Consider the following 72089-nt stretch of genomic DNA (forward strand, 5'->3'; position numbering starts at 1 on the left):
GGGAGACCCATCGCCGCGCAGGTGCCTCCCGTTTTGCACATGCACAAAACATTTTGTTTTTTGCGCATACGCGTGCGTGGATGCACGCACACGCATTTTTTGAGGCTCCCACTTTTTTGTGTATGTGATGGAACCGGTTCCGAGTGGCTCTTTTGCTTTTTCTGGTTGCCAACCCCTGATCTAGGGTGTTGGCTATTCCTTCCAGCTTAGTATCATCTGCAAATTTGATAAGTTCCCCTTCTATTCCCTCATCTAAGTCATTTATGAAGATACTGACAAGTACTGGGCTAAGACAGAATCTTGTAGTACCCCACTGCTTAGTTCCCTCCATGTAGACGTAGTACAAATAAGGGCTACTCAATGAGTACAGTTTGTCAGCCAGTTTCAAATCCATCTAATGGTGATGCTATCTATCCTACTTTTTTTCTAGCTTTCCAGGAAGTAGGTTGTGCTCTACTTTGTTGAATGCCTTACTGAAGTCAACTAATTTAGTCATTTGAAGTTAAAAACATTGTGGTTACACACATGTACAAAATTCTGCCTCCCCCTGTCTAGCAATAGTGCATTTGTAAGCTGCTGAGAGTTGTTTGATTGTGGCAGGAGACAAGACAAACAAACAAATAAATGTTTTGCCATGGCATCTTCACTTACCACTCTGTTTTTGCTTTTGACAGATCTGATCATCCCTACATCCTTGAAGACAAATGAACAAAAAAAAAGAAGCTTAAGGGAGGACATGGAAATATGTTATTCACAAGTTATTTATAATAACAATCATTTCTAAACTTGAGTTTGCAGGCTTCCTCCTCCTTCAAATTTTGTTTTACACCATATATGCAGCATTTTGGAAGCAGAAGAAGACTCTAGCTACCTACCACCTCAGACGTATATCAATTCCCTGGTACTTTCACTGGCACAAATTGCTTCCAATGGCTAACATACATAGGTGGGGCTTAATTTAGCACACATCACACACATTCTAGAAGCCTCAATAAATAATTGTTTTAATTTTACTGTCTGGAATAGTAACTGTTTTGAATAGTATAGTAATATTTATTTCATTTCAGTTTGGCAGCTTACATTAAAATTATGTTGTTAAACGTAACCCATACTATACAATGAAGTATACTGGAAATTGCAAGCATGGGATTCAAGTAAATCGATTTGAAATTAAAATTGCTTTCCCATTCCTGACATCACTGGCTCATAAGAAAAATTCTTCCACCAACCTTCCTTTCCCCCCCCCCCATCCTTAGTCTTTTCCCTTATTTTTTCAATAGATACATGCTAAGTTATTTGACATTCAAAGGGAGAAAGATTTGGATCATCGTATCACCATATTTCACATACTTTGATACAGATCTGAGTCAGAATTGGCAGTGCAATGGATTTTGGAGATTAGAATCATAATTAGTATCAAGCACTGTAGCAAACTTCCCAGATCAGATTCTTTCCCTTACATGTAGACTAAAGGATCCTCCTCATGGCCACGTTAATGGGAATTCCTGCAGTTTCCTGAATTGCATCAGTATAATCTGCACTTCTGTAATGGATAACCTCTAAACTACTTTAGGAACCAGACTTATAGGCAATTCTTTACAGTTGTGTTACAATGCAAGACAATGTATTGTTAGTGATTGGTATATATTCCTCTGGCTTTGTTTTCTGCCCCAAATAGCATCACCAGTCAGTAGCAGAAATCACCACTAATCACTCTCCTTAATATATAGTGAGATAGACTTGGGCAAACATGGGCAGGTGCTTAACAGGGAGGCTTTGGTGCCTAAGTGAGAACTTCCTGGTTCAGAGACGGTCTGTGTCAGCAGCCTGCACTTGAACTATTCCCGAATAAGATTTTCTGGAAGGCAGGTAAACCCCAGTCCAAACATTTAGCCTAGCAGATTAGTCAACGGATAGAGGTGGGGTGTGAAATGAAGTGGGAGGGAGCTTGCAGGCACAGAGAACCTGATAACCATGCCAATCTTCTGCCCCACTATTTGAGTCCATCAATCAAATGGACTCTTGTTGGAGACAGATCTATCAGTCTTTAAAGTAGATCTCAGAAATCGACCAAGTGACAGATCACAGAGACAATGTATCGGGAGCACAAGTATACTTTCTTCTAGGAGGGCAATTCAGAAATAAACCTCCATTTGAGCATGTGCAAGAAATAGGCAGGGATAGCGACGCCCATCCTATAGCGCCCTGTGCAGTAACTCAGTAGGCAGTGAGGAGTGGAAGGAGAAGGTTGTGTTGCAGTTGACTTGTCCGCTAGATCAATTGAAAATGAACCCTGCCATAGAAAAGCCCGCCAAATGTGAAGTGTGTGCAATAATACGTTTCCTGTGTGTGGAAAAACTTTCAGCAGCTGCGATTCTTTGCAAACTATGTAATGTTTATGGACCAAACGTGATGAGTGAAGATGTCGTACATCAATGGTGTCGCATGTTTAAAGATGGATGAACTAATGTGCACAATGAGACAAGAAGTGGCTATCTATTTGTTGTCAGCAATGAAGTTCATGGAGTGTGGTATGACCATCAGTTCAGAAGTCTACTGTGAAACATTATGAAAACTCAGTTGAGCCACCCATAACAAGCTTCGGGGCATGCTGACTTCTGGTGTGGTGTTGGTTCACAATAATGCTCGCCTGCACACCGCCAGATGCACCCAAGAACTTTTGAAGCAGTTCAGTTGGGATGTTTTTGATCACACACACACACACACACACATACACCCCTATAGCCCAGATTTGGTGCCGAGCGACTACCACCTCTTCAGGTACATGAAACAGTGGCTTGCATCACATTGCTTCAACGATAACAATGCACTTCATGATCCTGTTACAGGGTGGCTTTATTCCCAGGTGGGAGATTTTTTTTGCAGAAGGAATTTCAAACCTTGTAAGACGTTATGACCAGTGCCTCAATTTGAATGGCGATTATGTCAAAAAGTAATGTAAAGTTGTAGTTTTCTAATCTGTATAATAAAAGTTCTGTATCTGCGAGTTTCTGTCATTGATAATCAAATGGAGGTTTATTTCTGAATTGCCCTCATATTTCACACCAGGGCCTTCTATTGCAGAGGTCCCCAACCTTTTGGGCATCAGGGACTGGTGCAGTGGAGAAAGGTTTTTCCGCAGACCAGAGGGGGTGTGGTTTTGCGTATTGCCTGCATCCTGCGGATGGGGCTTTGCTTGTTTGTGCAGACTGGTTGCTGGCATGCCACGGACCAATGCTGGTTCATGGACTGGGGGCTGGGGACTCCTGTTCTATTGCACCTGCAACCTCCTTCCCAAGCTGGAAGAAAATCTGGCAGACTCTTGTCAATTTCAACCCAGACCTTGACTATGTCAAATCTCTATCTCCTAAAAGGGAATAGCAGGACCCATGAATGGTTGTGTCCAGGGACATCTAGAAGTATGGCATGGAGCAACAAAATGATATTCACTCCCGGTAATAAAATCGGTAAAAAGCAGAGCCACACAAAAGCCTTCAACCTTGTTAATTTGCTTTCCCCCAACACCAAAGTCTTGTGGCATCAAAGACTTGAACCACTCAGAGTTGCTGGGACTTGAGTACCATACATAACAACAATGATTACAAAAGACTGCAGATAACCATCTACTTTATCAAATGCACTGGTGCTATCTTGAGAAGAAGAAAAATCTCTCCACACCAGAGGCAATGATTGAGATAGTTGGGAGTAGAACAGTGAAACCAGAGGTCAGAAAGAAATGAAATGCAACACATAATAAAAATTATGGCCACACACATCAGGCAGTTTAGTGGCTGGATCCAGGCTTTCATGCATGGATGTGTTTGCTCATGGAATGCAGTAAGAAACTTTGCTCCCTGTTTAATCCATGAAAAATCTATGAACAACTGCCGATGAATGTTTTTGTGGCAGAATCAATCCTTTAATTTTGTGTTGCTAGTCTTCTTCTCTTCACACATCACATACAGTCATGCTCGAAATTGTTGGCACCCCAGAAATTTTTCCAGAAAATCAAGTATTTCTCACAGAAAAGTATTGCAGGAACACATGTTTTGCTATACACAGGTTTATTCCCTTTGTGTGTATTGGAACACAACAAAAAAGGGAGGAAAAAAAGCAAATTTTTTTATAATGACACTCACTGTGTGCAATACAGTGGACTGCATTAGCTGCATTAAAGTGTCCTTGTGCATTTTCTTTGTGATCCATTTGTAGGCTCTGATATCCTACTGGAAGGAATCCTTACGTGCTACCTTGTCAATGAACATTTGAACAGAATAATGATTTCTCAGGAGACCTGCTTCTAACACATTTCTCCAACTCTGAAAAGCTTGGCAAGCCCTTTTACTTCTCCCATGTTGAGCTTGAAAGAAAGGCATGAAACTTACAACTTCCTTGTCTGCATGGTCAAAACTGATGGCAGATAGAATTGAGGTATCAGGTTCTTCTGTTGCACACATCCCCCTGGGAAAGTACATCAGAATGGATGCAAAATGAGTATCTAGCTAGGTTTCATTTGTTTTCCCAGTCCCACTTAAGCACAGCTCAAATGATAATTACAGAATGATAAAATGCAATGAATAGTGCTACTAACCCCCACCCCCCAAATTCAGGGCAGGGAACTTCTACTACAACATTCCTGACAAATGGCTACCCAGCTTTTTTCTTTCCAGGATTCTGGGGGAGACAGAAGCATCAACTTCCCATCGTCCAGTGCGCTCCCACAGAGAGGGCCTCCTTAGGGTGCCGTCAGTCAAAGAGTGTCGACTGGCGGCCCCCAGGGGGAGGGCGTTCTCTGTGGACGCGCCAGACCTTTGGAACCGTTTACCGGTTGAGCTCCGGATGGCTCCTGACCTTCGCTCCTTCCGACGTGACCTAAAAACATACTTATTTGAACAAGCTGGCCTGGTCTGATGGCTTTCGGGGTATTTTAAATATTATTGTACTAATTTATTGGATTTGGGCTGCAGTATTTAATTTTGTTTTTAACTTTTGTATATTGTATTTTTATTGTATTGCCCTGTACACCGCCCTGAGTCCTTCGGGAGAAGGGCGGTATAGAAATTAAATTAAATAAAAATAAAATAAATTTATACTTTTTAAAAGAACAATATCATAGATCTGAGAATCTATGCTTAAATCAGACCTTCTTCCTCATGATACGTAGAAGAAATCCAGGAAAAAAGCGTGGCCCCTGGCTGATCTATCCAGTGAGGATACTGAGAAGACCCAAGATAAAATATCTGAGTGGTTTTTTTAAGTCTTGCTCAGTTATGCGCATGCATTCAAGCAAACATTTCTAACAAAAAGTGGGCAGCACTACCCGTACATTTCTACTTGCTTCTCCTCTATCATGGAAAAACCAGGGAAATATTTTTAAAAAATCTATTAAGCTAAAACACAACAACTGATTATAAATTTAATCAAATGCTATGTAACAGGGGTCTCCAACCTTGGCAACTTTAAGACAAGGTTGGAGACCCCTGCTATAGAAGGTCCATGTGTCAATTTATTCCTTCTTGATCTCTGAATTTCCCTCCTTTGTCACTGGTACTTATATTACAGAGTTGTGCCAGAGAGAATGGAGATAAGCCATTACAATTAATTTTAATACTTATAAAAATATATAGTATACTTGGAATGCGATTCTATGTGGTTCTGCAGCATTCCAGGCAGCACTGAATTACTTTGATTCCTCTCTACAGGGTTGGAGATGGAGCGCCAATCTCAGAGAGGAAGATCTAATGCCAGATGGTCTTCCTACCTCCCTGTAGTTCCCATATCTGGTGATTTTGAAGGGAATAACTGACTTGGAAAACTCTCAAGGAACAGGGCTGCACGATGGGCAAGAGGGAATGAGGTTCTTCAATGGTCCATCATGTCTCTGATCCAGTGGAAAGTTCCAATCATCCATTGGGCAGATTGCAATAATTTTCTTTATGTTGCTTGCAACTGGAGAAATCCCAGAAGAGGATGGACAAATAAACATTCCCCATCCAGAGCACCAGGTGTGCCAGAGTCATCCCAAACTGGAACACTTCAAATTTAGTTCAAGTATTTTAATGTACAATGTTTCTTATGGAGACAAACTATATCACTTTTCCAGGGCAGATTCTGCATTGCTTATAGGAAGGTCTGGGGATCATAATTCTGGTGTAAGGTTGCATGCACAAGAATGCCACATCAAAGCCTTTTAACTGAAGCGTGGTCTTCTAACACTCACTGTTTTCTAGGCAGAGGGCTACTGTGGTTGAAACGCAGCTTCTCAACAGTGGCCAGGTCTGCGTGTTGATCTTCAGTGAGGGGACTGATCTGTGGGTCCTCCGTGAGGTATTTATAGATAAGCTGCAGTTTGCATTCCTGGGAGAGAAGAGAACAAAGAAATCCTCTTAGTGAAAAGAATGAAATGATGCTCAAGAGAGCATCTGGCAACTGAAACAAGGTTTAAGCCTGGGTGTTCTCTCGGGACTTGCACTGATAGAAGATTAATTATCTATTCTCACCAGGAACGAATGATCAGGATTACATTAACTTTACATCAATGTTTTATTCAGAGCCATCAGAATAAATTAGATTAAACTAGGATTCAAGTTTAATTAGGACAGTATCCCAGGTCACGTTGATTCCCTTCTACTAAAGGAAAGTATCTGAATCTGAGATTTCTCTTGGGAATTCCCTACTACATAGTTGTTTTTGAACCAGCTCCCAAGGAGGAGTCTGGAACATGAGCCATTTGGGCAGAATTGAGGACCAGCCCAATTCCAAAGCCCTTTGTAAAGCCACCCAAACAAAAGGTAAACTTAGACCACTTGAGAGCAGGTAGAAATTTATTTATTTATTTATTTATTTATTTATTTATTTATTTATTTATGATAAGACAAGCAAATCATGTTGGAGAGGACTTTTTCTCAAAAGAAAACAAGAGGGGCGAACATTGTACTTTCCTACTTCTGCTCTGATAACAGCAGGCTGTTTGAATCTATCAGAGTACCCCAACCACATTTAGAACTATCCCGCCAGGGATTTTTTATCTTGGATGCTGTTCACTGCTGCAAAGCTGCCTAGCATTCACCAGGTTGACAACTGTTTCTCAGGAAATATACATTTCTGCCCTGAGAAGAAATGCTCAATTCAGCAGGTAGTAAAAAAATAATAATAAAATAAAGAAGAAATGCCACCATCCTTCTCAAACCCTAACCCTCTCCAGGTAGAAAAGTTTTTGTCAATTTAGAAAATACAGAGTATGGGAGTTTGCTCCAATGCAATGTAGTAGGGATTAGCAGAGAGGATGTTGAGGAAGGGGTATGCCTAAAAGGTATGTGGTGGCAGTGTATGGCACACCAAAGAGAAAATGAACCTAGGGAATTGAACATGGAGGACTTCTGAGGGAGAAGGGGGGAGCCTTCCAAATGTCATCCTATGGGAGCAGCTTTGTGTCCTGGTTCCGGCTGAAAAGGCCAATGAAGTGAATCCACTAGAGCAGAGGTGTCAAACTCAATTTCTTTGAGGGCCGCATCAGCATTGCAGTTGCCCTCAAGGGGCCGAGTGGGTAGGGCCAGGGTGGGTGTGGCCTACTGGGTGGGCATGGCTAGAGTGTGTATGGCCTACTGGATGGGCATGGCCAGCTCTACATCATTCGCATCAAGGGTGCCTATGGGGGCCCGGGCAGGAGTGGGACAGATCTGAGGGTCTCTGGCAGAAGGAGGGTCTCTGGGCCAGGGCCAAGGCAGTGGGGGCCGTTCCCTCACTGTTTCCAGGATAGCTTTGCGGGCCACATGAAACCACTTCGCAGGCCGCATCCGGCCCCCGGGCCTTGTATTTGACATGTCTGCACTAGAGACACTGCAATCTCTAACATACAACTTTATTAGGTATAGCATGCTGGCACAGTAAAAGGAATTCCAGCTCTGGCAATATGGCGGGAAAAAGATAGTTAAAAGAGTAAAACCTTCCCTCCCCTCTCAGACAGTTCAGGTCACCTTGTCCAATTAGTCTTTGAAAGGTTGCTATGGGAAAACCGACTCTGTTCGCCAAAACATTTCTTCAGTGACCTTGACTCTCACCGTGATAGAAACCACCTATGAATTCCAAAATCTTTCCCCTTCCCCCGCCATACCTGTAGGCAAGCTAGAAGCATCATGGCAGTTGTAATGCAAGGGGTCTTCATACCTTGACACTTGTTGCTCTAGTCTAGACCAGAGGTGGGGAATGATGGCCCCTTTATGACTTGTGGACTTCCAACTCCCAGAATTCCTGAGCCAGCATGGCTGACTCAGGAATTCTGAGAGCTGAAGTCTACAAGTGATAAAAGGGCCATCCTTCCCCACTCCTGTCCTAGACAAAAACATTTTTTGAGAAATATAAAAATGCAACAGATGCACTGAATGAGATATGGTAGAAATGTTAACTATAGTAACCACTAGCCTCAGACTCTTAAATATGGTTCTATTGCCACGTTTTCTGGTGCTATTAAGAATTCAAATCCAATTATAGCTGGAAGGCCAGAGGTGGTCCACTCTTGTTTTCAGATTAAGGGGCTATTTTTTTCCTAAAATCTATTACTTGTCAGAAGAGATGCTTTTCATTTTCCTACCTCTTCCACTCACAGTGGTTTTCTCATTGTGGGAATGCTGTTTCTGACAAGAGAATAAAATTCACAAACCTGCTTTTCCAGCTCAGCTTCTGCCCAATGTCTTTTCTTCATTTCCATCTCTACTTGGTTCCGGGCATGTTTCAATTTCATCTTCAGCACAGAACATTCTGATTTTGATTGACATAACTGCTGTTTTGTCTTCTTCAGATCACAATCCAGCTGGCAGCATCGCTGGCGCATCTCCTCAAGACACTCAGCAATCTGAAGATATTCTGAAGAGATGCATGGGTTCAGTATTGGGATCTTGATGGCAAGGGCTTAGAATTATCTATGTTTACATAAACCTTGCAAGTACATACGTATCTTATATCTACCCAAGAATAACATGTGTTAAGATAAGAAATATCAAAATGAACCAAGAGAATGAGTTCTCCTGTGTATTAAAAAAAGGGGTACAGGAAGTGTACTTTTCTCTCCATTCTTACATAATCAAAGAGTTTCTAGATTCTGGCCAACCTGCTTGCAGGAAGCACTGATGCTATACCCAAAATAACACAGAATGCTTGAATTAACACAGTGCCTCACCACTTTCTGTCAAGCTCCACCAACAGGATTCTAAAGATAATATGATGACAGTTCTATTAGAACAGCCTCCTCTTAGCCCACTGATTAATGGGCCAATTGAATTGCCCCAGTTCTGACAGCTGCCATGGTAAAGGACAGTAATATTTTATAAGAGATTGTTCAAGAGGTTGCATTCTTGTCTTTGCACCAATGCTTAATTGTTCTATAGAATCATCCCAAGTTGTGAAAGAGCCAAATTAACAATGGCCCATGCCAACACAGCTATTCTCTTGAAATCTCAGGACCTTCAGAGGGAACTTTGCTGGATTCCCTCTTCTTTCTCATGCACCTTAAAACATTTCTTGCTATCTTTACAGCATTTTGCAATAGCTAGAATACGATGCTGTTCAGGAGTTTTGAATTTATAGCACCTGCAATCCATTACTTTTTATCACGCTGCCTGACTTTGGAGGGCTTCAGATCACTTATTCGTCCTCTAGAAAAATGACCTTACATGATGGAAGTTGACTTAAACCAGGGGTGTCAAACTGCCAGCCTGTGGGCTGGTTGCATAATGTGGAGGTCACACCAACCCCAGCTCCAGCAATGTGAAAAAAGTTGCGATATGTCCTGACACGTCACGTGGCGTGGCGAGTTTGACACCTGTGACTTAAACAGAAGATGGTGCTCAGGATCTTTTCTGATACTCTCACTTTGTATATATTCTTTTGCCTGTGAGCCAGATATTGTTCTAAAGATTGCTTGAAAAGAGCAAAACCACTAAAAAAGATCAACACAAATATGAAAAGTAGCAAAAATTATATATACTGTAGACTTGGCAGCCAATTAGATGGGATAAATCCAATGGTGGGGGAATGGCCAACAGACAGAAATGGAAAGCACCTGAAGACTAATTGATGAGGAAGAATAGTGGAAAACTTTACTTGCTCTTCAGTTCTGCTTGTAAGATTCCCTTAAGAATCAACCTGGCTCATCTATATACTATTAAAACTGTAGTTTCTATAACGTCTCATTGGGCAAAACAGCACTTCACAGGCAACAATTTTCAAACCAAGCTACCTTACATTGGCTAACTTACAGAATGTGTACAAAATACAGAACCCATGAACCCCTGAGGGAATGAAATGTGAGGAAGTTGTGCCTGTTTCAGAGCTGCTACTGCAGGAGGACTATGTTGCACATCCTGCCTGGACTATGCCCGACCCATGCTGCACTTCTTGCACACCCCCACATGCATTGGGGTTAGCATGGAGCCCTAAGGTATGGAGTTAGATACCTGACCAAGCTGGTGCTTCAGAGGGACCTAAAGGGAGTTGGAGAAGCAATAGCAGAGACTCTGCAGGTAGCATTTCAAGTCACTGTCTTCTGAGCCTCTTTAAAAGTTGCCACTCAGTTAAATTTGTTAGTATATGAAGGAAAAAAAATTCTAAAACAACTGAGGAGTAATCACATTAATTATATTTACAAGTTTAGCAGAAATCAACGCTAGTCTTTTCCCTGACTCCCACCTGCTTATTGTCAATACAGCTGAGACCCCGCCATTGCAAAGCTGTACCTTCCAACGGTACAACCTCAACAAAGCTAATCTGAAGTTTGTTCTACTTGAAAGACAGCTGCAGAACGTCAGTTTTCAATGCAGGCTCAAAAGTTAACAGTGCTATAGAAACAACATGCACAATTCCAATAAAAAGCAGCCAGGTCAGATTAAAGGAATGGAATGTTTATCAGGCTAATGAAATTCAGCACAAATACACTGTAACATGAATCCAAGGAATGAAGAATTATTCAATGGCAAGAGCCTAAATATAAATATATAAATGTATTATTTATATTGATATAGGTACTGTTATCCTTTCCAGGCCAAAGGGCAAATTGCAGGAGCCCATACAAAGTAGGGGAACAACCAAATAGCTCTGATGGACAATGTTCAACCAATCACAAAATACACATTTATCAAATTATGAGCTTGCTTCTTGCCATCTTCACCAGCCCTCTGAATTATGTTTATAGTCATCTATCATTATTTTCCCCTTCATGGATTACTGCCTTGTCGTGGTGAAGGGGCTTGTGTAATTCAATGAAGCTATGAGCTATGTCATGCAGGGCCACCCAAGACAGACAGGTCATAGCAGAGAGTTCTGACAAAACGTGATCCACTGGAGAAGGAAATGGCAACCCACTCCAGTATCTTTGCCATGAAAACCCTATGGACAGTACCAAAAGGCAAAACGATATGACGCTGGAAGAGGAGCCCCTCAGGTCGGAAGGCGTCCAATATGCTACTGGGGAAGAGCAGAGGGCTAGTAATAGTAGCGCCAGAAAGAATGAAACGACTGGGCCAAAGCTGAAAGGACGCTCAGCTGTGGATATATTTGGTAGTGAAAGGAAAGTCCGATGCTGTAAAGATTTTTTCTCCATAGGAACCTGGAATGTAAGATCCATGAATCAAGGAAAGCTGGACGTGGTCAAACAAGAGAGGACAAGACTGAACATCGACATCTTAGGTATCAGCGAACTGAAATGGACAGGAATGGGTGAATTTAATTCAGATGACCATCAGGTATACTACTGTGGGCAAGAATCCCTCAGAAGAAATGGAGTAGCCTTCATAGTCAATAAAAGAGTAGGACAACCAATACTAGGATACAATCCCCAAAATGACAGAATGATCTCAGTTCGAATCCATGGCAAACCATTCAATATCACAGTAGTCCAAGTCTATGCCCCAACCACCGGTGCTGAAGAGGATGAAATTGACCGGTTCTATGAAGGTCTACAGCACCTTATAGAACTAACACCCCAAAATGATGTCCTTATCATCATGGGGGATTGGAATGCTAAAGTAGGAAGCCAAAAGATAACCAGAATAACAGGCAAGTTTGGCCTTGGAGTACAAAATGAAGCAGGACACAGGCTGATAGAATTTTGTCAAGAGAATACGATGGTCATAGCAAACACTCTTTTCCAACAACCCAAGAGACGGCTCTACACATGGACATCACCAGACGGTCAACACAGAAATCAGATTGACTATGTGCTCTGCAGCCAAAGATGGAGAAGCTCTATACAGTCAGTAAAAACAAGACCAGGAGCTGACTGTAGCTCAGACCATGAGCTTCTCGTTGCAAAGTTTAGGCTTAAACTGAAGAAAATAGGGAAAAGCATTAGGTCACTCAGGTATGAATTAAATCATATCCTTGTTGAATATACAGTAGAGGTGACAAATAGATTTAAGGAATTAGATCTGATAGACAGAGTGCCTGAAGAACTATGGACAGAGGTTTGCAACATTGTACAAGAGGTAGCAGCTAAAACCATCCCAAAGAAAAAGAAATGCAAGAAAGCAAAATGGCTGTCTGAGGAAGTTTTGCAAATAGCTGAGGAAAGGAGGGAAGCGAAAGGCAAGGAAGAAAAAGAAAGATACGCCCAATTGAATGCAGAATTCCAGAGAACAGCTAGAAGAGATAAGAATGCCTTCTTAAATGAACAGTGCAAAGAAATAGAAGAAAACAATAGAATAGGGAGGACCAAAGATCTCTTCAAGAAAATTGGAGAGATGAAGGGAACGTTCAAAATTGGGAAAGGAGTCCGGCAAGGCTGTATACTGTCACCCTGCCTATTTATCTTAAGATTGCCATGAGAAATATCAACAACCTAAGATATGCAGATGATACCACTGTAATGGCAGAAAGTGAAGAGGAACTAAAGAGCCTCTTGTTGTGGGTGAAGAAGGAGAGTGCAAAAGTTGGGTTGAAACTTAACATTAAGAAAACCAAGATCATGGCATCGGGCCCTCTCAATTCCTGGCAAATAGATGGGGAAGAAATGGAGGTAGTGACAGATTTTATTTTCCTGGGCTCCAGGATCACTGCAGATGGGGACTGTAGCTAAGAAATTAAAAGATGCTTGCTCCTGGGGAGGAAAGCAAAAGCAGAGACATCACCCTGTCAACAAAAGTGCATATAGTCAAGGCTATGGTCTTCCCAGTTGCAATGTATGGCAGTGTAAGTTGGACCATAAGAAAAGATGAGCGCCAAAGAATTGAGGCCTTTGAACTATGGTGCTGGAGAAGACTCCTGCGAGTCCCTTGGACTGCAAAGCGATCAAACCAGTCAGTCCTAGAGGAGATCAACCCTGACTGCTCTTTACAAGGCCAGATCCTGAAGTTGAAACTCAAATACTTTGGCCACCTAATGAGAAGGAAGGACTCACTGGAGAAGAGCCTAATGCTGGGAAAGATTGAGGGAAATAGAAGAAGGAGACGACAGAGAATGAGGTGGCTGGAGTCACTGAAGCAGTAGGTATGAGATTAAATGGACTCCAGAAGATGGTAGAGGACAGAAAGGCCTGGAGGAATGTTGACCATGGGGTCGCAATGGGTTGGACATGACTTCGCAGCTAACAACAACAACAACAACAAAATCATTATTTTCCAAGAACGCATGTAGCCTATGAGTGTTCTGAACCAGCCCTCTTCTCGCACCCCTAATCAAAAGAAGAGACTGGAAAGCGTCCAAGGCTAAAAGGCTTCTGCCAAGATTTAATAGTAAACACACAAGAGCTTATCTTCTCAAGCAAAAGAGTTGCTTTCAGCAACCAGCCCCTCCCCAAACACTCCTTTTATAGAGAGCTCAGGGCGTGGTCTCCCTGTGCCTCCTCCCGAGGAGTCCCATAGCCTTCCTTTGTTTGTCCCTGCTCGACTGCCTCCTGCGTCGGGCGTCCTTGAACAGGGCCAGCTGTGGGTCATCATCCTCCGCACTCTCGGGCTCACACAGCTGAGCAGAGGTTCCCGGCTGAGGACTCTGCAAAGTCTCCAAATCATCATCAGCCGGTTCGTTTCCCTCCTCCCCCACATCTGAGTCCTCCGATACATCGGAGCCGGCTGTCGGACCCACAGGCTGACCCTGAGTCACAACACTATCCCGCACCGCAGGGCCCTTCCCCCGGGTCTGCCGATCCGGATGCGGTCGGGATGGGAACTGTTCGTGAAACGCAGTCACCAACGCAGGGGCATGAACGGCGGTCGCGTCTTCCCATGTGAAGTCCTCCGGCCCGTACCCTTTCCACTCGATCAGGTACTGGAAGCGACCTTTCAGCCAGCGGGAATCCCTGATGCTGGCGACCTCGTACTCGGGGGTGCTGTCGCCATCACGAGGTCCTGATGGGGGAGGTTCCGCTTGGCGAAGTGGACAAGCCGGTTGTTCGGGGACCAACAAGGACCGATGGAAGACGGGGTGCACGCGCAGGGAACGTGGCAGAGTTAAACGATAGGCGACCGGGTTGATGACGGCCTCGACTGGGAACGGTCCAAGGTAACGGTGGTCCAGCTTCCTCGCCGGCCGAGTGGATGGTAGGTTCCTGGTGGACAGCCAGACCCGATCCCCCACCGATAGTGGAGGCGTATCCCTTCTCGACCGATCGGCGAACCTCTTGTAGTCGGCCTTGGCCTTCTCCAGCTGCCGTCGCACCAACCGATGGATCGCCTGTAACTCCGCCATGAATTCGTTCGCTGCCGGCTCCGGTGAGTCCACGGGAGAAAGGGGGAAAAACCGGGGGTGATAACCCACATTGGCCAAGAACGGTGTCATCTGCGTGGAGGTGTGCTGCGAGTTGTTAAAGGCAAACTCGGCTATGGCCAAATAGTCCACCCAATTGTCCTGCTGCAGGTTAACGTAGCAGCGCAGATACTGCTCTAAGATGCCGATGACCTTCTCGGTACCCCCGTCGGTCTGAGGATGATGCGCGGACGAGAGGCAAACCTTAATGTCCAACGCCCGCATCAACTCCTGCCAGAAGCGGGCTGTAAACTGGGCCCCCCTATCGGAGACGACTCTATCGGGAAGGCCGTGCAGCCGGAACACCTGTTGGATGAACATGCGACTAGTGGCGCGAGCTGACGGTAAGCCGCGACAGGGGATGAAGTGCGCCATCTTGGTCAACATGTCCACCACCACAAACACTGTCGTGAAGCCGGAGGATGGGGGTAGATCCGTCAGAAAGTCCATGGACACAGCCCCCCAGGGTCTCTTGGGCGTTGGCAAAGGCTGCAGTAAACCAGGCGGGGCCCCTGTCGCTGACTTGGCCTGCCTGCATGGGACGCAGGAGGTGACATAAGACTGGACATCGTGTCGGACTCGGGGCCACCAGAACGTACGGGAGACCAGGTTCAGAGTCTTGAACAGGCCAAAATGCCCCGCAGCCGGGTTATCATGACATTGGCTGAGGACGAGTCCCCTGAGTGGCCCTCCTGGAACATAGAGCCGGTCACGATAATACAGGAGTCCATCCGTGACCGACCAAGGCGAATCTGGCCCCACCTCTTCCTTCCGCTGAGCCACCCACGCCTCCTGCTGCTGCGCCTCCCGGATCCGAGCCCGTATATCCACCGGCTCCCGCACCGCAGCAAAAGACTCGACGGGGATCACGGTCCTGGGCGGAAGCTTGTCTTCCACTCGGGTGTACTCGGGCTTCCTGGACAGAGCATCCGCTCTCTGGTTGTGCCCGCTTGGTATGTACCGCACCCGGAAGTCAAACCTCGCAAAGAAGAGGGACCACCGGATCTGGCGTTGGTTCAAATTCCGAGCGGTCTGCAGGCTTTCCAGATTCTTGTGGTCCGTCCGGACCTCGATTTGATGCCGCGCCCCCTCCAGATGATGCCTCCAAGCCTCGAACGCCGCCTTGATGGCCAGCAGCTCCTTCTCCCAGATGGTATAGTTGCGCTCCGAGGGATTCAATTTCCGAGAGTGATACGCGCAAGGGAAAAGGGTACCGTTGGGCGTCGCTGCCTGGAGCAACACGGCCCCAATGGCAATGTCGGAGGCGTCCGCCTCCACGACAAACGGCCGTTGCGGGTCAGGATGCTTCAAGATGGGCTCCTTCATGAAGGCGTCCTTCAAAGCTTGGAACGCCTGTTGTTCGGGGGCGTTCCACTGGAACCGAGTCTTCTTCTGCAGGAGCCGGGTGAGGGGGGCTGTCAAGGCAGCAAAGCCAGGGATGAATGTCCGATAGTAGTTGGCAAATCCAAGAAGTCGCTGAATATCCTTCACGCGACGCGGGGGTTGCCAACTCTGCAACGACTCAACTTTACTCGGTTCCATGGCGATGCCCTCAGGAGAAATGCGGTGACCCAAGAAATCAATGGTCACCTGGTAGAACTGGCACTTCTCCAACTTGGCAAACAGCCGATGTTTCCGGAGGCGCTGCAGGACCTGACGGAGATGCTGATGATGCGCTTCACGCGACGGGGAGTAAATCAGGATGTCGTCCAGGTAAATCACAACAAACTGGTCCAACAGATCCCGAAAGATGTCATTCATAAAATGCTGAAACACAGCGGGGGCGTTGGTCAGGCCAAACGGCATCACCGTGTACTCGAAATGTCCATAGCGAGTACCAAACGCCGTCTTCCACTCATCACCCGGCCGAACCCTGACGAGGTTGTAAGCTCCACGCAGGTCCAGTTTCGTGAAGATCTTAGCCTCCCGGAGTCGGTCCAAGAGCTCGGGGATGAGGGGCAGCGGGTAGCGGTTACGCACCGTGATAGCGTTGAGTTTCCGGTAGTCACAGCAAAGCCGTAACTCGCCCGACTTCTTTTTGACGAAGAGCACGGGCGCAGACACTGGCGAGGACGAGGGCCGGATGAAACCACGAGCCAAGTTCTTTGTCAGGAAGTCCCGCAATGCAGCCAACTCGGGCTCCGACATGGAGTACAAACGCCCCACTGGGAGAGGCGCATCAGGGACTAGGTCAATGGAGCAGTCGTAGGGCCTGTGCGGGGGTAATTGGTCCGCCTCTGACTCGCTGAACACGTCAGCAAAGTCGGACAGTTCGGGAGGCAAGGAAACCCCTGGGGAACCCTCCACCTGGCCGGCACAGATATGGCGGGTGTGGTCCACGCACTGCAAACTTGGGAAGGTGACCAAGTTCTGAGACCAATAGATCTGTGGATCATGCGCCCGGAGCCACGCCAGTCCCAAGACCACGGGGAAGTGCAGATCCGAAGTGACGTAGAACTGAATGGCCTCCACATGGGTACTGATGGCCATACACACGGGTTGCGTGGCGGCCGTGATAGGCCCGGACAGGAGCACTCGACCATCGATGGTCTCCACAAGCATGGGCGGATCCACTGGACACTGGGGAACAGCCCATTTGGCCACAAAGGCCGAATCCATAAAGTTAGTGGTAGCCCCAGAGTCAATTAAGGCATGGACCGGAATCCCCTCTGGCTTGCCAGGGAGGATCAGTCGTGCCTCCAGAATCAAATGCCGTGGAGGTTCACAGGCACCGTCGGAACGGCGTCGCTCGGCGTGATCGTTGTGGGTCGCCCGATCTTTCACACCGTCTAGATCGGGCTCGGGCCGTTTCCCGATAGCAAAGCAGGGGACTTTCTCGGGGCAGGCTTGGTCACTGACGCCCGCTGACGCTTCTTCGGGCAAGAAGCAGCCAAATGTCCAGGGTCCCCACAGTAAAAACACAACCCCTCCGATCGTCGTCTGTCCATTTCCGTCACCGATAGACGGGACCTGGCGGCACCCAGCTCCATTGGCTCCTCCCTCTGGACTGGGGGCTCACGCACAACAGGGGCGGCAGGGGTCTGTGGGGTGGCACGGCGACTCTTACGCTGCTGCAGCCGGGCATCGATCCGCAGACAAAGATGGATCAGCCCATTCAGGTCTGAGGGAATGTCCACGCGGGCCAGCTCATCCAACATCTCCTCTGACAAGCCATCCTGAAAGGCATCCACGAGCGCAGCCTCATTCCAGGCGGAATCCTGGCTAAGCAGCCGGAAATCGCTGATATAGGCCTGTAGAGGGCGCTGACCCTGCCTCAAAGCTTTCAGGCGTCGGGTGGCGGTCTGCGCCTTAATCGGGTCCTCGTACATGAGGCGCATATGGTCACAAAACCCCCCAAAGTTATCCAACAAAGGGCTAGGCTGTGCCAACAGAGGCGTGCCCCAACGAGCTGCATCTCCCGACAGAAGGCTCAACACGAATCCCACCTTATCTCGGTCAGTGGGGAAATCAGCTGCTCTCACGCTGATATAAAGCTGGCATTGTCCCAGGAAGGCAGGAAACAGTTCTGGTTTACCAGCAAATTTATCCGGCATAGCTATCTGACATTTCCTCCTGGGTGGGGGGGCAGCATGTACCTGAGCCTGCAGTTGTGCCACCTGAGTGGCCAGCAAGGTGAGTTGCTGGTTGAGCTGGGCATTCTCGGCAAGAAGCTGCTCCATCGTAGTATTAAGGGGTGGGTGGCTGAAAGCAAACTGTTCTGAACCAGCCCTCTTCTCGCACCCCTAATCAAAAGAAGAGACTGGAAAGCGTCCAAGGCTAAAAGGCTTCTGCCAAGATTTAATAGTAAACACACAAGAGCTTATCTTCTCAAGCAAAAGAGTTGCTTTCAGCAACCAGCCCCTCCCCAAACACTCCTTTTATAGAGAGCTCAGGGCGTGGTCTCCCTGTGCCTCCTCCCGAGGAGTCCCATAGCCTTCCTTTGTTTGTCCCTGCTCGACTGCCTCCTGCGTCGGGCGTCCTTGAACAGGGCCAGCTGTGGGTCATCATCCTCCGCACTCTCGGGCTCACACAGCTGAGCAGAGGTTCCCGGCTGAGGACTCTGCAAAGTCTCCAAATCATCATCAGCCGGTTCGTTTCCCTCCTCCCCCACATCTGAGTCCTCCGATACATCGGAGCCGGCTGTCGGACCCACAGGCTGACCCTGAGTCACAACACTGAGGCCCAAAGCATTCCTATATTTAATAAAGATTCAGTTAGACACTGTCTTTCTGTGCTTCAACATATCCACTCCCCACACCCATCCTCTTTTAAACAAGAAAGCTGGAAGAATAAAACGTTAAAGTGTTCTTGAGTGAAGAAAATACCGCAGGAAGTATCTAAAGATATAGTGATACTTAAAAATGCAGTGTGGGCAGCTTCAGAGTTATTTCAATCCAAATTTGAAATTTCTGATCATTCAGTAAGCAGAAAGCTGGTACCCATAATTCAGCCAATTATTCAGGGGCATGAAAATATTGTTTTGTCGTTCCAATCTTCCATGGACTGGGCAAAGCTATGAAAAGTAAGAGAATTATTTAGGACAAAGTTCATCCTTTATGTCTTCTCTTCGGTTCAGACTACATAAAACACTACGTAAACTCACAATTCCCAGTTAGTACACAAGTTTCATCCTAACATAGGTGCAAGGTCTAAGGTTGAAGAAGACTGCTTTCATAGCACTGTGTTGCATAAAGGAGTTCTGACAAACAACAACATTCTTGTACAACAGAAGGATGTACCCAGAATTTTACCTTGCCTTAAGAAAGCAGGGTCACAGAAAGAGGCAGACAATTACTTTAGGTCATTGGGGTGGGCAACTATGACAACTTTACAACTTGTGGACCTCAATTCCCAGAATTCCTGAACCAGCATGGCTGGCTCAAGAATTCTGGGAGTTGAAGGCCACAGTTCATAAAGTTGCTTTATGGCTTGGAGCCTCAAATAGTGCTTAAATTTAAATTGGTCATTAAAGCTAACAGATTCAGAGGTGAGGTAGGAAGAAAATGGGTACAGAGATGAAAGGACAGTGAGCTGGAGCCAACCCACCTTCTTCAATGCTGCTGTTGAAATTGGCAAGCTCCAGGAGCTGGTCCAAATGATTCATAAGCTTTGGGCCAAAACGATGCATCCTGCTAAAAACAAGGATTGAGAAGCAACTTTAAAAGACAGAACAGGACAAGCCTAGGAACTGTTTTTGCCTTAAGCTCGGCACAAGGCAAGGCCTGCTATGAAGCAATAAAACAGATTGTCTTCAGCTTCTTCCCTTCAGTAGCCAAGCTCAACCTCACGGCTGCTTGAAAAATTCTGCAACAGGACCCTCACATGTATTGTAGAGTTTAGTTTGCCTTTTTCCTCCTCTGCCTCCCAGATAAATTGATGTTTGAGTAAAAGACTTTCCCCTGTTTGCTATTTTTACTTGATTAACTTAATTTCAGCTTGACTGTCAATTGTCTAGTGGAGACGCTGATTCTCAGTCCACTGTGGATTATGCTAATGTTTTAAGGGAAAACAGTAGAACGATTAAAATATATTCTGATATAAAACTGCTGCCAATAAATTACCAAATTACCCAGAATACCCAGCCATCCGCTAGTCATATTATGTAAAATTCTAGGAAATGAAGTCCAAATCATGGTGGATTTCTCTCTTTCGCTTTCTCGGAAATTCCTTTTTTTTAAAAAAAAAATCTAGAAAAACCATCCTTGCCAGACTAGGAACTGGAAAATAAACGCGCGGGCGGGAGGGAAGAAGAGAGGAAAAGCAAACTCCCGTTCCGCAGTTTTAAAACCCCTCAAGAGAACAAAGTGAATTGTAAGCGAACACACCCTGCAGCCAAACTTTCAAATGTTAATCAATCCGGCCCGCAAATGTTGGCTTTCCCCCACACCCCCGTCTTTCGGAACGCCTCGTGTTATGTAAAAAAAAAAATCCCTCCGGCCCTCGGTTGAAAAAGAGCGGTCCCTGCCCACCTCTTCAGCTTCGAGAAATAAAGGTGGTGAATTAGGGCGGTTACGTTACGAGGATAGGGGGATTTAACGGAGTTTCTTGGGTTCCTTTAAAATTTGGCCATACTTGAAGTGGCCAAATTTGGTGCAGGTTTGCGCTTCGGATTTATTAATGTTATTACGTTCCATGAAAATAATTAAATGCCCTATATTTTGCTTGAAGACTCCGTGGTGTTTGCTTTTTTAAAAAATTTTTTTTGCTTTAGAGAGCAATTGGACTATTTGTTTTAATTTAAGGTGGCTATTGTCTTCAGATTCACTGCAGATGGGGATTGTAGCCAAGAAATTAAAAGACACATGCTCCTCTGGAGGAAAGCCATGGCAAATCTAGACAGCACACTAAAAAGCAGAGACATCACCCTGTCAACAAAAGTGCGTATAGTCAAGGCTATGGTCTTCCCAGTTGCAATGTATGGCAGTGAAAGTTGGACCATAAGAAAGGCTGAGTGTCAAAGAATTGAAGCCTTTGAACTATGGTGCTGGAGAAGACTCCTGCGAGTCCCTTGGACTGCAAGGCGATCAAACGGTCAGTCCTAGAGGAGATCAACCCTGACTGCTCTTTAGAAGGCCAGATCCTGAAGCTAAAACTCAAATACTTTGGCCACCTAATGAGAAGGAAGGACTCACTGGAGAAGAGCCTAATGCTGGGAAAGATTGAGGGCAAGAGAAGAAGGGGACGACAGAGAATGAGGTGGCTGGATGGAGTCACTGAAGCAGTAGGCGTGAGCTTAAATGGACTCCAGAAGATGGTAGAGGACAGGAAGGCCTGGAGAAACGTTGTCCATAGGGTCGCGATGGGTCGGACACGACTTCGCAACTAACAACACAATTGTCTTCAGAAGATATGGTGACCTACAATGTTTATTCTATGTCTGCATATTTATTTATTTATTTATTTATTTATTTATTTATTTATTTATTTGTTTATTTATTTGTTTGTTTGTTTTTATAAACCGCCCTTCTCCCGAGGGACTCGGGGCGGTGTACAGAGTAAGGTAGGCAAACATAATGAAACAGTACTGAAAAACAATAATCAAAACAAACTGGGACCCCAATTAGAGCTACCAGATCCAACCTCTAGGGTTAACTTAACTAGCGTTAACAATTTAGTTTTAAATTGCGGCATACAGCGTTCTGGTTAAATAATGGCTTTAATCCAGCTTGGGGTAGAAATGCAACCTGAAACAGAGTGAGCCACAAACTAGTTGACCCTGGTTTAACCTAACATTTGATGGAAGTCACACAGCTCTTAAGATTGCTTCCATGTGTGGCAGGAATTCTGGGAGTTGAAGTCCACGAAGTCATAAAAGAGCCAAGGTTGCCTACCCCTGATCTAAGGAATGTGTAGGAGTTACAGTATATATCATATCTGTGGACAAAATAGAGATGGATATAAATAAGAAAAACTCCAGTTTCAAATAATATGATCATTGGGACTCAATGATGAAAGCAATCTCTGCAATCCAAATTAAAAGTTAGCTGTGGTGAATATGAAGAACAGGTAGTCCTCGACTTACGGCCATAATTGAGCAAAAATTTATGTTGCTAAGTGAGATATTTGTTAAGTGAGTTTTGTCCCATTTTACCACCTTTCTGGCCACAGTTGTTAAGTGGATCATTACAGTTAAGTCACTAACATTGTTAAGTAAATCTGGCTTCCCTATTGACTTTACTTGTCAGAAGGTCACAAAAGGGGATCACATGACCCTGGGACACTGCAATTGTCACAAATATGAGTCAGTTGCCAAGCATCTGAATTTTGATCAGGTGACCTGAGGATGCTGCAATGATCGTAAGTGTGAAAAATGATCATGTCACTTTTTTCAGTGAACTGTTGTAAGTTGTGGACTATCTGTATGTCAGTTTTTGGATGATAGTTGCAAGAAAATGCCCTGTGAAAGTAAGCTTTTCGGATGAAAAAAATTTCAGCCTCCCAGTATCCCATGTCCCTGATCTTGGCAATACATTTTCTGAATTTTCATAGCTGGAATCAATATTTGCTTCATTTTTTTAAAGCAACAAACACCATTTCTAAGCATGAAATTTAACCATGAAACTGGTCCCAGCATCCGTTTTAGCATTTCAGTTGAAAATTTTTATTTATTTATTTATTTGTTTGTTTTATTTTAATCCCATTTATATCCCGCCCTTCTCCGAAGACTCAGGGCGGCTTACACTCTAAGCACAAATCAATGTGCTTAGCAAAACATTTTTGGCTGCCCGTCCTCCCACATCCCTGACCTTGGCAACACTAATTTTCTGAATTTTCATAGCTGGAGTCGATATTTGGTCAATATTTTAAAAAGTAACCACCATTTTTAAACATGAAATTTAATCATGAATCTGGTCCCAGCATCTTTTGTAGCATTTCAGTTGAAAAATTTTTTGGCCTCCTACATCCCTGACCTCAGCAACCTGAATTTTCCAAATTTTCATCACCTAATGGAGTTTTTTTTAAAAAAAAAAAGCCGTGTATAGGCATGGGGGAAGTATAGAAAGGCACAGAGAAGTATAGTTAATTTTCCGGGTATAAACAAGTGTTACTTTTCACTTTCAATCTCAAGGCTTTAATTGATTCGTCTTACTATTCCTGACTTTTCTCTATATTGCATCATGCATCTTATCCTGGAAATAGTAGCGTTTGGGTTTGTATGATGATGTACTTATACTGATGTGCCATCTTTGGCCATGCTGGTTAAGGCTGCTCGGAATGAGAGCTCTCAGCAAGGTCTGCAGACCATAGGCTCACCACCTCTGGTATAAGAGTTGAAGTCTCGAAATCATTTCCAGTTTGAGCCCATTTTTTCTGTAGCTTTAATTATATTTACATCAGAATGGCAGTGATATTGATAACAGTAGCAGCTTGTATGCCTTACTGGCTAGCTGTTTGAGTACCTAAATAAAAAAAAAGACTATTGTATTTCATGAGCATGTGGGGCTATTTAAAATTTTGTTTCCAGTTTCACTCCATTACACCAACAGATGTGCCTGCATAGAGGCCAGAAACACAACATACCAGTGTAACAGTCAGGCCTTCAACATTTTCATGTTCAATAAACTGTAAATAAATACCTTGTGATACAAACAACTTGATGCCGTTTAAAGCTCCAGTAATATTTTTTCTTCATTTTGACTTCTTCTAGTAAACGTGTCTGTGTGTTTACACATGCACATGCTAAGACTGACTTTTCAGTCAGTGCTTCCATGTTCTAAACAGCCTGTGTGTATGTGTGTGTGTGTGCGTGCACACGCATGCATGCACACGTACAAATTTTTCAGTAGTGACTCCTGGTGACTGTCTGGACCAGCTCCCACAGTTTTCTTGGCAAGATTTTCAGAACTGTTCTGCAGCTACTTGCTTCCTAAGGCTGAGAGAGAGTGGGTGGCCCAGGTTTCATGTCTAAAGTGGGACTAGAATTCAGGATCTCTCAGTTTCTGCCCAACTGTCTTAATCTATAGATCTTGTAGTCTTAACCACCAATGAATTTGCTGGTTTTTGCATATCAGCTTGCTACTGGACAAATTGGTAGAGACTTCTTAGAAATCAGATAAATGTATTTCCTAATGATATATACAGTAGAGGGAATATGCTTCATAATTTATATTTTTTTTCGTTTTCTTTTCTTACAAGGAAACCTATGGGGAAGTAAATTTTATTCTCAGAACTTTGTGATGGAGGTTTGGCTGAAAGACATACCTTGATCACCTTCATGGCTGACTGTATGTTTGAATCGCTAATTCCTCACTCTACCTGTTATATAGCATCCTGGTCTGAATACACATTAAGTACTATATCCGAGTTGCCCTTGTTACATTTACATTGCATCCAGCCAAAAAAAGAGTGCTTTTCCTTAGATAATTATATTCCGGTCATCCCACAAGCAATATTAATGATTTTAGTTATTACAATTAGTGCACATGTTTATTTCATATGTAACCTTATGTGCTTTTCTGGCTACTTTTTATGTTAAAATAAATGTACTAAGTGCCTGTACTCTAATTGCATTAATGAAACAAGGAATAATAAACCACAGCCTCCAAATCAATGACTGCCAATTTCTCCAGCGATCACTGGTAGCTCGCAAAGATGTGGTTCATGATGCAGATGGCACTCATATAAGGTCTTCCCTGGCACTCATGTATGGAGCCTGAACTTACACATGAAGAAAGCCTTAGCTGGTGTAAAACTGTCTTCCCTTCTGAAATTTGCAGTCAGTGTACAAAATCCAGTTACACTTTCACTGTTTGAAGTGGAGTTTCATGGCACAGCTCCCATCTCTGCTCCCAGTTTCGAGTAATTAAATTAGTAACATTTGAAAGAAGGATTACGGTAAATCATTTCCCAATATATAAGGATGATGTGGCAATAGTATGAACCGCACGTCCTATATACACTTCTCTGGAAGGAGGGGACATGTAGAATTGAATACATGAAGGCCTCCTCCCATCAAAAGAGTTTTTTTTTAATTGGTTGAAACAAGGGTTTGGTTTTTTCCCCATTCAGTTTTGTCAGATTCTCAGAGACTGCCTGAATAAGTCACTACAGTTTTCTTGGCAAGGTTTTTCAGAAGTGGTTTGCCATTGCCTCCTTGTTAGGGCTGAGAGAAAGTGGCTAGCCCAAGGTGACATACTGTAGCTGGTTTTGTTCTGTACTTCTAAACTTTGACCACCGGTTATTGGAAGCCCAGGAACAGGAAAGTGGGATGGGTGTACTCTTGAGGGAAGCCTGCAATGCTGCAAATGTTGCTTTTGGTGAACTGCGTATAGAAAATCCACTAGTATAGGATGGTAAGATAGACAACTTTTAGACAGAATCCCGCCTGAAGAGTGGAGCTCCTCAAGTATTATGTCAGTAGACCAGCCAGAACACAATCCAATCCCAAAGCTGATTCTCTAAATCTCTGCAGAATATTAAACATTAAGGCCTTGTCTGTCGGTCAAGGAAATCCAAGTTAATCGGCTTGTCTGGCACCAGCACAATACGGGAAACAGACTTCACATCAGTGCACCGCGGGTCTGGTCTGATCAAGAACTTCTGGATTATCTGGAAACAACCCAGAGAAAAATTGCACATTATTTCAGTCTAGTTCTACTTTGCCCTAAATCCATTCACATTATTGATATTTGTTTCCAACCTCCTGCACCATAGCATTTTATGACAAAATGGTTGCCCATTGGCAAAGTTGTGAGAATGGAGAAGAATTATCTTTTTCTCCTAAAGGCATATCCACTAATCAATTCATAATTAAAATGGTAGAATCCCCAAATATACCTTCCTCTCCTCTCCTCTCCTCTCCTTTCCTTTCCACCATAAAGTTATATTAACATCTTCTGGTATAGGGAAATCTCTACTTCTCTGACTTTTTCATTACTTCTTTAATGAGGAACTAGTATTATTGCATCCCTTTCCCTCTATTCCAGCTACCCACTGACGTTAAATCTACTACAAAACGCAATGAGATAGGAAAGAGAGAATGATCAGTCCCACAAAGACCAAGAAGTCACAGGATTATCAAATATCCTATATGCTTGCAGTATTAGACTCAGGTAGTCTTTGACCTATCACTACAATTGGGACCAGAATGTCTGTTGCTAAACAGAATGGCTGTTACAAGTGAGTTAGACTTGATTTTGTGACCTTTTTGCCATAATTGGTTCTTAAGTAATTTAGAGAAGAGCAACGTAGTTGATATGGGGTCTGGAGGCTAAATCTTGGGGTGAACAGTTAAGGGAACTAGGTATGTTTCGCCTAATGAAGAGAAGGCTCAGGGGAGACATAATAATAGTCTCCCAATGTTTGCAGGACTCTCACAGGGAAGAGGGCATCCATTTATTCTCCATAGCACCCGAAGGCAGAACAAGAAGCAATGGTTGGAAGCTCATCAGAGGGAAATTCAGCCTGGAAAAAATGGAGGAATTTCCTGATAGTATGAATAATAATCAGTGGAACAGCTTGCCTCCCAGAGTGATGAGTGCTCCATTACCGGAGATTTTCCAAGAAAACACTGGACAACCATTTGTATGGGATGGTACTATAAGGACTTCTGCTGTGAGCAGGGGGTTGGACTAGAAGACCTCCAAGGTCCCTTTCGCCCCTATAATTCTATGATTTGTTAAGTGAATCATGCAGTGGTTAAGTGAGTCCGGCTTTCCCCCCTGACTTTGCTTGTCATCAGCTGACTGGGAAGGTTGCAAACGGCAATCACAAAACCCTGGGATACTGCAACTGTCATAAGTACATGCCAGTTGCCAAGCCCCTGAATTTTGATCATGTGACCATAAGGAATGCTGTAATGATTGCAAGTGCAATGACCAGTTGTAAGTTCCTTTTTTCAGAACTGTTGTAACCTTCACCTTCCACCTTCTGGGAAATCACTAAGAAATGTATATGTCCCATAAAAAAGTAGGGGGAATTCCACCTATGGACAGAAATCAGATCCCAGAAATTCAGAGTTGGAATTTGGCTATATTTTGCAGCTACGATATCACAGATCATACAGAGACTGTCCCGTGTACCCTTACACAGAGAAATTACTTACCCTGACAAGAGCCAGATACATTTCAAGTTCAGCAATGCGACGCCCTGCACAGGCACGTACTCCATAACCAAAGGGAATGGAACTGAAGGGGTGAGGAGACACCTCTCTCTGGTCTCGCAACCAGCGATACGGCCGGAAGCATTCTGGCTCTGGAAAGTTGTCCTCATCGTGTGAGATGCCGTAGTGAGCCAGGACAAAGAGGGTCTAAGCCCAATGGAAAGCACAGAAAATTAGAAAAAGGATTTCTGAATAAGTCAACGGAGTTATACTGGTCTTCCACAAGGTTCTTCCTCAGGCAGATCTATGATGGTGGCAACAAACATGGGCAGAGTCTATAGTGGGATCCCTTTCATGTGGGAGATGATAGAATATGGCATTTTTCCAAAATACAAATGCTGTCAGTAGACAAAGATCAAGCTCTATGGTGTATGTGCAACAGGCACAGAGTCTGTGTCTTCGGCAGCTGTTGGTATTGGCCAAGCAGTGAGTTCTCAGGCTGCATGGGCTGTTTTACACCCAATAGAAAAAAATTATCTAAAAAATAAAATTGCTTTCTAATTTAATCTTTGACCCTTATCTATTCCAACCTGTCCATTTTCCTAGACTTTGCTTAGTTCTGCCTAGCATGGACTGACATTCCTGGTGGATGCTAGCATTCCTACTATCTGCCTACTATCCCAATGATAACGTCACGTTTCACATTCTTTCTGGTTACTAAGCCCAATTCACTTAGAGACTTCCTGGTTGCAAGATCAATAATACACCAGTACTTACATTCTTTGGGAACTTGTATCCTTGAATGACAACTTCCTTCTCTGCAATAACTCGTGCGTTGGTGGGGACCACAGGATAAAGCCTATAAAGGGGGACGTGGCAGATCAGTAGGCAGCACGGAACAGCAGGAAGAGACCCCTAATGACCTAGGCCAGTGATGGCAATCCTTTTGGGTTTGGCATGTTGAAAATTTGGAAAATACCTATATGGCTGTGCTGGCCTGTCACCCTAACCCCAATAAAAGAAAAAAAACACACAATTCTTTCATATTAATTTAGTTTCAAAAAATATACTGTCCAATGTTATATGGCTCTCCCGGATCTGCTGCATGCCCTTCAAGTGGGGGCACATGATCTCCAGGATCTGCTGCATGCCCCTTCACTTCAAGCAATGTTCTCCTTCTGTTGACAGGTCCCTGAGGCCTACCTATCGGTAAGATAGCTCCAGGTCACTTGAGACCTTTGTCTTTGAAGTGGCTTTGGAGAGTACTCTTTCATGGCCCCTGCAGCCTCTGAAAATCATGCAAAAGCATGCACCATTCTCATGTGATTTTTGAATCTCCAGAGGCCATGTGTGTCATGGTTCCGACAGAGACAAATAAAGCAGAACTCTGAGGCTTGCAAGTTCCTCAAAGAACATGTTTATTGATACAAAGTATCGGCATGTCAAAAGTGAAACCAAGTCTGAATAGACATGTAACAATCCCCAATACAAAGTTAAGAAATCTCACCCCTAAAGCTATGCAAGCTACTACATTCCCCAATACAACTTCTTGGTGGGCTTTTCATGAAACACCCAGTCTGCAGTCCCAGGAGCAGCCAATGACCTTGGTTCCCATGGGAGAAAGTCTGTTTTGTCTAGCGAAGCACCTGGTAAACCCCCTCCCTCTGTGCTATGTGTCAACCGAAAATGAGTAAGGAAAATGGCTGCAACCATGTTCATTTTCAAAGTTGACCATGTAAGAGCACCACCCCGTTCTCATGCGGCCTTCTCAGCCTCTGAAAAATCACGTGAGGACTGGGCATGCTTTTGAGAATAACTATTGACAGATGTTGGTGAATGAATATTGGTGTCACCCAAAACAGTGTGGTGTGTCACTTTTGACACATGTCATAAGTTCGTCATCACTGACCTAGGCTTTTTCCACAGCAGTGCTGGTTCTACCCACAAACCATTAGCAACATTTTTATACTACTGTATGTGTTCTCTCACTCTTTTGAAACAGACACACAGGTCTGCTGGCCACCAGGGAGTCCCAAAAAGTGGCCTGCCCTTTCTCGTTCTTCCTTCCCTGCATTTGTTTTGTGGCAAGGAAAGAAGATTTGAAAAAACCAGGCAGAGCAGTCGAAAGCAAGAATTAAACGTTAGTCAAATGCGATGGTACTTTTGCTTTGGGACAGAAGTGGGAGCTCCAGGAGCTGAGGATACGGTTCCTGCTGATGAGGAACCCTCTGGGCAGAGTTACAATGCAAATAATAATAATAATAAACATTTATTGTCAAAGTACAACATGTGTACATTGAGATTAGCTGAGCCTCCCCCCGTGCTCTCATCCTCAACACACAGTGACAACAAACCCTCCATCCTACCACACTATGTGAACCAACTACACCACACACCGGCCTCCCAAGTCAATTCTGCATAAGTTCAGAGATTTTGTCCCATTTAAAAGTCTAACAGCCCACAGATAAAAGCTATTTTTCAGCCTGTTGGTACGGCTGGCTATACTCCTATATCTCCCACCGGATGGTAGGAGAGTAAAGAGATACCGTCCAGGGTGTGAGTCATCCCTGAGAATCTTCCTCACTCTTCCAAGGCAACGAGCCCTGGCGATGTCATCCAGTGGTGTCAGGGGACAGCCCACAATGTGCTGTGCTCACTACCCTCTGTAATACTTTCCTGTCCGCGGCTATCAGACCAGCATACCAAACCACAATACCATACGAGAGAGGACGCTCTCTATAGTAGACCGGTAAAAGAGGGTCATTAGCCGTTGTTCTACCCTGTTCTTCCGCAAGACCCTAAGAAAGTGAAGCCTCTGTTGGGCCTTTCTAGCCACCTGGGTTGTGTTAACTTTCCAGGTCAGATCTTCACAGAGGTACAGTAGAGCACCCTTCGTAGTATTTTTGCTGGAGCAGGAGTTGTGTTCATTAACTTTTGAAGTTAATTGGATAAACATGCAAAGCCTTTTAGAAACTCCAAGGCAGAGGTGAGAAGCAATTTGGGGTAGTGGTTAAGAGCATGAGGCTTGAAAACTTCTGGTCCTCCCTTAGGCACTCAGGTTGACTCAGCCTTCCATCCTTCTGAGGTAGGTAAAATGAGGACCCAGATTGTTGGGGGCAATAAGCTGACTTTGTAAAAATGCCACTGTCCCCCCCCCCGAAAGCCCTAATAAGCAGGCATATACATAGAATGAAGGCTATTGCTAAGCACATTGATTTGTGCTTCTTAGATTGTAAGCCGCCCTGAGTCTTTGAAGAAGGGCGGGATATAAATGGGATTAAAAAAAAAAGCCAGCTTGATGACCTTGGACCAGTTACTTATTCCCAGCCCTAGGAAGGAGGCAGTGGCAAACCACTCCTGAAAAACCTTGCTAAGAAAACTGCGGACTAGTCCAAGCAGTTGTTACAAGTCAATTCGAAGGCACACAAATAAACAAAAGGGAGAAAAGAACCCCTTTTTTTTAAAGTAAAGAATGCCAGATCCCAAGAGAGCATTGTAAAAAGGTGATTATAGTGTTTTGATACAAACTGGCAGAAAAGTCGTGACCCAGCTAGAACTTAGAACAATCTCCTTTCAGATCAATGTAGTCATCAGGAGTCAAGGCTACCTTAATGGCAAGCATACACAAATACAAAAGCCATAGGGGGCCCCACAGAAGCATACATGAAAATTGGGGAAAATACTGTACTAGTTTCCTGGGGACTGACAAATATTCTGTTTGGGCTTCCCCATTTCCTGAACACATCAGGTGGTCCAGAATTTTGCATTCGCAAGACTTCCAGTCTGCTCTTACATTCTTATGACTACAGGTAGCCCTCGACTTATCATCAACTTACCTTGGAGTTACTTATAACCCAGATCTGAAGTTCTGACAGTTGCTCCTCCCCCCCGCAGTCACACAACCTTCAGGCACTCAGCATACAGCTGCACAAGGCTGAATATGACTGCGCTTTACTAGGGTTTTGTTGAAAACCGGCACTTCCAGTTTTCGGCAAACTGCACCCACGGCAAGCAACTGATCTGCTTAATGCCCATGAGGATTTGCTTAACAACCACTGCATGAAACTGGATCGTAATAATGGTGCAGGCTTCGTTATGGTTGTAACTTGAGAGCCGTTGGTAGTTTCTTTTTTTTTTTTTATTTTTATTGAAAAGTTTTAAAATACAGTTTTCCCTTAAGAAACCCCCCTTCCCCCTCCCTGCTCCCCCCCTACCTCCCCCCAACCTCCCTCCCTCCCCCCCTCCCTCCACCCTCCCCCTCCCCCCCCGACTTCCCAGAGCTAAATACAAGGTATATATATAAAAAGCAATCATAAACAATCATATACTAACAACTATAAGTTCTAAAATCCATCACTCTCTAGCTTATATAGGATAAGACACACCTTAACAATATTAAATATATATAAAAAACTAGAATAAAAAAAAAAAACGAAAGAAGACTTATTCAAATGCTACGTAAAACTTCTTAACCCTATACTTGTTCTGGATAAACTCAATCCATTTTCTCCATTCCATAATATAGCGTTCTTGCGAATGATCTTTCAAATAAGCCGAAATCTTCGCCATCTCTGCCAGGTCGGAAACCTTTAAAGTCCACTCTTCTATGGTCGGCAGTTCCTCTTTCTTCCAATATTGGCCTATCAAAAGTCTTGCCGCCGTAATTAAGTTCAACATCAGCTTAGTGTCCACAACTGTAGCGTCTGCAATTATTCCCAACAAAAAAAGTTGCGGACAAAACTTTATCCTCTGTTTAAAAATCTTCTGCATATTCCACCAGACTTTTATCCAAAAAGCCTTAACCTTTTCACAAGTCCACCATATGTGGAAATACGTTGCATCTTCATCACCACACCTCCAACACTTAGGCTGATAATTCGGATACATACTTGCAAGCTTTTTAGGATCTAGATGCCATCTATAAAACATTTTGTAAAAGTTCTCTCTTAAATTTTGAGCTTGTGTAAATTTTACGTTCCTCACCCAAATCTTTTCCCACATGTCCATTGTAATAACTTCCTGGATATTTTGGGCCCACTTTATCATACAGTCCTTAACAAGCTCTGTTTCCGAGTCAATCTCTATCAATGCAAGGTATATCCGTTTAATATGTGCTGACCCCTGATTTCTAATCTGCTTTATCAAATTTCCATCAGTCATTGTAAATCCATTTTTCTGGTCTTCTTTCCACCTGGCCTGTAATTGAATATATTGAAACCAAGATTGAACAACCTTCTCTTCTCGCAAGAGGCTATATGATTTCAAACACCAAACATTCCTTTCCAGGCTTAAAATTTCCTTGTACGTAGTCACATCATGTTTGAAACCAGCATGTATATTTTCTATTGCGTGTTTTGGAATTGCCCACAATGGTATCTTGCTGCTTAGCTTATGTCTATACTTCTTCCAAACTCTCAGCAATGCCTGTCTTAAAATATGCATCCTAAACACAGTATCTACCTTCTTATCATACAACAAATATGCATGCCAGCCAAACAACAAATCATGGCCCTCAAGATTTAATAACCTCAATTGCGTCAAATTAATCCAATCACTTATTCCTACTAATGCAGCAGCTTCATAATATAATTTAAGATTAGGCAGTTTAAGGCCACCTCTCTCACGAGTATCCTGCATAATCTTAAGTTTAACTCGTGGCTTTTTCCCTGCCCACACAAATTTATTGATACCTCGCTGCCATTCCTCCAAATTAGAGTCTTTCTTAAGAATCGGTATCATTTGAAACAAGAATAAAAATTTGGGCAGGACATTCATTTTCACTGCTGCAATCCGTCCCAGCAAAGACAATTGCAATTTTTGCCAACTCTCCAATTCCTTTTGAATTTTCCCCCATAGTTTTTCATAATTATTTTTATATAGCTTTGTATTAGAGGGCGACAAAATCACCCCCAGATATTTAACCCTTTTAACAATCTCAAATCCAGTTAATCCTTCTAAGAGAGCCTTCTGTGAAACTGTCATATTTCTAGCCAAAATTTTAGTTTTCTGTATATTTACTTTAAATCCAGAAACCTTCCCATATTGTGTTATTATCTCCATCAGGTCCACAACAGAGTTCTCTGGCTGGGTCACTGTAACAACCAAATCATCTGCAAATGCTCTCAATCTATAGTCCTGATCCCCAACTTGTATCCCTTTAATTTTTTCCGAGTTCCGAATCTTAACCAATAGTATCTCTAATGTTCACACAAATAACAAGGGCGATAACGGACACCCTTGCCTTGTGCCCTTCTCAATATTACATGCTACTGTCAGGCTATTGTTAACTATGATTCGGGCAGTTTGTTTTTGATATAATGCCCTAATCGGCTGTAAAAAATTTTCCCCAAAATCCATTTTATCTAGAACTTTCAACAAAAATTGCCAATTCAATTGATCAAAAGCCTTTTCAGCATCTAAAAAAATTAGCGCTGCAGAGATCTGGTTGTGCCTTTCCAAAAACTCTAACACATCAACTATATGTCTCACATTATTTTTCATTTGCCTACCACTAATAAACCCCGTTTGATCCCCATGAATCACCTGTTGCAGAACCCTCATCAGTCTATTAGCCAAAACCTTAGCAAATATCTTATAATCTGTATTTAAAAGCGATATCGGTCTGTAATTTTTAACTAAAGTAGCATCCTGGTCTTCCTTCGGAATCAAAGAGATAAAAGCTGTTCTCCAAGACGGAGGCACCTTTCCCCCCCTCTGGATTGTCTGGAACAGTTCCTTTAACGGTTTTATCATCTCTAATTGTAAGTTTTTATAATAGGCCGCAGTCAAGCCATCCGTGCCTGGTGCTTTATCCACCTTCAGTTCCTTAATAGCTCTAAAAATTTCTTCTTCTGTAATCAGTTGATTAATCCCCTCTTTTTGTACTTGCGTAAGAACCGGGATGCTAGCCTTCTCCAAATACTTATCAATATCTTTTGCATTAATGTCCTCTTTAGTATATAATTTCGAGTAAAAATCCACAAAGGCATCCTTAATAAGATTCTGTTGATACACAACCCTTCCTTTATACTCAATCTTATCTATATTAGATGCCCTTTGTTTTTTCCTCAGTCTATAAGCTAACCATCTGCCTGGTTTATTAGCATTGCAGAAAGTATTATGCCTAGCAAACCGCAGATTGGTCGCCACTTGGTCAGCCATTAATTTATCAAATTGTCCTCTTAACAGTCTAATAGCCTCCTTGATCTTCACATCCTCTGAGTTCAAAATCAAAGCCTTTTCTTTTTCCTTTATTTCATTCTCCAGTTCTTTCCTTCTAGTTTCCACTGCACGTCTATGTCTATTATTCATATATATCAACACTCCTCTCATGTAGGCCTTGCTAGCATCCCAAACCATATCCATAGAGGTACCCTTATTCATATTAATCTCAAAAAAATCCTTCATCCGCTGTTTGCATTCTTCCACATTTCTCTGATTTCTAAACAAATTCTCATTTACGCGCCATGAGCGCCTATCTCCTTTTTCCTTATCAATCTCCAACCACACTGGACTGTGATCAGAGATAATTCTTGCGCAGATCTTCACCTTTTTAGTTCTCAAAAGAAAATCATTAGTCAACAAAATAAAGTCAATCCTCGAAAAAGATTGGTGTCTATCAGAATAAAAAGTATAATCCTTCTCCTGCAGATGTCTATCACGCCAAATATCTCGCAATTCCAGGTCATCCTTCATTTCAAAAAAAGATTTAGGCAGTCTAGCGTGACTTGGAATGCGCTTAAAGGCTCCAGCCTTATCCAACTGTACATCCATAACTCCGTTCCAGTCCCCCATAAAAATAAAGGATTTATAATCCAACTGGGTAAGCTTTGTATGAAGTAAACTAAAAAAGTCAGCTTGTTGTTGATTCGGTGCATATAATCCAACTAAAAGCGTCTTTTTACCTGCTAACAACAGCTCAATCATAACATATCTTCCATGCTTATCTGCTTCGATTAGATCCGCTGTTAAGGCACTTTTAACATAAACAACCACTCCATTTTTCTTATTCTCTGCAGAAGCAACAAATTGCGTACCCAGCCTCGAGTTCAATAAGTACTTTTGATCCAAAACTCTAATATGCGTTTCTTGCAGGCATATAACATCTATCTTAAATTGTTTTAAATATTGAAAAACTTTCTTCCTCTTCTGTGGTGAATTTAGTCCATTAACATTCCAGGTTAAAAATTTAGTTGCCATGTATATCCTCGAAAAGCTCTTGGACCACAGCTTTGATAGGACTAGCTTCCTTAGGCCGTGCTCCTCCCACAGCTTGGCTATGAATGCGTTGTGAAGAATCTGAAGGCTTTTGCTGATCTTGTTCTTTTATTTTCTTTGCTCGTTTTAAAGCAGCACGTGTCACTCTTTGCTCTCTAGGATCATCCAAAGAAATTGTAGCTTGATCTCCTCCAACACCAATTTCCTCTGTTTCCTCCTCTTGTTGTTCTTCTTCTCCAGATCCCTTTCCAGCTTCCAGAAGCGTTAATGGGGTTGCTTTTAAGACATTATTGTAGAAATCACGTGCTTGTTTCACAGTAATCAGCCTGTACCTTTTACCTTCATACATCACCATCAGCCCATCTGGAATCTCCCATCTGAACCTTATATCTCTTTGCTTAAGCTCTTGCACAAGAAATGTATAGTCCTTTCTTCCCCTTAAAATCCTTGGAGGAATTTCCTTTAAAACCAAGACTTCTTGTTCAGCAATCACGACCTTAGCATCATAGGCAGCTTGTATAACTTGATCTCTAATTTCTCTTTTTGCAAAATAAACCACCACATCTCTAGGCAATTTTCTCTGTCTAGCAATCCATGAATTCACCCGAAACACTTTGTCCATAGCTGCTCTTATTTCAGATGCTGGCTGGTTCAATACCCCTTCGAAAGCCTCAGAGATCAGCTGCTTTAAATCTTCTTTAACATTCTCTTTTAAACCTCTGATTCTGACAGCAAACTGCATCTGGTAATATTGGGTAAGGCTTAACTCCCTTTCCAATTTGCCTCTTACATTTTCATTCTCGCGTGCTTTTACTTCTAATATAGCATTCCTTTGAGCCAAATCATCCACTTTTTCATCTAAATCTTCCACACATTCCGCCACTTTATGCACTGAAGTCAAAATGTCTACCCTCATCACGCTATACTTCTGTTCCATCCTCTCTTCCATTCTTTCCTCGAATTTCTCCAATTTCTCCTCCATCTGTGCAAATTTATCAGCAATTGATTGATTAATTGATTCCAAAAGTACCTGGGCATGTTTATCCAGAGCATCTCGCAAATCCTTCGATGTCAGCACTTCAGGAGGGTGCAACGCCTGTAGTGATGATTGTTGCACCGGCGAGGATCCTCCACTCCGGAGAGTTTTAGAGGGAGGTTTAGCCGCCATCTTTTAATCCTCAATTATGACGCACTTTTAATTAAAGTTTAAAAAGTCCAACAAGTTCGAGAGTATAGTAAAATAATCCTCTTCACCTTTTTCCCTCTTGCACCGCTCTGCCTGCTCCTTTAAATCATAGTCCTTTCTTCAGGCAGGGATGGTTCGCAGACGCCTGGCTCTGCTCCAAAAAAATCGGAGCAGAGACGACGGCCAGCTGGGAGCAACCCAGGCTTCGGGGGAGTTCGATCCTTCAGCCGCCCAAGCTCCAAGCTCAGGCGGCCTCGGAGAACTCTACCCCTACCTGGGGCCTCACCCCCTCCTCTTCTCCTGAGGAGGGGGCTTCAATTTCGCCCGAACAGCTGATCGGCGCTGTTTCGGGCGAAAAAACAAACAGCTGAGCCGCGGGCAGCCAGGGGAGGCTGTCTTCGGCGCCGCGCCGCCACCGGAAGTCCCCGTTGGTAGTTTCTTTGAAACCTTGGGCAAAGTGACCAGGGTACAAAGCTGCAGCAGTGGCTATTCTGTCCTTGATCTGAGGTTTAAGACTGCACCCTGCTTCTTTGCTCAAATACTGAGAAGATCCTACCTGAGAGTCTCCTTGATTACTGCCTTAAGCAGAGGCATCCTGCTGATGTCTTTGGCTTCAGGGATTTGGCCTGTGGGTAGTTCTTTGGCTATTTCCTGGTACAAAGCTTCCTGGATGTCTGCATTTTTAGCCAGATGGTACAAACACCAAGACAGAGTATTGGATGTCTGAAAAGACCAAACAAGAGAGTGAAAGGGATAGGCATCCGCTCTGGGCAGGGGAAGGAACATATAAGTCTGGTGACATCATCACAAATGCTGTGACGTATGTCTTGTGTCAGACACTGGGATGCACATGTGTAAAGGCATTCGTATGATGATTTCACTGTAGGTGGGTCACTGCTGCAAATTGCTGCGGGTGCATTGCTTGTGAAAATGGTCCCTTCTGGGTAGAAATCGCTAGACAGGATCTTGGAACAGACGTGGGTTCTCAAAGTCCTCTTATAAAGGTTAGATGGTCCGAGCCAAATTTCTCTCCCAACACTGTATGATAAATAAAACATGGCAGTTTGCTATACTGACACATTCCTCAAAATTAGAAATGTGACTGTTCCCCTTCTCTTTTTTTTTCAACGAGCCTATCTGTTTCCGATAGGCAGTTCTTGATGAATTTGTAGAGAGTTTCCCTTACAATTCAAGCTTATTCCTAAGTCTGAATCTCTAATTTAGAAGAAGGACGGAACACAAATACAGGTGAAACTCGAAAAATTAGAATATTGTGCAAAAGTTCATTTATTTCAGTAATGCAACTTAAAAGGGGAAACTAATATATGAGATAGACTCATTACATGCAAAGCAAGATAGTTCAAGCTGTGATTTGTCATAATTGTGATGATTATGACGTACATCTCATGAAAACCCCAAATCTACAATCTCAGAAAATTAGAATATTACATGCAGTCAATAAAACAAGGAGTGTACATAGAACAATATCGGACCTCTGAAAAGTATACGCATGCATATGTACTCAGTACTTGGTTTGGGCCCCTTTTGCAGCAATTACTGCCTCAATGCGGCATGGCATGAAAGCTATCAGCCTGTGGCACTGCTGAGGTGTTATGGAAGACCAGGATGCTTCAATAGCAGCCTTCAGCTCTTCTGCATTGTTCGGTCTCATGTCTCTCATCTTTCTCTTGGCAATGCCCCATAGATTCTCTATGGGGTTCAGGTCAGGTGAATTTGCTGGCTAATCAAGCACAGTAATCCCACGGTCATTGAACCAGGTTTTGGTGCTTTTGGCAGTGTGGGCAGATGCCAAGTCCTGCTGGAAAATGAAGTCAGCATCCCCATAAAGCTCGTCTGCGGAAGGAAGCATGAAGTGCTCCAAAATCTCCTGGTAGACGGCTGCGTTGACCCTGGACTTAATGAAGCACAGTGGACCAACACCAGCAGATGACATGGCTCCCCAAATCAACACAGACTGTGGAAACTTCACACTGGACTTCAAGCATCTTGCAGTGTGTGCCTCTCTATTCTTCCTCCAGACTATGGGTCCTTGGTTTCCAAATGAGATGCAAAAGTTGTTCTCATCAGAAAAGAGGATTTTGGACCACTGAGCAACAGACCAGGTCTGCTTTTCTTTAGCCCAGGTAAGACGCTTGTGACATTGTTTGTTGTTCAGGAGCGGCTTGACAAGAGGAATACGACATTTGAAGCCCATGTCCAGGATCCGTCTGTGTGTGGTGGCTCTTGATGCACGAAGTGCTGTATCAAAGCACATTAATAGAAAGTTATGTGGAAGGGAAAAGTGTGGAAGAAAAAGGTGCACAAGCAGCAGGGATGACCGCAGCCTGGAGAGGATTGTCAGGAAAAGGCCATTCAAAAGTGTTGGGGACTTTCACAAGGAGTGGACTGAGGCTGGAGTCAGTGCATCAAGAGCCACCACACACAGACGGATCCTGGACATGGGCTTCAAATGTCGTATTCCTCTTGTCAAGCCGCTCCTGACCAACAAACAACGTCAGAAGTGTCTCACCTGGGCTAAAGAAAAACAGACCTGGTCTGCTGCTCAGTGGTCCAAAGTCCTCTTTTCTGATGAGAACAACTTTTGCATCTCATTTGGAAATCAAGGACCCAGAGTCTGGAGGAAGAATGGAGAGGCAAACACTGCAAGATGCTTGAAGTCCAGTGTGACGTTTCCACAGTCTGTGTTGATTTGGGGAGCCATGTCACCGACTGGTGTTGGTCCACTGTGCTTCATTAATTCCAGGGTCAATGCAGCCGTCTACCAGGAGATTTTGGAGCACTTCATGCTTGCTTCCACAGATGAGCTTTATGGGGATGCTGACCTCATTTTCCAGCAGGACCTGGCACCTGCCCACAGTGCCAAAAGCACCAAAACCTGGTTCAATGACCGTGGGATTACTGTGCTTGATTGGCCAGCAAACAGGCCTGACCTGAACCCCATAGAGAATCTATGGGGCATTGCCAAGAGAAAGATGAGAGACATGAGACCGAACAATGCAGAAGAGCTGAAGGCCGCTATTGAAGCATCCTGGTCTTCCATAACACCTCAGCAGTGCCACAGGCTGATAGCTTCCATGCCACACCGCATTGAGGCAGTAATTGCTGCAAAAGGGGCCCAAACCAAGTACTGAGTACATATGCATGCTTATACTTTTCAGAGGTCTGATATTGTTCTATGTACACTCCTTGTTTTATTGATTGCATGTAATATTCTAATTTTTTGAGATTGTGGATTTGGGGTTTTTCATGAGCTGTACGCCATAATCATCACAATTATGACAAATCACAGCTTGAACTATCTTGCTTTGCATGTAATGAGTCTATCTCATATATTAGTTTCCCCTTTTAAGTTGCATTACTGAAATAAATGAACTTTTGCACGATATTCTAATTTTTCGAGTTTCACCTGTATAGTAATTAAATAAAAATGCTATAAAAGATATTCAAAGTCAAGATTTGTAAGATTTTTTTTCAGATATTCACCCATACTGAAAAGGAAGATTAAAAAAGGAATCTTATTCTCAGCCACGGTCCTCAATCCTTTTGTAACAGCTGATTTCCCCCCCCCCCAGACATTTCGGGGAAGGCTCATGGTTCAGGGTAGAACGCATGCTTTATGCAGAATAGGCAACAGGTTCAAAATGATATTACTCAAGGTCAGAGAATCAGAAAAAGGGTCTCTGGAAGCCAGCAAACTATTGTCACTTAAAATGCTAACAACTGTGCATCACCATCAGCCTTGTGGAGGGTGCTAGTACAAAAATATAGTAAATAAAACAGACAATTCAGCAAGTAGGCAAAAGAACCTGACTTTGTACAACATAGCTTCCTGTGTATTTATGCTCTAGAAGAGTGCTCTTAAGCATCTCGTGCAATGATACCAAATGTTGGGCTGAGTGTCAAGAATTTGGAAAATGCCTAGCTTGACTCTGCTGCCGTGCCATACTTGCACACACATCCCAAACAAAAGGGAAACAATTCTCTATTACCCCTCCTCCCCAGTCTAGGCCATCCTGTACTGTGGCACTTGGTAGGGCCAAGGTTGGGCCTGAAATAGAGGCCTGGGTCTTGACTTCAGCCCTAATGCCACTACTGCTACTCAAAAAGACCACTTCACACCATTTGCCAAGGTGTGATTGTCCTGCAGCCTAGCAGTCCCCAGGATCTGCCACATACTGCTTACCTTTAGGTGATGTTCTCTTTCTGTTGACAGGCCCCTGCGGTTTACCTGAGGCTGCTCTGGGTTGCACAAGGCTTTTGATCTTGAAGCAACTGCAGAGAATCGTCTCCTGTGGCTTCTGCAGCCTCTGAAAATTGTGTGAAAGCATGCCCCATTCTAACATGATTTTCAGAAGGTCCAGCGTCTGCACGACAGCACAGTCATGAGAACCAGGCATGCTTTCAAGAAAAGTTGCCGGGTGTTAGTGAACATGGGCAAAACACTCTGAGGTGTCATCTTTGACACTAATGTTATAGGTTGCCATCACTGTTCTAGTGCATATTTGGGCTTTCAAGCAGCATTGTGAGGAATATAGGCTGGTCAGCAGGTGACAACATGCTCAACAACATAACAAGCCTTTGCCATCACTTTTGCTCAAGCGTCCAGGCACCCTTATAGGAAGAATAGGAAGTCAATGTCCTACCGTGTCAACACCAGCCAACAGCAGCTCAGCTATGCTTCCATATATCTCTTCATGACTAAGCCGCCCACTGGAAAGCAAGTATGTCAAGTATCCTGAAACTTCCTCACCCCGTTCCAGACGCTTCTCTAAATCCAAAGTCTTCTGGTCAATCAGTTTTTTTCCTATAGCATGAAAGAGCTTCAGTTACACAATATTGAGACTAGCGAGACTAGCAATACAATAGCCATTACAATGGACAGATTTTCATCCATTGATTCCTTGGCTGTACAAAGCAGCTTAAAGAAAATGCAAAATTCCCCAAGAGGAACACAAGACAAATGTCAGCTCCCTGGATGACATCAAGCTGATTTGACCAAAAATCCAGAGAATTATTCCCAAATCCCTCTCACTCACATACCAAAGGCAAAGATAACATCCCAGCCTTGTAGATAGCGGTTAAAGAAAGGCATCATGTTCCGTGTCCATTTGGGTAGGAAGGTGACAAAGACAGAATTCTTGAACATATATCCAATAGCATCAATGAATTTTTTTGTTTCAACGGGCATCTGTTTGTCTAGACAGCCAATGCGGGTCTCAAAGAGAATATAGGAGATACCTGGAGGTGAAAAATACAGTTGAGTCATATAATTTAAGGTGCTGGTACTTACCTTTAAAGCCCTACATGGTCTAGGCCCGGGATACTTGCAGGACCGTCTGCTGCCGGGGACGACTTCCCATTGCCCAGTGCACTCACACAGAGAGGGCCTCCTCAGGGTGCCGTCGGCTAGACAATGTCGGCTGGCGACCCACAGGGGGAGGGCCTTCTCTGTGGGAGCCCCAGCCCTGTGGAACCAGCTCCCCCTTGAGCTCCGGATGGCCCCGGATCTCCGGTCCTTTCGCCGTGACCTCAAAACTTTCCTTTTTCATCAGGCTGACCTGGACTGACGACAGGTTTTTAAAAATGTTTCAATTTTTAATTGTTTAGTTAATTTATTTTGGGGCTGTTTATTTAATTTCTCTTAACTTTTGTATTGTTGTTTTTATTGTTGTTAGCCGCCCTGAGTCCTTCGGGAGATAGGGCGGCATATAAGTCCCAAAAATAAATAAAATAAATAAATAATTATGCAAAATGGCAGCCAGTAGGAAAAGAAAGCTGCAGTCTAGAAAGAAATGGGTCAGATAAAGATGTGATGTGGGAAGAATGCCATTAGTCATAATGAAAGCTATTGTGGTTATGCTTCTGATTTGTATAGAAATACTGAAATGGATGATAGTCCAGTGAGCAGGATATATACAGTGGCCATACTGGTAACTAGACAATATTTGTAGACAGTGGACTCAAACTCTCCAGGGAGTGATATTCTCCCTGCTTGGAAGCATGGTGTCTGCTCTGTCTCATGTTAAGGCATCTTTCATCCTAGACTTCCAGAGGTGCTGCATTTCAGCTCCCTTAATGCCCTAGCCAACAATTCAGAACAATTCAGATTCATAAATGAAAATGGGAATCTTTACTTGAATCTTGCGATAAATTGCTTTGGCTGAATCCTACTGGTCAACTTTCATCCCCTTTATGTCTTTGTGGGGATAGATTACACACACACACACACACACACACAGAGAGAGAGAGAGAGAGAGAGAGAGAGAGAGAGCCACCTGATTCCTGTTTTCCTTTTCCCTATCTCTACAATGTCACAGCTCGATCTACAGTATAGGCAACGTTTCTTTTTTTTATTATTTGTCCACAGCAGCCCAAGGAAGGCCTGATAGGTCCTTCTTTATATTTAACATGTATGTTTTAAAGAGTACAAGTAGATCAGCTTTCCAGATGGCAGGGGAATGAAAATAATTAGGCTTGGCCTTATTAAAAGGCATAAATTTTTGTGAGTGGCAGATTGGTCTTTCCCTCTCTTCCCCCTCTGTCTCACCCAAATTTCAATCCTACATCCATTCAACGTCAACCTAGTCATTTTGTGCCTCTGATGAAGTAAGCTGAAGGTTATGCTTTTTAATAAAATGTGTCAAAAAGGAATGTACCACTAGATTTTTCCTGCTTTTTGCCCACCATAGACTAACCAATTTTCTTCCTACAATGTCTATAATGAGGAACAGCTAAGCAGGAGGAATGTAATCTTCCCCCTCTACTGAAATTCTGAACAAAATATTTCTGCCTGCAACCTTTTCTTCTGGTACAACCACAATCTTAAGAAAAGGAGTTTTCTTCATGAATTTTGTGGAGGAAGGAAGAAACAATTTCCCCCTTGGTACATGCAGCAGTGATAGTGTTCAGCTTTACATTTGATCCTACTTCCTTTTAAAATCCAAGCCAAACCAAATCTTGCCTGGAATCATAAGATCTTATATTCAGTGCTTTTTTTGTAAAAGAAAAGGGTGCCGGAACTCACACGTCATACAACCTGCCTTGCCTACCCTACAAGGTTCCATCCGAAAAAGGTGCCGGAACTCCGTTCTGAGCGTTCTATGAGGAAAAAAAGCCCTGCTTATATTCAGCTTTATTGTGACTATGCTCACATGATACTCTCAACCACAAAGCAGCCAGACCCATTTGTGGCTATTTTATTGTTTCGTGTCATAGAACTTCCCAAAGCTCAGATGATTCAGAAACAAGTGGCTAAATAAGTCATAATAACATCCCGTACCAGAAAGAGCCTCAGAAATCAAAGAACTCATAGCTCATTCATGGCATCACCACAAGCTACAAACATACCTTCTAAGGCAAATCGGTACAGCAGGTTGGCCATATCTTCAACTTTTACTCCTGAGGAACTTTTTCTTCTCTCCTCTTCAAGGTGCGCTATGAGATCAGTCACCACTTCATTGAGGGAATCTGCATACAGCATAGCCTCTGAAGGCTTGAGCATCCTCTTGTTCAACACCTGCCGAAGACGGTGCCACCTTTCTCCATCCCTAAGAATGTGAGAGATGTTTTGTTATCCCTTTGAATTTGTCCAGAGTGGAAACCAAAACTGTGAGTACTAATACTATCTGGCTCATTGGTTAAAGATACTGAACTTGTCAGCTGGTAAGTTGACAGCCCAGGTTCAAGACTTGAGTGCCACACAACTGGGTGAGCTCCCGTTCTTGCCCCAGCTCCTAGCAGTTTGAAACCGTGCAAATGTGAGTAGATTAATAGGTACCACTTCGGTGGGAAGATAACAGCATTCCGTGTGCCTTTGGCGTGTAGCCATGCTGGCCGCATGACCATGGAAAATGTATTTGGACAACGCTGGCTCCCTCAACCAAGAAACAGAAATGAGCACACTACCCTAGAATCAGACACAACTGGACAGGAAAATCTTTACCTTTACTTTATTGTAAGATTACAGTAAGAGAATCTTGCAGGTCTGAAAGCTCTTCACCCTTTCCTTCACTTTACTTTCTACAGAAGTGGGGGGGAGGTCAATTTTGAGATGCTTTATTAAATTACATTTCTGTTTTGGGTTTAGAGTTAGTTTATCAGAGTGTGGTCTAAGCTTCAGCTCTTCCTCCTCTCTTCCTCCTTCAGAGGCTATGCTACATTAGGGTTACAATATTCTCACATGCTCACATTTGGAGCATGTGTGGAATCAGATGCATTACTAAGAATCTATTGAGAGAGTTCACTAGCAGACTTAACTAAACTAGCTAGGTGTGGTTAAGTCTCTTTGTTTATAGGGTTTGTTTTTTTTAACATACACACACACACACCAGACACACTTTCTAGAGGTTTTTTCCCCCTTTATTTTTTATTTTCCAGGTATAGTAAAATTTAAGGGACGCGGTGGCTCAGTGGGTTAGGATGTTGAGCTTGTTGATCAGATGGTTGGCAGTTTGGCGGGTCGAATCCCGAGTGCCGTGTAACAGAGTGAGTGCCTGTTACTCGTCCCAGCTTCTGCCAACCTAGCAGTTCGAAAGCACATAAAAATGCAAGTAGAAAAATAGGGACCACTACGGTAGGAAGGTAACAGCGTTCCGTGCGCCTTTGGCGTCTTGTCATGCCGGCCACATGACCATGGAGATGTCCTCGGACAAGCGCTGGCTCTTCAGCTTTGAAACGGAGATGGGCACCAGCCCCTAGAGTTGGAAATGACTAGCACGCATGTGCGGGGGAACCTTTACCTTACTATAGTACATTTTTCTTCTTTTTCTCTTCAAGGCACCTTTTTGTTATAACAGGTTAGGCATCTGTATATTGTAATACATGTGTATATGTTTTGTTTTATATGTTTGTGAATATATCTACCACACACATAAGCATACATCTCACATACCCCACAAGTTATGAAGTTTCTTTTAAAGAAAGATTAATTCTAATCTTTTTGAAATTGAACAAAAATAACTTGCACAATAGGAACCATATGAGTTATAATCTAAATGATAGAGGGTGCCAGCTGATTAGAAGACATTTGGAGAATTTGCACAGTGCTGTTATTTAGGTCAAAGATCTACAGTATTGGTAAAGCTTACATGACATTTCTGAAAAAATACTGTTTAAATAATATTTATATCTTCTCCCTTACAGATCCATGGCAGGTACCATGGCTGCAAAAGTCATGCTCAGAAATTAGCCCTAAGAAGCACAGAGTTTACTTCAGCTTCCCTAAAGAAATGAGTTGCTCTGATACAAGCATTCTCAGGAATTAGAATGAAATGTAAGCTGCTCTTCCAGACATTTCAAAAACATAATACCTTCCATGACTGCTAGGCAGGCTTGAGTTACGTTTTCTTAATTTTGCCAAAAGGAAAAGTGCACATGTCATCATACAGGTTGTACTGGAGCTAGCCGATATAGTAATTAACTTTTTTGAGGCACAGCAATTGATTCATTTTCATCCTTATGTGCAGATTATAGATAAGCCTTGGGCGTACTTGCAGATCTATGTGAATTCATATTAGAAGTCTGTTTCTTTGTTTAATTTCTGGATAGATTTATGGTAGGTAACTGCTTGACACTCACTCAGTGAAGGGGCCATACGGTAAGTGCCGTATGTTTCGATGTTCCTTCCAAAGGACCATGTCACTCCGTATTGGGTATTTTCCTTCCTGACGTAACAGCTCCTCTAAGATTTCTGGACTTCCAATATTAATACTAACATAAGGACCAAAAGCAGTCTTCCATATTGGGCCATATCTTTTCTTGAAAACAATCTAGAATAGAAAAAGTAATGATGACATTTAGAGGTTGTAAAAAAAATGGTGTGTGTGTGTGTAGGTCATTCACTGGTCAATGGAATAATTGTGTGGAGTCAGTTATTCAGACTGATCCAGTTCTTCAAGCTAGAAAGCAGTTTGGAGCCTCGGCAGATTTATTTATTCTTTATTCTTTCTCTTCACCTGCTCTCTCTCTCTCAGCTTAGAATGAGTGGCAGATAAATTAGGGGTTGAGGTCTGTCAAAACTATTGCCAATCCCAGCAGCGTTAGCGTCCTGGGTGGTTTTTCTCTTTCCCCTCATGAAATATGAGCGCTGCAGCAAAGGTGGGGGGAGGGGGGAAGAAACCAGGAAAGAAACAAGATTGGGGTGGGAGAGGAAATACCGCTGCTGGCTGTGGAATGTCAAACTCAATACTAAAACAATTGGTTTATGTCAGGGATGGATGCAAGTGATAAGGAACACATTTGAAACATTTCTCTTTTGAGTTGCAGGCACCCCCCCCCCCCCCCCCGTAACCAGTTTCTGCACTTGCCTGTTCCTTTGTCCAAAAGCTCAACCTGAGCTGTTTCTTAGAATAGGGATGAAATAGATCTGAAGACTGGCTTTTACACTGAGTTCTCATTTGTATGAATATTTAAGGAAAGAATCACATATTTTTTTCCTCTTCTGTGGGAAGCTTCAATGATATCCAGATTTATCTATGTATATTTCTAGCTAAACACAGTTTTTTTTGTTTACATGATTTTATATCAAACCCGGAATATATTAATGCTCTCCAAAGGCAAACCTCTAGGACCCCAACAGTGGAGAAACTGGGGTACAACCTTCCCTCCTAGCCGCAAAATTGGTGGCTAATGACATGGGATGATAGAAGTCCTATGACTTCACCCCCAAACTTTGCATATCTTTACTCTTTGTTCTCATCTGATGTGACTATTCTTAAAAATAAAGTCATGTCATGAACCTTGAATTTAATTGGCCTAATTTTTGGAACAATTCACAACCAGCCTCATACACTAAGCTATTTAGTTACTACACAGATTCTAGTAGCTAGGAGAGACTGGCAGCTTTCCCAAAAATAAATTGTTTCTACAAAAACAGCCTTTGTTTTTTGTTCCTAGCAATCCGACAGTTTTACTGTTGAGTTGAACGGATGTCCCTGACGTCCAATGTCTGTATAGCCTGTGATGTCAAAAGGCTATTATTGTGCCTATCTGATTATGATATTCGTTTATACTTTGGTGTTCTAAAAATACACAAAGAATCTCCAAACTGATGTTTAATAAAATATAATGATTTTTGCTGAATTTTTGTTTCATCTTGGTAAATTGTGTTAGGCACTTATTTCCCTATAAGAGCACATTATAGATTCCGTAGTAAAGCCAACTAATTGCATATGCTGTTTTTCAAACATGATAATTCCCAGCCCATGATTAGTACATTATGTCATCTGCTGTGGTGAAATAAAATTGCCTTTTAAAAAAATCTTTCTATTAGTTTGGAATCCAGCACTTTAATCTGTACATCTGAACTTCTTGCAACATTTTGTTATGGAAAGCAGAAAAAACAAGTTTTTCTAAACAATCAGGTTGGTAAGTAGCCTGAGCTGACAGAGGAATTCAACCACTTGGTCAGAATAGAATAGAATAGAATAGAATAGAATAGAATAGAATAGAATAGAATAGAATAGAATAGAATAGTGGATGGACTCAACCTTTTCCTAGTTTTAATTCACACCTTCTAATTTTCCTTTTTCTCAGGTAATTTCTTATCTCCTACTCTCTGAGCACCCTGCGAAGGCAAAAAAAAAAAATGAGTTCACTGCTTTTGAAGCCTAAGTTTATGACTTGAGGAGACCATTGGAATTTAGGACACAGGAGTAGTTTAATTCCATTTTAAAGTGTGACAATAATGGGGTATTATCCACTTTAAAAGCCTACAGCATGGGTGTCAAACTCTCCACGTCATGTGACATATTGCAACTCTTTTTGCATTGCCGGCAATGGGGTGGGCACAGCTTTGGTATGATGAAACTGGTCCATGGGCCGGCAGTTTGACACCCCTGGCCTACAGTGTCAACATCTGTAGGAAGTTACAGGCCTTCAATATTCTTAATTTTATTGGCTTTAGTATGCATAGGAAGAGGTAGTGATGTTGATTTATGTAGTGCTTTGACATTTACATCTTCTTTCAAGTTTTTTTTACCATAATTCTATTTTATTTCAGAAGACAACCTATTACCTGCCTTCACACATCACACCAAGCCATTAATCAAGGCTTGTTGAAAAAAGCCAGAATTAACTAAATTTACTATATATATTAAGTCATGAATCAGATAACAAGTCAAAATGTCTTGAGCACAGAAGAAACTAAGTCAAAACCATACAAACCAAATTTGGGTTTAATCTATGTCCTATTTCATAATGTTTCTTTTTTATTTGCATAACCTCTGATGGATACAGATTCAGAATGGAAAGGAAAAGTAATCTTGAACGTAGCTGAGGAGATCCTTCCCCATCTGATGCCTTTCAGATGTTTAGGACTTCAATCCACTTGCATCAAGATGGCTATTGAAATGTAATTATATAAGATGAGGCAACCAGAATGATTAGATAGAAAAGAAATATTATATTGATATGATCATTATTTCTAGGAATATAGGGAAAAAATCGTATAAGTAACTGTTATATATCAAAATAATAAGAACTGTATTATTTCAAGGTTTGCAAAGACATTTTGGGGAAAGGGGGAAATCAACTAAATGTACCATGTGGATTAGGGATTATAGAAACCAATTGTTAATGACTTTTCTTTACAAATATAAACCCAGCAAACACACTATTTACCAACTATTAAGTGATTTATGTTTTTTAAAAATCAACAAAATATATGGGGGGAAAAAGAAATGTAATTATTTGATGTCAGGTTAACTGAAGTCCTGAGGGCATCAACTGGGGAATATTTGTCCTGGAGCAATGTTCCACTTGAGGAAAATACAAAGCACCTGCAAATGTAATCTGCAAGCCAATACACATTTATTTACATTTGATTAGCATAAAAATGACACCCCCCCCCAGCAGATACATAAAATTATCAAGGGATCCTCTCACCGTTTGAAACCTTCAGTTTTAATTTCTGGTTGCATAAAAGGCCTAGAAACGTGAACTTCCCAAATGCCTCTTGAACCGCCTCCCTTCTGTCACATGTTTTGATTGACAGGAGTCATTGTTTTTAAGAGGGAGAATACTTTTTCCTGGCTCAACTCTTTATTTCTTCACCTGTTGAGTTCCAGAAGCAGTGCCCTCTAATGCCACTGACACTGGAATGCTGAGGCCGAGGCAAGGTTTCCGTTCGATCTACCAACAGTCATCTCCCAAATTCTGCAAATATGGCTTTGGCAGAAGGGACGTTAAACGCAAGTGCATCCCGAACAGAAGCAAAGTGGCTTTCTCCTCATTCCATCCTGATCCTCTCTAACAGGGGTCTTCAAACTTGGCCCTTTTATGACTTGTGGACTTCAACTCCCAGAATTCCTCAGCCAGCTTTGCAAAGTCCACAAGTCATAAAAGGGCCAAGTTTGAAGACCCCTGCTCTCTAAGAAGCTCCTGTGGTTGGTTGGTTGGTTATTTATTTATATTTATTTATTATTATTTATTTATTTATTTATTTATTTATTTATTTATTTATTTATTTATTTATTTATTTATTTAGATTTGGATTTGGATTTGGATTTGGATTTGGATTTGGATTTGGATTTGGATTTGGATTTGTATACCGCCCTATTTCCCCGTAGGAAATAATACCATGGGCTGGGCTCAGACTGAAGCAGCAAAAACAGAGCTCCGCTCTACGGTGCTCAACTTAACTCCAGCAGCACCTCCGGGCCCGGTTGTCGCCTGCCGGCATTTTCCAAAAACGGCAATCATTCGGCTCGTCGGCTCATCTCTAGACTGCCGTGCAGCCTTCCGGCTACTTGAAACGAGCGATGTAGGTAAGAGCGGCAAGCGGTTCTCTCCTCCGCAGGACCGCTCCCGCCCCGGAGACGTCCGCGGTGGCCTCCCAGTTACATAACGCCCCGCGCTGGCCCTCACCTGAAGTTGGTGCGTGTGCAGCAAGTAGCCTTTCACGAAGAGCCAATAGAGGCCCTCAAGAGGCCCCATTCCGGGCAACTCCTCCGGCCTCTTTAGCTGCTCTTCACGCCGGGGGACCGAAGCTGCCTCTGCAGCGCTAGAAGTAACCCTCCAAAGGGTAGCCGGGCGGAGTACTCCGGGCGGCGACTGCAGGCAGCGCCTCAATGTCCCGGCAAAGCCGCCCCACTTCACCATAGCGCGACTGGACGACTAGCCGAGAAGAAAGTGGAAAACAGTGAAAGGAAGTTGACTTCCAGCTAAGCGCGGGAGGAGCTGTCCAAAGGCGTACACGTGAAGAGGAAAGAAGAAAAAAAACAGTAGAAGCGGGCGGGCACAGTTAATAGCCATCGATTCTTCGCGGACTCGCTTTCCCAAGAGGCCGTGGGCGGGGAGGTTCAGGGTCAAAATCACCCTTCCCCGCCCATAAGCTCCTCGGATCCAGATACTTAGATATGATTACATTGGAGATGTTTTGATTTACGATGTCCAGTTCTACCAGTTTCGGAAGATTCGGCACTGCAATACCGGGATCGCGAGTTTCTTCCCAGGATCAGAGCAGAGGCCTCTCCCTTCCGATCAAAACCCCCTCCCGTTCCTCCCCCTGCGTTCTTCATTCAGCCTATTAAGGGACAATTCGCATTGTGGGCAGCCGAAAAGTTAGTACGGTATTGCCCTAGCCTAGCAAATCATACTGAGATTCTAGGCTACTTTCAGTTTAGAGTGGGTAGGGGAAAATTGTAGCAAAACAAACGGAAGGAGCAGCACAGTTCAGCCTCCTAATCCTGAATCATCTCTCTGAATTGAAGCAAAACATGTACGTAGCATTTGTAAATGGGAAGATGCCTAAAAGGTTCCCCACGGTATTAGGTTTAATTTTACCAGAGCAACCTCATTAAAAAGGTGAGAGTTGCTGGCATACTGAAACAAAGGATCAGATTTTCTCTGAAGGCAGTACAATAAATAAGTGGCAAATTCTCTTTTTGTGCTTCCTTCTTTCAGCTTCTCCCATGAAAATATGTTGATCTCCCATGAAAATATCACGATCTAGCTCAGGGGTAGGCAACCTCGGCTCTTTTATGACTCATGGACTTCAACTCCCAGAATTCCTGAGCCAGCCAAGCTGGCTCAGGAATTCTGGGAGTTGAAGTCCATGTGTCATAAAAGAGCCGAGGTTGCCTACCCCTGGTCTAGCTAAAACAACGCATCTGCCTGTGAGGAATAACTTTTCCCAACATGTTTTTTCGACTTCCCAATCTACCCTGCGGTCCTGAGATTTTGTGATGACCTTCACCCACCCATTGACATCCAAACCTTGCGTAGATCTTTTTTTCCTTTGAGATCAGTGATGTGCTACCACTTGCTGTGACATCAGTAAGCATCAGAATGACAGAAAACGGAAAACGGAACATCCAAGTTAGTAAGCTCATTCTGCACCTGAAGGCAGACAAAGTCATGAAAGAATTCTACCGGTTCAGACTTGCTAGATGTCTTTAGATTTGCTGTGAATAGCAGCATTTTCCATGCCCACAAAGATGATTTATGGTGGCGTCACTTTTCTTAAGCAGGGAGAGGACTTTGCTTTTGGAATAATTAAGTTAGAAATTGAATCCCTATGGAAAATTAAAACCTTAGTTGTTATAAGGTAGCATATAATCTTAAAAAGAAAGAAATCTCTCTCCACCTCTTTTTCTTTATTCTCTCTCCTCCTCCCTCCCAACAAACTGGTTCTTTCCCATCTTAAGGGAAGGGAAAGAAATGAACAGTTTCAGCTGGAGCCCAAGAGATGTGCTTTGGTAACTAATAAACATGTCTCAGCTTGTTTTAAAATTGCCTATTGCAGTTCTGTCAATATATATGCTCACTGGATTTGTTACTTTAATCATTACACATATCATGATCGGTTGAGAACATATGGAATAAAAGGAATACACAATCTCCAAGTATATTCTGTTCTATCTTGCCTGTTTCAGGGTTGAGGACAACCTTGAGGAGGAGGGCAAAATGGGGGCAATTTCCTTCAGACGCAAACATAAAGGCGATCCTATCCAAAATATGAAACAGTGTTTGAGATGATCAGCTGGATCAATATTTTAAATTCAAGACAGCGTAAAGTTACATTTTCAGTAGTGTCAAAAATTTGGATAGTTGCTAAACAGGGCAGTCGTTAAGTGAGGACTATCTGTACAAGTATTTAGTTAAAGTATAACTTCAATAGTGATTGTAATAATTTGGGATTCCCTTCATACTCCTATTGATTCAACTGGAAAAAAGTGCTTCAGCATTGGATGCAGTGGGCCAAAGGTTTGGGGCTCACAGAAAGATTCTCTGTCAACTCTTCTTCCCTGAATTTGTCAGAGAACAGCCCTACTCAGAACCAATGCAAAATAAAATAAAGTAATTGGTGGGACCCATAGCTCAAACAAGAGACTAAGTGGACACAACGTAAGTGTGTTAAATTCCAGAGACCTAGAACTAGCCTTTGACCTGTGATTCCAGTGTTTTTGCTATTCTGCAATTGATGTGGATAATTTTTAACTCCAGTTATCAGTCAGTTTGACTCTGAAGCTTTATTTAAGGGCAAACTTTGTCCTGGAGTCTCCCTTGAACCCGTGTAATCTACCTGGCATCTAATTTCGTCCTTCATTCTCGCAAAATAATTAAGCTCATTGGATTCACACAGTAAAGTTGCACTATCATTGCATTTAGACAAAGCTACATATTGCTTTCCAGCTACTTACACATCTTTCAAAAACTCAGCACATCTGTCAGACATAAAGGTAATAAATTCTTAGGTTTTAATTAAAATTACAATTTACCTGACAATGGAAAATGAAGGGAAAAGAAAAGACACAGCTCTAAAATAATCTTGGGGTTTTGTAAACACTGATGGGTTGGGTTTTTTGTGTGCCTTCAACTCAGTTTTTTGGGGGGGGTTTCAAATACAGAGAATGTTTCCATTTATGCTTAAGCGTAAATGGAATCTCAGGACACAGGAAGTAGTGAATGTTGTCAGGAGATGCGACCTCTGAAGAATATTCTTCGGTGTCATCTTACAGGGGTCTCCAACCTTAACAACTTAAGACTTGTGGACTTCAGCTCCCAGAATTCCTTAGCCAGTTGTGGAATTCTGGGCCAGCAAGCGCTTCACTACCATTGCCTAAGGATTTTAACAGCTTACAGACATCCTTGAATTGTTAAATTTTAATTTTAATTTAATTTAATTTAATTTAATAATATTTGTATACCGCCCTTCTCCCTGAGGACTCAGGGCGGTTCACAGGGCAGAATAAAATACTAAATACAAACATTAAAAAGAGATTACCGGTAAATGATTGCCCAAATTAAAACAATTGGAATAGAATTCTAAAACACCAAGTTAAAATTAAGACACCAAAAATAAAAAACCCCACCAATCCCCATCAGGCTAGGCCGGCTTGAACAAACAGAAACGTCTTGAGATCGCGACGAAAGGAGCGAAGATCGGGCGCCATCCGGAGCTCTACCGGTAGCTGATTCCACAGCTCCGGGGCGCCCACAGAGAAGGATCTCCCCCTGGGGGCCACCAATCGACATTCTCTGATCGGTGGCACCCTGAGGAGGCCCTCTCTGTGGGAACGCACAGGGCGCAGGGAGCTTGATGCCGGCAGCAGATGTTCCCTAAGGTACTCCGGCCCCATGCCATGGAGGGCTTTAAACACCGTTACCAGTACCTTGAATCTCACCCGGAAGACAACTGGCAACCAATGCAGCTCACGGAGCAGAGGTGTAACGTGGGAGTATCGGGAGACTCCCAACACAACTCTCGCGGCTGCATTCTGTACCAGTTGGAGCTTCCGGGTGGTCCTCAAGGGCAGCCCCATGTAGAGAGCGTTGCAGTAGTCCAGACGAGAGGACACGAGCGCATGAGTGACCGTGCACAAATCATCCCGGCTAAGATAGGGCCGCAACTGGCGCACCAGGCGAACCTGGGCGAAGGCCCCCCTAGTCACAGCTCCTATATGGTCTTCCAAGGTGAGCCGTGAATCTAGGAGGACTCCCAAGTTGCGAGCCCTATCTACGGGGGGTAATAGTTCACCCCCCATAGCCAGAGGTGGAATGTCCGAATAAACCCGGGATGAAGGTATGCAAAGCCACTCAGTCTTGTCGGGGTTGAGTTGAAGTCTGTTCCTCCCCATCCAGACCCGAACCGCCTCCAGGCAATGGGACATCACGTTGAGGGCATCACTGGGGTGGTTTGGGGTCGAAAGGAAAAGTTGGGTATCATCAGCATACTGATGATACCCAACTCCAAAGCCACGAATGATCTCACCCAGCGGTTTCATGTAGATGTTGAACAGGAGAGGCGAGAGGACCGACCCCTGAGGAACTCCACAAATGAGAGACCTCGCGGTCGACCTCTGCCCCCCTGCCAACACCGACTGCGAACGTCCCTGGAGATAGGAGGAGAACCACTGTAAGACTGTGCCTCCCACTCCCAGTCCCCTGAGACGCCGCAGCAAGATACCATGGTCGATGGTATCGAAAGCCGCCGAGAGGTCTAATAGGACTAGAACAGAGGAATATCCCCTGTCCCGAGCCCTCCAGAGATCATTCACCAGCGCGACCAATGCCGTCTCCGTGCTGTGCCCGGGCCTGAAACCCGATTGGTACGGGTCCAGATAATCCGCTTCATCCAGGACCAGAGGGAGCTGATGCGCCACCACACTCTCAACAACCTTCGCAAGAAAGCGAAGGTTGGAGACAGGACGAAAGTTGTTCAATACAGCTGGGTCCAAGGCAGGCTTCTTGAGGAGAGGCCTCACCACCGCCTCTTTCAAGACGGCGGGGAAGATACCCTCACTCAGAGAAGCCGATATAACTGCCTGGAACCAGCTGCGTGTCCTCTCCCGGGCTGCATAGACCAGCCAGGAAGGGCACGGGTCCAATAAACATGTGGTGGTGCTCAGCCTCCCCATGATCCTGTCCACTTCCTCCGGAGTCACAGAATCAAACTCCTCCCAGGTGATATCGACAAGACCGCCCATGTCCTGATCGTCAGACTCTGCCCAGTCAGAGTCCAGACCGGTCCGAATCCGAGCGATTTTGTCCGACAGATGTTGGTTAAACTCCTCGGCACGACCCTGCAAGGGATCCTCCCTCACCTCCTGATTTAGGAGGGAGCGAGTCACCCTAAACAGGGCGGCCGGGCGATTATCTGCGGACGCGATAAGGGTGGCGAAGTGGTTAGACCTCGCCTCCCTTATCGCAGCGAGATAAGACCTAATGTAGGCTCTTAGTCGCAATCGGTCGGATTCGGATCGGCTGGACCTCCAACCGCTCTCTAGGCCCCGTCTCCGACGCTTCATCTCCCGGAGCTCCGCGGAGAACCATGGAGCTCGACGGGATCTGCACCGGGTCAGGGGCCGCAGGGGTACAACCCGGTCAAGAGCCTCAGTGGCCGTCCTTTCCCAGGCTTCCACTAAGGCATCTGCCGAGCTGTGAGCAAGGGAGGCAGGTGGGGACCCCAGCGCTGCCTGGAACCTCTGGGGATCCATTAAGCGTCTGGGGCGGTACCATTTAATTGGTTCCAAACACCCACGGCGGGGGGTGGCAAAACGGAAGACCAGCCGCAGGAGATGATGATCGGTCCATGACAGGGGCATAATAATTGGAGAGCCCCCACCAAGATCATCTAACCACCGTCCAGATAAGAAAACTAGGTCAAGGGTGTGGCCTCCCTCATGAGTCGGTCCCGAAATTACTTGCGTCAGGTCCATGGCCGTCATGGAAGCCATGAACTTCCGAGCCAACTCAGATGATCCTCCCAGCGATGGTAGATTGAAGTCCCCCAAAACTATAAGTTTCGGGAACTCAACCACCAGCCCAGAGAGGACATCGAGCAGCTCAGGCAGGGCTGCTGCTGCGTGACTAGGTGAAAGGTACACCAGCAGCAAGCCCAACTGCGCACCAGGGCCGCATCTCAGAAAGAGAGACTCACACCCGACTATCTGAGGAACAGTGGCCTCCCGCGGACATAAGGTCTCCCTCATAACAACAGCCACACCCCCACCCCTACCCTGAGCCCGAGGCCATCCTGCTTCTGAACTGCATTTATGTATTTATCCCACCTTGAAAGGTGGAAAGAAGTCTGGGATTGGAACGCTCTGCCTAAAACACACCAATATTCCAAATATGCAAGCTGAGAGTAATAGAAGCACCTTTTCAACTTTTCAATAGTCTAAGTGAAATGTCAGACCTCAGGGAAAAAGGTAGGGTCCTAGCAGACCTTAACAAACTGGAGATCTCAGAGTTTTCATGTCCTATCAAGCCCCCAATTAACTGTACAACCATTAGGAAGATTTAGCCATCCTCATATGATGAAGTTGAAGTAGTATGGTATTTGTAAATCCAATGGCACTGATTCTTTAGCACCACATGATCTACTGATCATAAGGGGGATGTAGGTTTAGATAGAAATTGTCTCTGCCTGTCCTTTAACTAAGGCATTGCTAATCAGAGGTCATTTCCATCTGTTTCCATCAGTGCTTCCAGACACTTGGGCACATAATATATGCTCCCAGACCCGCCTACTGGTAGGATGCAACCACCAAGTACTAGATTTAATCTTTCCCTATACTTTCAGTTATAATAACTTGCTTTATTAGTCCTTGATCAGGTAAAACCCTTGCTCTATGAACAGACATGCCAACAGAGAATGCCTCCAAGAGTAATTGGTGGCTGGCAGAAATCCACTAAAACGAGTGCACAAATGCTCTCTGGGCATACAGGTGGATAAAATTCTTTGTCAACAGGTTGGGTCTTGCACATGAGTGAACATCTGGTAAAATGATGAAACAAGTAGCTGTTGCTCCATTAAGCCAGGGTTCTCCAATCTGATGTTTTCCAGATCTGTGGATTGTGCTAGCCAGGATCCCTATTGAATCATCTGAGCTTTCAAGAAAGATTTCCCTATTGTTCTTCTGCAATTACTCTGGCACTTAAGCCTGGTTCTGGATGGACTTGGGTTTTTTACCTGAAAGCTGAAAGGATTAGCCATTCCCTTTATTGGAAGACTTGTTTCACATATTGTGCTACATCATGGTGTATTTGCAAAAGCCACAGTTAGATTTACATAACATGCTAAGCCATAATCAATAATTTATCAATCACAGTGGCTAAGTTCATGCAACACATTATAATCAAATAAACCCAATCGCATTATTGTAATGTGAAAATATAGCGTATGCAGATTTCAGACAGATATGTACATGGTTTTGAATGATATGTGGGGAACCTGTGCCTTACAGGTATCACTTTAGGCATTTTATGGTGGAAAGGTGGAAAGTTCAAAATGGCACTATCAAATTTCAAACCAAAATTAAAAAATCAAATCTGATCTGATTTGATATCAGAATGATATCCCCAACTTTATTTGTAACTAGATAAGCTGTGTCCTGTTGGATCATTGTTTCAGAGATATTTCCTTACCTAAACAGAACCAGAATGATCATGGGCAGGCAAAGAACTGGAGAGAACAGGAAAAACGTCCAACTTCCTGTCAGCTTCTTCACTGAATTTCTTTGCGGGAAGATGGCCGTGAGGATTAGAAACCAACCTTCCTTCCTTCCTTCCTTCCTTCCTTCCTTCCTTCCTTCCTTCCTTCCTTCCTTCCTTCCTTCCTTCCTTCCTTCCATCCATCCTGAAAGATAGCCCATTTGAGGTACCTTGGTTGAAAAGATTTTGCCCTGTGATGTCCCATTTTACCCAGTTAAATACAAAGAGTTTTCGTAGCATATCGGTGAAAGTATTTCTTTTAGTCATTTTAAAAACACAGAAATAAGAACAAGCAGGACTTCCTGTTTGGTAGCATTGAGACAAGTCAGGAAAGTCAGTGCTCGGCTTTCCAGTTTGATTTTTTCTTCATCTAACGACCCTTAAAGGGTCGAAAGTTGCCTTGGAGAGGCAATGAAGGAGGAGGGGCACTTCAGGAGCTCAGATCAGGGGGCACCCGATCACAGCGAACTGTAAGACCCTCTGCAAAACAAAGATAAAAAGCTGTTTCTTATCGTCAGCCATAGACGTCTCCAGCAGGAAGAAGAGAATTACAATTCAGAGGAACTCCAACAGCGTGTTAAATCTGGGTGAGCAGATTGTTTCCTTTCCTTCTCTTAGAAGATTATTAATGTTGAATCCCTGATGATAAGAGCTGGAAGGCAAAGACCCCCAGAAGATTTATGAGCGGCGGGTTATTTACTTGGGGTGGAAGAAATTCTTTCTTTAAAATATTGGACATTGATAAATAAGCTAAGGAGGACATCTAGTGGTGGGAAAAAAAGAAGAATAATGAAATCTTTGTAATTTCCTCTGTTGATGGAAATGTGACCTTGGAAAGGACACCTGCAATAAGATAAAGTTGGTTTGTTATGAGACTGAGACTTAAAGCTACTTTTGTTGAACTTGAATAAGTTTGAACAGACACTGTTTTTGCTACAGACTGTAAATTTCAAAATGACTTCATCTAATATTACTAGTAAAGGTAAAGGTTCCCCCGCACATGCGTGCTAGTCGTTTCCAACTCTAGGGGCCGGTGCTCATCTCCGTTTCAAAGCCGAAGAGCCAGCGCTTGTCCGAGGATGTCTCCGTGGTCATGTGGCTGGCATGACTAGACGCCAAAGGCACACGGAACGCTGTTACCTTCCCACCATAGTGGTCCCTATTTTTCTACTTGCATTTTTACGTGCTTTCGAACTGCTAGGTTACTAGACTTACGAAAAAAACTTCCTCTGCACCTTTAGTTGGTCAATCCAGTCCTACAACACAGGGATCCATTGAAGCTATGTTGCAAAGGGAAAAGACTACAGTTCAAAGTGAAACACAGACCTCATTAAAATTTCTTCAGGATCTTATGTTGAAGAATCAAGAGACGGTGGAGAAACACTGCTTGGAGACACAAGAGAATCATAAAATTAAACAAGCAACATTAGAGAAGTTAAATGAAGAAATGATGGATATTAAGGGAAAATTGGAATCTCAAAATCAAATGTTATTACAAAACCAACAGAAGATATATAAGATTGAAGAAAAAAACAGGTGATAATGATAAAAAGATAGAAATTTTACTGCAAGAAAATGAAAAGTTAGACAATGAAATTAAGATTTTGGAGATGGCAAATGCGGAGCATTATTTGAGATTCCAAAATATTCCTGAGGACAGAGCAGAAAATATAGAAGAGGTTATTACTGATATCCTGGAGGACGCTCTGAAAACAGACAGATTGGAAACTCAATTTGAGCTGGATGGATGGGGCTTTTCGTTTCAATTCAAGTTATGCAAGAAGAAATAAATTACCAAGAGAAGTACATGTACGGTTTGTAAGGAAGTCACCAAGAGATGAAATATTGCGGAAAGTAAGAGATGAACCAATACAATATACCGTAAAAATAAAGAAATTGTGGTCTTAAAACAGATACCCAAGAGAGTTAGAGATTCACAAAGACAATACCATTTTTTGACCACAAAACTCATGGTTAATGGCATAAATTTTAGATGGCTGATACCAGAAGGCATCTTAATAAACTGGAACAATACAAGATACAGACTTGATTCAATTTGGAAAGCAGAAGACTTCGAAGAGAAGAATAGGTCAATTCTGGATGAAGGAGTAAAAAGAGGTCAAGAGGAAAGTAAAGAACAGAAGCAAACAGAGGAGGAGATCCAAGGAGCAACCGCACAAACAAAATAACAGAAAGACGAAGGTCTTCAAAAGGGGGAAGATGAAAGACCTGCTAGAGAACAAAGAACTACCAGATCGGTTAGACCAAAATATAAGTAATGGAAATGGATAAAGAAAGTGGAATTTTTTCAGTAAATATAAATGGATTGAACTCTCCAATTAAAAGAAACAAGACTTTTAGGAAATTATGGAAACTAAATTTGGACATAATTTGTTTGCAAGAAACGCATATAAAAGCACAACATTACAAACTATTGGAATATCCAAAAATTGGGAAACTTTATTATACATCGGCACAACAAAAAAAGGAGAAGTAGCTCTATATATTAAAGACATTGAAATAGAAATAGGTACATGGGCAGACCATAACCCCTTGAAAATGACTTGGAAAGAGATACAAAAAAGGCCAAGATGGACCTTAAATCGTTCTATATTAAAAGAAAAAGAATTTATAGAATTAACAAAAAAAGAAATGGAACTTTTTTTTAAAGAAAATAAAAAAGAAGATACTAAGATACAAAATTTATGGGACACAGCTAAAGCATATTTTAGAGGTATAGCAATATCGTATATGGCAAAGAAAAACAAACAGAGAAAACAGCAATATACATCACTAAGAGAAGAATTTGAAAAATTAGAATCAGAATTGCAAAAGAATCCGCAAAAAAAAAGACTTTAAAAAGAGATATGGACATGATAAAACATAAATTAAACTTGTTAGACTCAGAAAAAATGGCAGAACAGATAAAAAGAGCGAAGCAAAACTTTTTTAAAAACGCCAACAAACCAGGAAGATGGTTAGCTTATAAACTTAAAAAACAGGAAAAAAAATGATATACAATTTGCTGGATGGGAAAGGTTATTTACAATATAAAAATGAAGAAATAAAAAAGATAGTTAAAGAATTTTATAAAGACTTATATGATAAGAAGGAAATTGCAAGAGAGAAAATTGTAAAATACTTAGAAAATAGTAACCTTCCGAAGATTTCAGAGACATTTAAAAATATGCTAGATGAAGGAGTTACAATGATGGAAATAACAGAGGCTATAAAAAGACAAAAAAAATGGTAAAGCTCCTGGCCCAGATGGACTTCTGGCAGAACTATACAAAAGTTTGCAAGAGATACTAAGTGATCCGTTGAAAGATGTTTGTAATGGACTTTTAATAGAAGCTAAAATGCCAGTGACGTGGATTGAAGCAAATATCTCTTTAATACCAAAAGATGATTCAGATCTGACTCAGATCAAGAATTACAGACCGATTTCACTACTTAATGTGGATTATAAAATTTTCACTTCAATAATGGTGGAGAGATTGAAGAAATATTTGGTTGAATTTATACACCCGGACCAAAACAGCTTTTTACCAAAGAGACAAATTAAAAACAAATTAAGAATGATAATAGATATACTGGAATACTATGAATTACATCCAGGGAAACAAATGGCATTAATATTTTTAGATGCTCAGAAGGCATTTGATAATCTTTCATGGCAGTTTCTAATTTATCAACTACAAGCAATGGATTTCGAACAGAATTTCATAAATATGGTAAAAACAATATATAGTAAACAAACTGCCAAAGTAATGGTGAACGGAGATTGTACTGAAAGTTTTGAAATAAGGAAAGGCACAAGGCAAGGATGTCCTCTGTCCCCTCTGCTATTCATTTTTACTTTGGAAGTTTTAATTCGAAATATAAGACAAGATACAGAAATTAGAGGTTTGGAGTTGAAAGGAATTTAAAATTGTCCTTACTAGGAAGGATAGCTACAATTGAAATGAATATAATGCCTAAGATTTTATTTTTGTTTCAGACAATTCCGATAAAACTTGGGGGACTCTTTTTTAAAAGAGTTGGACTCTTTAGTTTTGAAGTTTATTTGGCAGGGGGGAAAAAGCTAGAATAAAAAAGAAAACTTTGCAAGATACTAAAGAAAATGGGGGTTTTGGTTTACCTGAGTGGACTTTGTATTATCAAGCATTAGTATTGACATGGGTGAAAGAATGGATAATGCTTAGGAATAAAAGGTTGCTATGCTTGGAGGGACATGACTTATAGTTGGGATGGCACGTGTTTTTATGGTATGGGAAAAACAAAATTCATAGATATTTTCAAAACCACTGTATTAGAAATGCTTTGATAACTGTATGGGAAAAAATCAAAATGAAAATATATGTAAAAATTCCAGGGTGGTTATCAACAATTGAAGCTTTTTCACATGTAAACTTGTTAGATTTTGAAAAAACGTGGACATATAAAGATATTTTCAATATTGATGGGACATTAAAATCGAAGCAAGAACTGGAACATCAGGGTATCAATATGTCATGGTGAGTATGTTTACAAATACAAAATAGATATGAAAAAGATATGAAAATGTATGGATTTTATAAAGAACAAAACGTGTTTGATAAGATATTACTAACTTCTGATGAGAAATTAATTAAAAAATTGTATAATTTTTTGTTAACTTTAGAGATGGAAAGTGAACAAATTAAGGGGACAATGACAAGATGGGCGGAGAATTTTGGTTATACTATAGAGTTAGAAGAATGGCAAAAATTATGGGAGAGAAATTACAAATCGACAATGTCAACTGCATGTAAAGAAAAACTGTATAAAATGTTTTATAGATGGCATTTACCTTCAGCCAGATTAGCAAAAATGTTTAAAAATGTATCAGGCAAATGTTGGAAATGTAAACATAATATAGGTACATATTATCATATTTGGTAGACATGTGACAAAGCAAAAGCTTATTGGAGAAAAATACACGCTTGGCTAGAAAATATATTAGGAGAACATGTAGCATTTAATCCCGAATTATTTTTATTAGGTATATTACCAGAAAAGACTGATAAACAAAATACATACTTGGTTCTACATATCATAACTGCAGCAAGAATAAGCTATGCACAATGCTGGAAAAATGAACAAGTACCATCAGAAGAAGAGCTAATATCTTAGGGAGCACCTGCTGCCAGCATCAATTTCCCATCGTCCTGTGCGCTCCCACAGGGAGGGCCTCCTTAGGGTGCCGCCAGTTAGGGAGTGCCGGCGGGTAATCCCCAGAGGAAGGGCGTTCTCTGTGGGCGCGCCTGCCCTATGGAACGATCTGCCTGTGGAACTCCGGACCGCCCCCGACCTTTGTTCGTTTCGCCGGGACCTAAAAACCTGGTTATTTAATTTATCTGGCCTGGACTGAGGGGTTTTAACTTTTTATTTTTTTTAAACTTTTTGGGCTATTAATTGTTATTTAATTTAATTTTAATTGTATTGTAACTTTTATATTGTCTTTTAACTTTGCCCTGTAAACCGCCCTGAGTCCTTCGGGAATAAAAGGTAAAGGTAAAGGTTCCCCCACACGTGTGTGCTAGTCGTTTCCGACTCTAGGGGCCGGTGCTCATCTCCGTTTCAAAGCCAAAGAGCCAGCGCTTGTCCGAGGACGCCTCCGTGGTCATGTGGCCGGCATGACTGGACGCCAAAGGCGCACGGAACGCTGTTACCTTCCCACCGTAGTGGTCCCTATTTTTCTACTTGCATTTTTACGTGCTTTCGAACTGCTAGGTTGGCAGAAGCTGGGACGAGTAACAGGCGCTCACTCTGTTACGCGGCACTCGGGATTCGACCCGCCAAACTGCCGACCTTCTGATCGACAGGCTCAAAACTAATTAATTAATTAAATAATAAATAAATACATAAATAAATAATAAAGAAGATATTGGAATGTGCAGAGATGGACAGACTAACTATGAGACTAATGGTATCAGTGGGCTGTTTGAGCATATTTCTACACATAACAAAGAACATCAGTATGAGAGGGGAAATAAAGTCTGAGAAGCTGCATCAGCCTCAAGTATAAAACCCTTTAATTTGATTCCCTATCTCCCTCTAGAGGATGATGCCAGGAGAAACAGAAGGTATGGCTTTCTCGTGTGCTTAAGTCCTCTCCTACATGCTGTGCACCACAGCACATTCATGGTCTGATCACCTCAGCCCTCACCCTTGGCAGCACAATATTGTCTTTGACTCACCCCCCAGTCCATGAATGGAAAAGTCTGAAATCCTCACCTCATTTGTGCCTAGCTAAAGCACAAAAGGTTTTTCTGCTCCGTTCCTGTGACATTGCCTTCATTTCACTCCTACTAAATGAAACAGGCGTATATTGTTTTAACTGCATATTAGTCCATGAATGAAGGGAGCCCATGAATAAAATAAACATGTGTTGCCTTGGCTGTGTATCAACATCAAAGTAATATTTTCCCTGGCACCAACCGAAGGCAGCCTCAAAACAGATGAAATCTGTTAAGCTTTATCACCAATTATCTTGAAGTGATGCCGGAAGGGACTGTGAACAGTGACCGAGATGCTGGTGACTGGCAGCAACTGAGAACAGAGGTAAGAGAAGCCAGATAGGGAGCAGCAAAAGAGACAGCACGTGTCATGCCAATATAGCCTCTTGCTCATTCAAGGATGGGTGAATAGCATTATAATTCAATAGTGGGGAAAGCATGTCAGTATAAACCTACCAACGAAAGAGAATGTTTATAGTTCAAGGTTGAAATGAGGGGGTCCTTGGTGGTCTCTGAGCTTGGTTGTTTTCTTGCAGACCAAAGCTAGCAGACCAACATTGATGATGTTACCTAGTTTGGGTAATGAAACATTTGGAAGAAAACAACCAAGCTCAGAGAGCACCAAGGACCTCTCAGTATAAAAGTAGTATTTCTCCCCTCCTTAGCCTAGAATGTCGATTGGTGGCCCCCAGGGGGAGGTCCTTCTCTGTGGGCGCCCCAGAGCTATGGAATCGGTTGCAGGTTGAGCTCCGGATGGCGCCCGATCTTCGCTCCTTCCGTCGCGATCTGAAGACATTCTTATTTGAACAAGCCGGCCTGGCCTGATGGGGTATGGTTTGGGTTTTTTATTCTCATTTTATTATATGTATTTATTGTTTTTAGCTGGGCACATGTTTAATTCTTTTTTTAACTTTTGTATTTTTGTATTTTTATCTATCTGCCCTGTTCACCGCCCTGAGTCCTTCGGGAGAAGGGCGGTATATAAATAAAATAATTATTATTGTTATATTATTATTATTATTATTATTATTATTATTATTATTATTATTATTATTATTATTATTATTATTATTATTATTATATTATTATTATTATATTATTATTATTATTATTATATTATTATTATTATTATTATTATTATTATTATTATTATTATTATTATTATTATTATTATTATTATTATTATTATTATTATATTATCCACCTCAGATTCAAGGCATGTAAAAATGTGTAACGTGGCCACCCACTATCCTGAAGGCAATTATGATTTAACAGTTGTGGGATGATCAGACAGCATGACTGTCTCTTCTCTGACTATAGACAGCTTCCACTGAAGCTATTTCTCATTCAGCATTTGCTCTCTCCACTAGCACTTGGTTTTTTGAACTCCTGTCACATCTATTAGTTCCCCCTGTCTTTTTTTTTTTACTCCAACTTATCTCCAGGCTTCTGAAAAAAGATAAAAAAAGAGCACTGTCTGCCTATAGAATAAGAAGGGAATATTTTGTGCTTGTCCCTTTCAGCAGTATTTTAACCTACATCTTCATCTTAAGATGCCCAGCCCCACTTTCCTGATTGCAATGTTCAGAGAAAAGGTATACTGAGCAGAGAGTAAGGCTTTAGTTCCTTATTTGCCATTCTCATATTTGTAAGTTATGATCAATTCTCTGCTCAAAGTGAAAGCAGCGGCTATCCAGCAGAAGATCAATTTCAGCTATCCAACTCTAGCATAGATTCTAGCCCAGGGGTAGGCAACCTTGGCTCTTTTATGACGTGTGGACTTCAACTCCCAGAATTCCTGAGCCAGCTGGCTGAGGAATTCTGGGAGTTGAAGTCCACGCGTCATAAAAGAGCCAAGGTTGCCTACCCCTGTTCTAGCAAGTTGCACAGTGGTGGCAAGATCTTCTCCATCTCTAAGAGACTATTTCCACCCTGCTGTGTTCCCATTTTTTTAAAAAAAATTCATATCCATTTAATTTGAGAGATGCCCAAGAAAGAGGTAGGTGTGTGAGTGTGGGTGTGGCAACTAATCTGGATAAGCAAAGAACGTTTTGTTGCTATTCTCCCCAATGTTGAAAGTTGGAGGTTTTTCCACTTTTACAAAATCCAATTTTATTTGTTTTAGCAGTCTTACATAGTTATTTTCTTTTGTTACACATCTTGCTGTTAGATAAATTCCCAAATATTTAACTTTTTTAACTATTTGAAGATTTGTTTTTTGTTAGTTGATTTTTTGTTTTTCTGTTAGATTCTTTGTTAGCACTTTAGTCTTTTCTCTATTATTGTCAACCCTGCCACTTCTCCAAATTTTTCTATTTTCTCCAGATGTTTGTTGCTTGTTCCTACTGCAGTGCTTTAATTGGTGGGTGTTTTCCCCCACTAGCTGGTGATGGGCTGAAAAGGAGTGTCTTGCAAAACCAGAGGAGAAAATCAATCATCTTGGTTATAATGAGCAGGACACTCACCAGTCAAGACAAAACTTTTTGATACTCACTTAGAACTGATGCAAGAAAGGCAGCATATGGGTTGGCAATAGAGAGAGCAGATTTTCTCTTCATGATGGGTGATGTTAAGTCATGGGCTCTTGGGAGCAGGAATGATGACATGAGGCTGAGTACAGGATAACTCATACTTTTATTCTTGCTGGAACTGTACTGGAATTTGGGCTGCAACCGGCCACAATATATAGTCTAGCCCCTAGGTGGCAGCCAATGGGTTTGAACCCACTCTTGCCGCCTGGGGCTAACCAATTGCAGGACCGGAGACAGCTTGTCTAGGTTGCTGGAGAGCCGTTAGCTGCTCCAGCAACACACGTGTTGTAACACCACAAGCCCAATATATAACACCCCTCCCCCCTTAGTTCAGACTATGACAACCGTGATCTAGTCTTGACAGCTGTCAAGACTTATTAATCAACTCTCATACAACTGTAGTGATAATAATAAAAATAATAATAAAATAATAATAATAATAATTTCACTGTGGCTACAATGAGATTAAACAACGTCTCATGAACAGGCTTACATTGCAGTAATGGCAGTTTCACAATGCACAAGTTTCTGTAGTTAGTGGTACATGTTTTACAACACTATACACCAGGGCTTTTTTTCTCACAGAACGCTCAGAAGGGAGTTCCGGCACCTTTTTTGGATGGAACCTTGTAGGGAAGGGAAGGCGGGTTTTATGACATATGTGAGTTCCGGCACCTTTTTATTTTACAAAAAAAGCACTGCTATACACTTTATTTTACAATGTAATCTGTGAGGTACGCAGGAGGCTTGTGTGTCCTAGAGGAACATCTTGGAGTTCCCATCACTTTGTTGTCTACCAGCTTACCCAGTGGGCTGGGTAGACCCATGTCCCCTTGTGCTCCAGTGTCAAGGGGAATTGAAATGCTCTGGCTGGCCTCACCAGGTTGGCCCACCCCAGAGTCAATCTGTTCTGCAGAGTAGGCACAGCGGTTGCTGAGGTTCGGCTGGCTCGCTTGGTCAGGGGTTCCATGTTGCACTTCCATGCTCCCCGGTTCTTCCTCAGATTCCACCTCTGCTGAGAAGGGAAAACCCTGGTGGTTCCAGTGAGGGCTGGCTTGGCTGCAAGTTTGAGGACCTTGGAGGGACTTATGCCACAGTCCTCACTTAGTGACCATTCTGGGAACCTTTTCCTGAGTTGGTCGATGTGTCTCCTGACTAGTTGCCCTCCCTCCAACCCCACTTCATAAGATAGAGGTCTGGATGCCTTGGTTATTTGACCAGGAACCCATAAATTACCGTGACCATAGTTCCTGGCCCAAACCCAATTGCCCATGTGCAGCCCCCTCGGGGGTTTTGGTCGATAGGCTTCTGTTGCCACTCTGTGTGGATGCAACCTGTCCAGTTTAGAAATCAAATGCCTTCCCCAATGTAGTTCAGCAGGACTTTTACCTGTAGCAGTGCAGGGCGTAGAATGCTGGCAGAGTAAAAAAAATCTGCCAATCTGTGATGCCAATTGCCTGTGACAATGCACTTGAGTGCCTCCTTTGTTGTCCTCACCACGCGTTCGGCTTGTCCATTAGAAGATGGATGAAACGGTGCAGACATTGCATGTCTGATGAGATTAGCTCTAACAAAAGCCTGAAATTCAGCAGCAGTGAATTGGGCCCCATTATCAGAGACTAAGACATCAGGCAACCCATGTGTTGCAAAGAGTTTTCTCAGCACCTGTATGGTCCTAGCATGTTAGGAACTGGAATTACTTCCAGCCATTTTGAGTGGCTATCCACTACTATCAGGAAGAGCTGCCCCTGAAAAGGCCCAGTGTAGTCTATGTGAATCCTAGACCAGGGAGAGTGCATTTCCTCCCACCTGTGAACTGGGGCCTGAGGCATTTCAGGCCTAGATTGCTGGCATGTATAACAACCATGGACTTGACCCTCAATGGCCTTATCAAGGCCAGACCACCAAAGGTAGCTTCTAGCTAAGGCTTTCATTCTGACAATGCCTGGATGGCCTTCATGTAAGAAGTGTAAGACCCTGTCTCTTAGGGAAGTGGGAATTATGACTCTGTTCCCTCATAAAATGCACTTTATGTGCAGATAACTCACGCCTCCTGACAAAATAACTTTGAAATTCAGAGCCTGAACTTTTTTCCAACCAGCTCATGTATACCCAAGACAACACTCTACTCAGAATTTTATCTGTGGCAGTTTCAGCAGCAATATCCCCTGCATGGAGGGGAAACTCAGGTATGTCCTGTATGGACAGTATTCTAGCAGCAGGAGCTGGATCAGGATCCATTAGTGGCAGTGGTAGTCTGCTGAGGCTATCAGCATGGCCCATTTCCTTCCCTGGTTTATGAATTAACTTAAAATTGTATGCAGACAAAAAATAGACCATCTCAACATTCTTGGAGATAGTATGTGGGGGGGTTGTTTGTCTGTTGTGAACAGAGGTTTGTGGTCAGTGTAGACAGTGAAATCCCTGCCATATAAATAATCATAAAATTTTTTAACTCCAGCAACTATGGCCAGGGCCTCTTTGTCAACCTGTGCATAGCTGCACTCGGCAGAGGACAAGGTCCTAGAGTAAAATGCAATAGGGACCTGTTTCCCATTTTTCTCTATGTGGCTTAAGACTGCCCCCACCCCATAGGGAGATGCATCACATGCAAGACATACAGGTTTAGACTTTATGTAATGAGTTACAGTGGACTTTTCTGATAGAAGTGCTTTCAAATCCTGGAATCTTTTTTCATGTAAGTTAGTCCATTTCCAAGGGGCTTTTTTGTCAAGCAGCCTGTGGAGGGGCTCTGCTGTTGCTGCCTTATGAGGTAGGAATGTGTGATAAAAGTTTAGGAGACCCAAAAGTGCTTGCAGCTCTCCTTTTGATTTGGGCCTAGGAGCCATTTTAATGGCCTTCACTTTAGAATCAGCAGGGTGAATACCATTAGCATCAATGCAGAACCCTAAGAATTCTGTTGATGAGACCCCAATACTACACTTGTTCTTCTTTAATTTCCTCAGTCCTCAGGGAAAGGGCGGTATACAAATGCAACTAAATAAATAAATAATTTGAGGTCTGCTTTGCGAAGCCTCTGCAAAACAGCCCTGAGCCTGCTGGCCAACACTTCTGGGGATTCCCCAGCAATAAGAACATCATCAAAATAAGGGCAGACACCCTGGATACCCTTAAGTGTATGTTCCATAATCCCTTGGAAAATACCCGGTGCAACTCTGACTCCAAACTGTAAGCGTTTGACTTTGAATGCCCCTCTGTGAGTCACGATCATTTGAGCCACGGCTGTGGCCTTGTCAACCGGCAATTGCTGATAGGCCTGTACTAAATCAAGTTTAGTAAAAATGGTTTCCCCTTGCAAAGAGGCTAAAATATGGTTGACTACAGGAACCAGGTAAGCGTGTTGTTTGAGGGCCTTATTTAATGTACATTTATAATCAGTGCAAATGCGAACTTCCCCGTTGTACCTCAGTGGGGTGACAATAGGAGTTTCCCACTCCCCCCATCAACAGGCTGTAACACGCCCTGTTCTACAAGCTTATCGATTTTGGAATCAATTTTGTGCTTTAAGGCAAAGGGGACCCTGCGAGGTTTAACTCTAATTGGAACAATGCTAGGATCTAACTTAAAAGAAATTGGCGGGCTAGTGTATGTCCCTAGGGTTGAATCAAAAACATCCGCGTATTCTTCGCATACTGCCATGAGGTCTGCAGTTTGTGTCTGGTTTATGCCAGTAATCTGAATACCTAAGGCATCAAACCAATCAAGTCCAATAAGACTGGTTCTTTGGCCCCCTACTACTATTACATCCAGGTGCCCCAAAAACCCTTTAAATTTTACCAATAATGTGGCTTCACCCTTAACTTTAACATGAGCATTCTGAAAATCCGTTAAAATGATATCTGAGGGTCTTAGTTTAGCCCAATTGTTACTGTGCCTACACACAAAGTCAAATGTGTCTTGCAAAATGATTGAGACTGCAGAGCCGGAGTCCAACTCTATCTTACATGGAACTCCTTGTAGCTCTACCAAGAGCTTAAGTTTAGTCTTGAGGGGGCGTCGAGCCCTGGTGCAGCAAACGCTTCTCCGGCTTCTGAAGAATCCCACACTAACTGGACCCTGGGCCCCAGTACCTCTCCTAGTTGGTTCCTCTGACTGGTGTTTGGGTGGCCGGTCTCTCTGGCGGGCTCTGCAAACCACCGCGATGTGGCTGGTTCTTCCACAAGCGCTACACGTGGCCGAACAAAATCTGCAGTTGGCACGAATATGGTTGCCTCCGCACCCTTTACATCTCGGTAAGAGAACTGCCTTGTAACTGTCCTCTCACTGGTGGCTGTTGCGGTGTTGTGTGTTGGGTTGCCCTTGGAGTTTGTTGATTTCGGGTTCTTCTTCTGACAATTCTCTGGCGCATTTGGCGATCTCAAGATTCTTTGACTTTTGAAGGTTTGGTGGGCTGAACTGTCTATACTGTGCCCCCAGCAGCTTCGTCGGCCATCACCTTGTCCTGTGCCTCGGAAAAGGTTAAATTAGGTCTAGCAACTAGTCTCTGCTGAAGCGTTCTGTCCCGAAGGCCACAGATGAGCCGGTCTCTTAGTCATTCTTCTAAGTTTGAGAACTTGCAAAGTTGTGCAGCCTGCCTTAGGCCCGCAGTAAACTCCGAAGCTGTCTCCCTGGGTAGCTGCACTCTTTGGTTGAATTTGAATTGCCATGCCATCTCCGACAACTTGGGCTTCTTCTTAAGGTCTGTGTATGAGACTGCTTCGATGGGCGTCGGCGCGAAAAGGTTCTCTGCTAGGTTGAAAGTTGCTGGGCTGCACACGCAAAGCAACGTGGCAGCCTTCAGGCCTTCCTCCGCAATTTGATTTGCTCTCAGATAGTTCTCTACTTGCGAAAGGTAAGACGGCCATTCTTCCGGATGCTTCACGTCAAACTCTCTTAATTTGCCGACCTTCGGCATTCTTCCTTCAGATTCCTGCGATCTTCGGATCCTGCTTCTAGGCTCAGGGAATGTGTCCACTGAGCATGCGGCGGCTAGTGTGGCTTACTAGCCGGCCTAGAGAGGGGGGGGGGAAATGCCTCTTCCTTCCAGCGAGTGCTGCCGACCCCTCGTTGACTTCAGCTCTTAATCAGCGAAGCAGGATCCCACCTTCGTCGCCACTGTTAAGTTGTGGGCTCTTGGGAGCAGGAATGATGACACAAGGCTGAGTACA

At 43.1% G+C, this 72089-nt stretch overlaps 2 protein-coding genes across 2 annotated transcripts in view; both read right to left on the reverse strand.

Moving 5' to 3' along the window:
• The window catches only part of LOC308660108 (rac GTPase-activating protein 1-like), a gene marked incomplete at its 5' end in the record, with an annotated part of 55202 nt that extends 35344 nt beyond the window's left edge, over window positions 1-19858 (reverse strand). Inside the window, 3 exons of the mRNA XM_081314328.1 lie at window positions 6221-6357; window positions 8660-8862; window positions 19777-19858. Coding sequence (XP_081170454.1) covers window positions 6221-6357; window positions 8660-8862; window positions 19777-19858 — 422 coding nt within the window. The remainder of the gene's footprint in view (window positions 1-6220; window positions 6358-8659; window positions 8863-19776) is intronic.
• A 3820-nt stretch (window positions 19859-23678) lies between these two features.
• On the reverse strand, window positions 23679-50949 carry CYP27A1 (cytochrome P450 family 27 subfamily A member 1). Its single transcript, XM_081327169.1, has 9 exons — window positions 50559-50949; window positions 46272-46462; window positions 44043-44242; window positions 41736-41933; window positions 41339-41499; window positions 37231-37397; window positions 28049-28130; window positions 27275-27478; window positions 23679-25779 (listed from the first exon to the last, which is right to left on the reverse strand). Exons 1-9 carry the CDS (start codon window positions 50790-50792, stop codon window positions 25654-25656), a joined length of 1563 nt encoding a protein of 520 aa, XP_081183295.1. The 5' UTR covers window positions 50793-50949; the 3' UTR covers window positions 23679-25653.
• Between the last annotated feature and the right edge of the window lie 21140 nt (window positions 50950-72089).

The sequence above is a fragment of the Vipera berus genome (genome assembly GCF_964194415.1).
Source record: "Vipera berus genome assembly, chromosome: 1".
Lineage (NCBI taxonomy): Eukaryota > Metazoa > Chordata > Lepidosauria > Squamata > Viperidae > Vipera > Vipera berus.

Bases quoted from the DNA above. Each gene is read 5' to 3' on its own strand.
- CYP27A1 (XM_081327169.1), bottom strand. From the start codon at position 50,792: ATGGTGAAGTGGGGCGGCTTTGCCGGGACATTGAGGCGCTGCCTGCAG. The intron at 41,500-41,735 runs GTATGTGAGTGA...TTCATGCTATAG, and splicing joins GGATGTTATCTTTGCCTTTG to GAAAAAAACTGATTGACCAG. The intron at 25,780-27,274 runs GTAAGTAATTTC...GGTTGTTTCCAG, and splicing joins TGTATCTGGCTCTTGTCAGG to ATAATCCAGAAGTTCTTGAT.